Here is a 50500-nt window from a genome sequence, read left to right as displayed (position 1 = left end):
TGAGATGAGTCAGATGGGGTTTGTATGAAGAATTGCGTGGAGCAAGCGTTCTGTTCATGCGGAACTCATCATTGATTAGAGGAAATTAGATTTTTCTTTTATTTAGGCAGTACAATTAGATGGTTCTAGATACAATATGTCACATCGATATAAAGAACATCTCATGGAGCCAGCTAGGCTGAATTCCACGCAACAGAGCTTGAGTGGTTAGCCACATTTGTCCTAACGATTTATTTTTAAGTTAGAACCAAGAGCCCGCACTGTGGAGGGCTTCAAGACATTGATAGATAATTCAATTAATTTTCTAAAATAAGAGTAAGTGTGACTAACATATGTTGGCTTTGTTGGTTAGCTCTTTCGCCTTTATGGACTCTCACACACACACACACACACACACACACACACACATATATATATATATATAGCAATCTACGATTTCACTTAAAATAGCTAGTCAAAAAGTATATTTGAATTTTTTTTTTGTCTATCCAAGATCTATCAAACAAATAGCTGATATGAGACTAAACACACACCCTCACAATATACCTCGCACCAATTTGAAATACTAGGAGCACACAAATGCATCACCACTGTGTTCAATTGTTTGGCCGTTTTGAGGTTGAGGGAACTCGTACAATTTGAGTGGCAGTAGTACATAGATCATTTAACAAAACATCAAAAACTAAGCTCTCAGAGTTTAGTTGCATTATTCATGCAAGGCCGGATCACAAGCTGGTCATTCCCACACCCCCCCCCCCCCCCCCCCCCCCAAGGCCGGATCACAAGCTGGTCATTCCCACACCCCCCCCCCCCCCCCCCCAACAAAAAGAAAAAAAAAAAAACACACACACACACACACAAAAAAAAAGAAGAAGAAAAGGAACTTCTCCTTGCTCTAGAAAAACCAGAGTCACAAAATGGTGACATGGTTGCAGGATCATGGTTCAGATAAGTAACCAAAATGCTTTAGATATCATAATTCCCCCTCTGTAGCATTCTCTTCTGCTGCAGTTTTCTCTGGCTTAGGTTCCCTGAAGCACTCCAATATTGTAGTAGTGATTTCGTTCACCATAATGGTAACTTTGCAGGTGGACCTGTGTTAAATTAAGAATCATTAGAAATGTCAGCAGAGGAAATGGAGTAAAGCCTCAAACCAACAGTACATTCTTAATTCTAGATCAAGCATGCAAAAAAAAATACATAGGATTTTTTTTTTATTGAATCCCCTCAGACAAATTTATTTGGCACTTAAATTGGAAGCAGATTATTAAGTTAGTGTAAGTCCATATTTTGTCTTCTGCTGCACCTATATACTTCTATTTTGCCATGGAACAGAGACACTGTAGAAATGTGCCGGTGTATTCTCAAATTACTCCTTCAAATCAAGACTGGAGAATGCATGAATGATTGTGGTCATTGTAAAAACAAGAAAATTTGGCTAACCTAAATTTTTTCTTTTGGAAAAAGAAAAGGAAATTCCCAACCTAGTTCATCATATTAATGAGAGAGAATATCTACTTTGTTGATTTGTTCTCACTGGTGCCAAATTATGTCATGCAAGTGGAAGCTATTGCAAGCTTATAAAATTTTAAAAAAATAGATTCTATCTCAACAAGCATGCCAGCAAATGACTGCAGCTACTTATTACAAACTTACATTATTTGGTGGCCAAGTCTTTCTTCCTCACACAATACAAAAGAGCGTGGTTTCCAGTAGTTGGCAGCACGTATCTCAAACAGCTGTGACTTTGCTGTTTTCTTCCCTAGAGAACCTGTGGATTCCAGAAGAAAAAGTAGGATCATCCAAACATTACACACTTCAAAACTCCTTTTTTTTTGTTTGTTTGCTTTAATATATATAATCATAAAAGGTGGTCATCGTAATCTCAGAAGCACGCTATTTTACTATGTTTCTAACTGCTGCATTTGCGACATTATTTGACCCAAACTGATGCCCTCCAGGGCCTTATGTAGTCCTTTATCAGCCAGGCTACATGTGAAACCCAGTAGACTGGGCCTGATCTACTTGACCGGCCCAGCTACTTTTTTGGGCCAAGCTTCACATGCAATGCACACTAGGACGACAGGAAAGAAGACTCCGGCCTCTTCCCCGATCGCTTCGGAGATTGGAAAGCTCATCGTGATCCAAAGACCGGCCGAATAAAGCTGGGATTGTCTATTTAAAAACCTTCTCCTCCTTCAAGTTCACCCAAGATTAAGCCACTGATCCCAAGCTTCTCCAGACTATCTCATTGGAAGTAGTCGCCGGACCACCTTGTCGGACCGAGGTAAGTACTCCTCGTCTCCTTCTCTCCCTCCTGGTATTTTAGCCGTGAACTATCACGATTTGAGCCAACGAATTGCCAGAAAATCGTCCAAAATAGGGGTGCCCTATTTCGGTCTTCATATTCCAATTCTGCTGCCACCAGCCGTCGGGTTTGGTCGAAGTTGCAGCTGCCATCTGGTGGGTGGCTGGGCCACCATGGCTGCCACCCCTTGGACCTGCTAGGGGAAGAAAGAGGAGAAGGGGAAGAGGAATTTCTCAATTCATGAAGAGAGAAGAGAGAGGGGGTTCTCTCTCTTCTTCCCTCTTCTCTCTATTTCTCTCTCTTTCCCATATTTCTCTCTATAAAGTTTCTCTCTCTATTTGAACTTTCTCTTTCTAGAGTTGATTGGACCCGTAAGTACGACTCTTAGTACTTTATGGATCGGCCTAAGTAAAGGGTCATGATCCAGAGTCGTCGGACGACATGCCAGCCCCCACCCTGATCCTTGCCAAAGACTATTGGATTTGATCACCTCTTATCTCTATTAACCATTTGTGTCTTAATTCGAACATAATTCGATGAAATCACCTTGATTAGACCGATCCAGATGTTGGGCACTCCTACTTGGTCAATCCTGTGAGGGTGTTGGAATTTAGAATTTTTTTAAAAATAATTATGATGAAATTCTAATGAAAAATATAATTTTGGAATATTAGGCTCTGAAAAAGATTTTCAAAATTAATTAGATCTATTAGTTGGATTGCATTTGCAAGATAAATAATGATCTACCTTTTCTAATTTTTTTATTTATATAATATTATTTTTACATCAAATAAATTGTTAATCGATTTATATATGATTTATGAATTTATGAGATGGTGTTTTGAATGAAAAATAGATATGTAACTTGGAGTAATATTTTCCGGACTGTTATTATATTGATTGGATTATGATATATATGTTATTCTATAAAAAAACCTTTAATATATATTAGATTTGAATTCTCAACCTGACTATATCCTGAATCCTGCCAATTAGAGATTATGTATTGGCACTCTAACTATTATTGAGCTCATTGATTCTGCTTTTAGTCCCACCACAGGATATAAGTATGGTATTCTGGCCCACTCTGTAGAATATAAATGCGTTATTCTGGCCCACTCCGTAGGATATAAGTATAGTATTTTGGCCTACTCCGTAGGGTATAACTGCAATATTCTAGCACACTCCGCAGAGTATAAGTTCGGTTCTATTTCTGGCCTAGCCACATGGTACAAGTGTGGCTATAGTTTAAGGTTGTTGAGTTCAATGTAATTTGTTTCGAATCGGATTTATGATTATGTATACGAATATTTAAAAAATATGGATTTTAATAGATTTATATTTTGAAACGGAATTGATTATATCTTTATACTGATTTATCATAATCTGTATTTATATTTTATGTTATTATATGAATTTTCTAGTAAAGATATTCATTACTTATTGGGTTGTCTAGCTCATTATACGATTTCTTATCGTTTTTATAGATCTGAAGAATTAGCTTGACTTGAGGATTTATTATGGAAGAGCGATTAGAAATAAGATTTTAACATCTTTATTTAGACGGGATTTTGTTTTAAATTGATGCAAGATTTTAGAATATTATTAGTTTTATAGGACCTTTAGTTCTGTTATTTAATTAGAATTTGAACATTATTATTTAAAATTATTTCCGTTGCATGATTATGATATCATGATGAGATGCCTTGTATGCTCATGGGAAGAGTTTTCTATAAATATGTCCGACTAGTGGTCTCAGATCGGAGACATGACACTACATTCATTGGCCTCAACCTTAGTCCATTCCCTCTGTTATTGAGGAAAGCAAGGCTTGCATGTAGGGAACATCATTAGTAAGGGTTTCAGAAGCCTCTTTGGACTCCTGGATAGATGAACAAGATGGTGTTTCACTGGATAATTGCATGGAGCCATATTGTCTATTATGATGGGCTCATCATCAGAGAAAATGAGATCCACTTCATCCCTATATGACCACACAATTTCCCTCTGAGATTTGCTTTTTTTCTGCTTGTATCCAAGAGCCTCCACACATTTATGGAGGGATTTAAGACATAGATAGTCCAATGAATCAGGCTTTTGCTGATTTACTTGCAGTATAAAACAAGAGCAGGGATTAAGCCTCACCCTTAACAGTGGGAATACAAAGCACATGTTAGGTCCAGAATGATAAAAGAATAACCAAGAGATCATTTAAGGTTTCAAAATTAGCTGCTTAATGCTGTGTTTAGTAGCCATGACAACAAAGAAATGTCATGTTTAAAACATCTTTAGAGAATTTAGTCATACGTATAAGGTTGAAGCCTTGTCGAAAGCAAATACAGATAATCCATACAAATTAATATGAGAAATTCGCTGCTGCAACCGAGAGTACTGCCTCCATTCTAATCTTAAAGGAGTTGTGTGCTATGAGATAACATGTGTTCATTGGATTTTTCTTTGAAATTCATGATTTATATAAGATTTGGCTCTTTGACTTGCGTAATTAATCAGTTTCTATGAGATTTATATTTTTGGCTGTGTTCAGATATTTGGGCACCAAATGACACTCCTTGACACTTAAAATCAGCAAATCATAGTATCATTATGATCACATATCAACTTTTGGCAGCTGTATCTGGAAATTTTCAAGTCTAACACACCTTTTAGCAAAGAGTTTATGAAACCTATCAAATTACAGGGCAAGGATCGCGGTTGTATCCTTGGCGCCTTTCTTCGTGCTCATCACTATCTGATCATGCTCTGCACAGATCTTAAAATGCTCCAATTTTTATTATACATCCATCTGCATAGATCTCAAAACAACATGTGGATGATCCAATGGTCACCAGGTGTGAAGGAAGGTGTATCATTCTCCCGGGCTCCATGAAGCAATTGGTCCAGACAACCACCCTTTTTTTTGTACATTAGGTTGCACTCTCAACTCCAAATCACCCACTTCCACTCCAACTCTATGGCACCGTGAGCTTCGAACCCCACACGATCTCTATATCAATGACTTCTTTTAAAATTCTCCACAACCAACCTATCAGCTATCCGTCTTCACATCTCATTCCCTTTCTAATTCAATCAAACCAACCCTATAGCATCATCCTGATCTTAATCATCCTCCATGAATGACTTGCATGCCCACAACTCATTATTTTCCGAGAAAAAAAATGATTTTCAAAACATTAAAAATCTTGTTAATTGTTATTGTTTTCAGCTTTTCTTTAATAACTTGAATGCTAGATTTTGATCAGACATTTAAATCAAATTGCCCTTGTTCCGCAAAATTAACTTTTAACAAGGATGTCTCGAGTAATAAAACTAATACCATATCAATAAATTCATCACTAAGATAGATTGACTATGTGTTGCTTATTTTTTTTTTTTATTTTATTTTTTGCTAAAGCGGATATTTCATACATCACGAGTACGAATATATCCAATGGAGTCAGCAAACAACAAATTATGAAGTGCCCGGGGCATCGCCTCCTTCCCTGCCCACTGGGTGCCTTCCGAGTGGTTAGCCACATATGCTGCCACCCAGTCAGCCACCTATTTGTGGACTGCCTAGGTCACAGAAGGCAGCAGGTTATAAATTATCTGACACGTTGCTTATATTTTTCCTCCTACACGTCCATTTGCATGTAAATGTTGACTAGTTATATATAGTAGATGCATACATCTGTACATATTCCTAAGAATATCTATGTAATTTGGACGTACTCCCTACCTGGTTTTTAGAAAAATCAAGTGCCCGACACTAATGGGTACAAGCACTAGTTGACACTAGGCCTATGTGCAAGTAACAAGGCTTATTTGTGCTGCAGCAAAGTTATAGTTCTCTCCATTCGTTTAGACCTTTGTCAAGTCTAGAAAAATTTTAATGAACTACTCCTATGAGCTTCATGAGCTTAAATTGCAAAAAGAAAAATAGATGAAAGTTTTAAATGGGGACAGCCCAACCTCTGCCGCTAATTCCACCGTTGTATCACCAACATTCTGGCGTCGGGGAGGACCACCGGATCCTCCATTGGTTTCCAGAAAATTAAGAAGATTTCTTTATCATTATGCTATTTTCAGCCTAGCCACGGAACAAAAATCATATAGTGTGGGCACTATAGAATATCATATTAGGTTAGGCTGCTATTTTGCCACATTTTCTTTGACACTTATCTTACAAAAAAAATCCAAAAGTCAAATATGAACGAAACTCTTCCTACTATCAGAATCCGTTAGTATCATAACTTAAAAAACAAATAAAAAATATATAAAAAAAATGCAGAGACCGTTCGCATTCTTTTTTTCTCTCATGAAACCTCTCCATCTCTATCCTCTTCCTCATCAAGCCGTTTCTCCCATCCGTGAGGTCTTCTTTCTCCTATTGAGCTAAAACCTGTCTGTCGAGCTAGGATCTATGTACTGGTACTGATGAACACCATATTCGGAAAGCTATATATCCATCTACCTTATTAGAGATATGTATTGACTTGCTGAATGACTATTTTGCATGGTATATATCATCTGACTATATAGCATATACTGAGGAAAAAATCTTCTAAAAATAATGCATCAATCTATCTAGAGGTATGTATTAGATTACTATTAGATTCCTGTTGTATGTCATGTGACCCTGGACTTACCTGAACAATGCATGTCATGTGGTACATAGGCGATGAGACAAATTAGTGAGCTCATTTGCCACGAGTTTTAGGGCATGCTGAATAGTACATATGTACAATGGGTGGAATTGCATTGCATCGCATGCTCATCCTTGGCCGCCGCTGATGGAAACTAAAGTGGGTGTGTGTATATATATATATATATATATATATATATATATGGATCATATGGACAAAAAAATGAACATACAAGTGAAATTAGAGGAGGTAAGGATATAGATTTGATTGGATAGGGATAAAATCAAAAATTTATCAATCTAAATCGGATCTATTTATTAAGCAAGTTAAAATTGCAGATTCTAATCCGACTTATTTATTAAATAAATAAATCGATCCGATCCATGTAGTCTATTTATTAAATAGATTAAATAAGTTTAATAAATTAAATAAATTTTAAATTAATTAAATGGGTTGGATTATGTTTAAATTTAATTATTAAATAGATTAAAATAAGTTAAATGGATCAAAAATTTAAATATGGATTCAGTCTATTTAGTAAATAGATTTAAATCTCTCTGCAATTCAAATTCGTTTATGTTAAATTTAAACTCATTTAAAACGGATGGTCTGTGTCGGTCGGATGTCAGAGCATAAATCACGTTCCCGTTTCAAGCTAGTCTTACGTCATGTCACTTTAGATCCTGTTCTAATTCGAGCGACGCACGTCACATGGTCCACGGGCTAAGAGGCGAAGACGAGTGAAAAGCAGCGCTCATTTCGTGGACGACAGTGTTTGGTCACATGAAATGATTGCATGGTGCTCCTGGACCGGAGCTCACCGAAAGTGGGTTTGTACGGATAAAAAGATATTGGAGTACGTGAAATAAAAATGCAACAATGATTTCGAAGGGTGCTTTTGAGGACAGCAGAGTCAATCCGAAAATGACGGGAGAGAGAGCTCCGCATCGCGCGCGCCAGAGCTTTTTTGGCAGCATTGCGTCGTCATCTAGTGAGGCTGCTAGAAAAATTTAGGATTTTCATTCTATTTCTTCAGGACCGTATTTATTTCTTAAGAGTTTCTATATTTTAATTTTTTCATGGTAAATTTTGATGGCAATACAGAAAAAAAAAAAACTATAAAGATAAAAAATTTGTCATCGGAGATCATGATGTGAGACTAGTTACAACTGAAGATCCGCGAATCTTCAATATATCTGTCATCAGTGCCGAGCTCAGAGCTGTATCGAAAGACATCACCTATACGAGACGTGTCTTGAGTGCGGACTGATCCTCCTTAAGTGGGTTTGGGGCCGGGGACGCACTGCCAGCAAGATTCCGCTACTCCACGATATATACAGACTTTTAGGTGAGTGGGACTTCTATCGGGCCACACATATCTACAGAAAGATGAATAGTACTGTTGACTAGGTACTTCTTACACGGCGCATCACTCTAAAAATTTCATCTGAGAGAACCTCGTGTCCGCTTCTTCTCTTTTGTACTATTATTATTATTTTTTAGTTTGTTGGCCGCACCCACACCAGTTGTGTGTGGGCCGCCATTTCCAAAAAAAAAAAAAAGAAAAAAGAAAAAATCAAGCTGGTTTTAAGTCATGTCAGTCCTGAACCCGGTCTCCCTCAAGCAACGCGGGCTAAGAGACGAAGCATCTGCGGGAGCTCCGACGCCCATTTCGCACCAATTCAAGACCATGTTAAACGGTAGAGCATCTCCCGTGACAAATGCTATAGCTCTCAAGAAAAGTTTAACCTTTTTTTCTTAAAAAAAAAGGAGTTTATCTCTCCCTTGGCCTAAACAATGAAATGAAGGTTTATAATTGAGTTTGAGACAGCCAAGCAGAAATTATTTGATATGTCTAATCCTCCAGCAGCGGCGAGTCATTTGGGTCGAGAGAGAGAGAATATGTTAGACTTTAGGCGAGGCGTTTTATAGAGACCGAGAGTGACAACCAATTAATGACACTCAACTTGTAATAAGTTTTTATATATTTTTCTCTTCCCAAAACTACTATTATTTCTTGATGGGTGCCTTGGTGATTCAGAATGTCTTTGAGAGTAGGTTATCAATCCCCTATATATATATATATATATATATATATATATATATATATATATATAGGGGATTGATAACCTACTCTCTGTTATGGTAGGTTATCAATCTACCCATTTTTCATTAGACAAAAAATACTCTTACTTTTTATAACTTTTAAGGGTACTCTATGTCTTTATGTCTTTTTACAATCTCACATTTACTCACCTTCTTAACCCCTCCAATTAATGCTCTCTTTCCCTCTCTCTCTCTCTCTCACACATACATATACATATACATATGCATACATACATACATACATACACACACACATACATACATACACACATATACATACATACATAGACATACATACATACATATATATACATGCATACATGCATACGTATGTATGTACATACATGCATACATACACACACATCGGAGAGAGAGAGAGAGGGGGAGAGAATATTAATTGGGGGTTGAGAGGGTGAGTTAATGTGAGATTGTAAAAAGACATAAAGCACCCTTAAAAGTTATAAAAAATAAGGGTATTTTTTGTCCAATGAAAAATGGGTAGATTAATAACCTACCATAATAGAGAGTAGGTTATCAATCCCTATATATATATATATATATATATATATATATATATATATATATATATATATATATATATATATATATATATATATATATATATATATATCTATATATATATATATAGAACGGCACGCTATGTAGAGTAGATAAACATGCCGACTCAGGATTTAAAACAAATACCAATTAAATTAAGCAAAAATAGTGGAAGAAAGGATTGGAGGGGGGAAGGGGGTAATAGTTGTGTCCACCCTTTGCTCGAAGATATTTGAACAATGGTGAGAGACGAAGGGGCCTTCCAGGCCAAGGATATTTTCCGTCAAGCTAATGGGGTTGTGGATTGGATGGCCGGTTATGTAACCAGTCACTCCGAAATTACTCTGTGGGCCGGAGATGGAGAGTTGCCCCGGGCACTCCGAGGTATTTTGTTTTTGGGTTTTTTGCATTGATACCCTTCTAAATATCGGATTTTACGTGAATACCCTTCCAAACTTGATATTTGCATGTACACCCCTGTAAAATATTTGTTTTGCTATTCTACCCTTTTTTATTCTTATATTTGCATATGTACCCATACTATCTAACGCCGTTAAAAATTTAACGATTTTAAATTAAAATGGCTAAAATATTCTTAATGGGTAGACGTGCAAATAGAAATTTTTATAAGGATATAGAAATAAATGGAAATTTTACCATGCTTTTGGATAACAATTTGGGCAAATCTAATTTGGTCACACCATAGAGGTGCTGGGCGACCAATGACTTGAAAGACTTGCAATTGAACTCCACTCAGAATGGATGACCAATGACCTACTAACTAAGGCTGTCTACCTTTAGCAAAAAAAAAAAAAAAAAAAACTAAGGCCGTCTACCAGCCAAATTTCATATCACACTATTTTTTATCGAAACGACTGATTGGACGGAACTTGGTGTCTCCCTGCTCCCCTCTGAGGAGGACAAAAAAAATCCCAGACCTTCTTCCAAAATCCAATTCCATTGCTGAAAACTGGCACATGACCCATATTTAGTTGAGTGTTCCCTCACTTTCTCCTTTCAAAAGTTAAAAGGAAAAAAAACCAAAAAACAGAAGGAAAAAAAAAGAAGCCAGCTACCGAGACACCAGAGGTATCAACAGCGTAATAGATCGAGAGTAAATCCTGACGGGCCGAGGTTCCTTTGGATTCTGTGAATCCATGCTTGTTGCTATCCTTCCACACTTGAACCCTACTCCCCTTATGGCTTTTCCTCCTCATTGGCTGGCATTTCCCATCCCATTAGAGAATAATAAGGCCATGGGAGCAAGCTAACAAGCTCCTAAGAGACCCATATCTCTTTCCTGTCTGCCTTAAAAACCCGTCATAAATTCACTTAAAAACGACCAATAGTACCACCACCCCCACACAAAGAAAAGAAGAGACTCTCTTGCTTGTTATCACAAAGCAAACTCATTTCTCTGAGCTTTTGCTGGATTTTAGGTGGCTTTGTGCAGCCTTTATCCTGATTTTGTTTCTTTTTTTCTGTTTCCATTACCACCAACTCAGTGCTGTTAAAGCCACCTACTTAACATCATTTCTGGTCCTTAGACAAGCCACCTTCTCTCCAACTCAAACCAGCAGTCCTCTCTCTCTCTCTCTTCTGGGCCCAAGAGATTCTGAAGCAGAGCACAGCTGTGTGGCGCTCCTGTCTTTTCTTCTTCTTCTTCTTCTGGCACAAGCTAGAACAGCTGTGTGGCGCCCGCGGGCGAACGCCCGCGATCGGGATCCCGATACTGAAGCCTGGGGGGGGGGGGGGGGGGGGGTGGGGGAGGAGGGGAGGGGAGAAAAGAGTAAGGGTACTAACGTTATTTCAAATTTTAACACCGTTAGAACAACCGTTATATTAAGGATATTTGTACAATACCAAAGTTTTACGAGGGTATATATACAAATACCAATTTTGAAAGGGTATTCACGCAAAATTCGATATTTAGAAGGGTATTCATGCAAAAAATCCTTTGTTTTTTGATTTTATTGAGTGTATCCATATCCGTCAGGTATGATCTATCCGCCTTAGCAAAAAAAAAAAAGAGAAGAAGAAGATAGCGGAAGAAAAACTTTTGGAGAAAGAAATAAGTTACTTAAAAGAAAAAAGGGCTAAAATAATAGTTCTATTCCTTTTCACAAAAATGCTTACTTCACCCTAAAGTTTTTTTATGGAAATTAATTCTCCATTCTCCTGATGACCAAACTTTAACAAAAATTTCCGCCTGGCCGGAATTGCTATTTTTGGTCCACACATAATTCATAATTTTTGGTCCCTAATAGCCATTTCAATGTTTTAAAAATTCTGAAGATTCTCTCATGACCTCACCAAAACGGTTACAATGCGCTGAGTAAATCCCAATATCCCGGGCAATTGCAATTAATCCCTTTCCGTTAAGGTAATTAATCACAATTCGAAATATGAGTTAAGCTTTAAACAAAAAAGAAGCGCTATATGAAGGAAAGAAGCTAGAATAGATTTGTAGTGAATATTGTCTTCTAACTTACTGATGTAGCCGGAAGGTTATTTTTGGGCAGCCAGCATGTTCACAGGTATAGAGACTGATGTAACTTTTATTGAAGAATGCAGCATCCATCTGCTCTAGAAAGGCAAGCAAGCAAACTGCCCCACATACCAATCGTCCCTTCATGCTATGTGATGATTTTACACGCATACCCCAAATTTATTATTTCTGCAAATCAATGTGTTTATTGAAATCGCTTCTCTATTCAATAGTTAAGGCACGGTCCAAGAATGGACTTGCCATTAATTTTTCCAAAAATTTTCTCCAACTCTGTTCATGTAACCCTCTCCCGCTCTTTATATAACCACACTCTCTCTCCCATTACAAAATAAAAATATCTCTATTTTGTACTAAAAGACTCAAAATATTACTATCCGATTTTAATTAAAAAATAAGCTTAGGTATATTAAAGATCAGGTTCAACCTAACTTCATATGGATCGGAATCTTAAAATTATTAAAACTAATAACCAACTAAACGAATTTTAATAAGATTAAGAGTAGGCGATAAATCTGCACACTATGCCTGCTAGTGTGTAGGATTTTTTACCTGCCGTAATAGAACAGTGATCTTTATCTTCCCTCTGGTTATATATACATATAGGTATGCAGCTGGGAGCTATGGGAAAGCTCCATAGCTGCTGAGTGACTTGTCGTATGAGATTTAAACCATTTCCATCGTTGCAATCTCCGGAGGTCCTCCAGCTGGGTCTTTGATCTTTTGGCTTTGAATTTCACGTTCTTGTTATTTTGCTTAGATCGAATGGCCTCGGAAATGGTTCCCCTCGCCCTCTCGCCATCAACCATTGTCATCCGGGAACATCCCAAGGTTTATATCTCTTTTCTTGTTCTGAATTACTCTTGGCGTTTGACGTCGTTGTTTCGAACTAATTAATTCCAGTCATTTCTTTGGCCACTCAAATATGAGAATTCTGTCATTGAGCAGAGCATTAGAGTTGGCAAGAGGACTGGCAGTCTCCTTTTCAAGGCAAAGGTAACATTTGTTCACTTACTACTTCGGTATCTCATTACTGACTTCTTTGTTACTGTTTGCTGTTGTTTACCTAACTAGAGGAATGGCAAGGAAGCTGTAAGTTTTGGCCCCTCTAAATTTGAGAATCTGCATAGATTATGCATGTGTCCCTCTTTTTGAAAAGATTGGATCATAAGGTGTTGTTATGCCCTCAAAAAAAACGAGGTAGATGTAGTTTGGCAGGAGTCACAAATGTTGGAAGTGTTGATCCTTGGAACCTTTAAATGATGAGAAAAATGGTGAAAGGGGCTCATGCCCATCCTCAGGAAGAGGAACTTCAAGAGAACGCTCAAGTAAATTGGGATAAACACATCCAACTTTCCATATAGCTATACAATGTAGTTTTCAGTCTTCTTGAAAGAAAGCCGAACGAGTTAGTTATCTAAGCCGACGGCAAGCAATTAATGGCTTCAGATACTGCTTTGGAACTTGGTTTTGGCCTTGGAATGAGCCGGGTTAAATGAGTTTTGATTTTTGGCAGTCTTCTCACCAATTTTCGGCAGTTGAGTTGAAGACTTTTAAATACTCATAAAAAGTTAAAATTATAGAAATTAGTTGTAAAATAAAATTAAATGGGCCATAAAGAAGGATAGCTGAAGCTGGCTGCAGATAAATCTTTTTGGTTGTATCCAATATTTTGTTAAATTCATTATAGAAAGGCCCATCACCACGAAACCATCGATCAAAATTGTTGCCCTTGTCATGCTTCTGAAGTGCTGAGAAAAATATGCAATTTTTTTTCTTTTTTTTCTTTAAAAAAAAATCGGAGAGTTTCAATCTGCACTGATCTGGACCTGGATTGTGCCTGAAGATCTAAGTGGTAATCACCATGGGGCTTGCAGGCTTTTGGTCCAAACAGTACGGTTGTTGCACCTAATGGTTCTCGCTTTGAGGGTGTGACTTCAGGCCCTCCAGACCCATATTATGAGCTTTTGGAAGCATTTGAGGCAGATACAAGCGACACCAAAGTAAACCTTTGGGTCAGAGCTTACAGGGTGGAACTCCAACCATTCGTGCTAAACGTAGTTAAGAAGGTACGAGTCCCATTAAACATTCATCTGGTAAACTTCAGTATGTGATGCTTGATGCGCAAAGACACAAACAGCAAATTCTCTGTTACCTCAGACTTTTGCTATTTTATTTTGTTCTGCAGGCAGAAAAACTTATGCTGGAGAAAGGAGAAGATAAAGAGGTAGTTTGAAATATTAAGCTAAAAGGGTACTGCAGAGTCATACCCCATCCCTTTTCTCCCCTGACCTCTGAATCCTGTTTGATGTTGCAGTATCTTCCAATGGATGGTTTGGCTGAATTTAACAAGGTCACTGCAGAACTGTTGTTTGGAGCAAACAATCCCGTTATCCAGGAAGGAAGAGTATGCAATTATTTCCTATGATTTTTTTGCTTTTCTTTTTGAATTCTTTTAGTTTAATAATAATACATGGAGAAAATAGCTGTAATAAATTTGCTTCCACTCTGCCTTCTGTAATTCAGGTTGCTACTGTTCAAGCTCTTTCTGGAACTGGAGCTCTTCACCTTGCTGCAGCATTTATACATGGAAATTTTCCTAATGCAAAAGCTTTAATATCATCTCCAACTTGGAGTATGCATGTTCTCTGATTAGCATTTCTTTACCGGCATCCCTTCGATCTGCTAATTTTATGCTTATATGTTGAACAGGCAATCACAAAACAATTTTTGATGATGCTAAGGTTCCTTACTCTGAATATCGACATTATGATCCGATATCTAAACAGTTGGATTTTGATGGCATGATAGCAGACATTAAGGTACTGCACACCATTGCTCTTGCACTCAACTAGATTGGCTCTCCTGTTGTATACTTGTATTTCATGAGAATTGAGAACACCTTCTAGGATGCTTTGATATGGGGACAAAATTGCCATTGTTATTGTTGTTTAAAAATTCAAACATTTCTAATATTGATTATATGTTTGCCATGTTTTTACCCTTGGAGTTGTTGTCACTGGTTTCTTCTAGATGCATTCACTCCATCTTCAAATAAATTTTTGCATAAACCATTTTCTTTTTTAAATTTAGAATAGGCATGTCTTGAGATCAGATTGTCGTCATCATCTGCTTCTTCTTCTTTCTTCTTTTTCTTCTTGTTCTTGTTCTTGTTCTTGTTCTTGTTCTTATTATTATTATTATTATCATTATTATCATTATTATTATTAAAGGGAGGGAGTGGCATCTATGCTAAAATTATCCATCTTTATTTTTTTCGAAATGCACACTCGAAGCATCGGATCCAAAACCTTTGTTACCAAGAAGAGGTGTGACTACCACATAGGCAAGCCCAGGTTTACTATGACATGGAGAAGTTAATTTGGTGTCTTCTCCTAAGAACCAACTGGTGCACCTATTATTCTTCCCCTGGTGTAGTAAACTCTTGATTTGGTTTCCTAGGCTGCACCACATGGATCTTTTGTTCTCTTACATGGCTGTGCTCACAACCCAACCGGAATGGACCCGACGCCAGATCAGTGGGGTAAAATTGCTGATATCATCCAAGAGAAGAACCATATTCCTTTCTTTGATGTTGCATACCAGGTAAAGAAGCTTAATTCCCCATAGTTACTGCTTGCTTCCAATTATGATGTGTGCCTGAACTTAGGAAGCACTGCAGGGCTTTGCCAGTGGAAACCTTGATGCCGATGCATACGCTGTTCGGTTGTTTGTCGAGCGCGGTCTGGAGCTTCTGGTTGCTCAGTCCTACGGTAAGAATCTAGGATTATATGGAGAAAGGATTGGAGCAATCAACATTGTATGCTCATCCTCAGAAACTGCCGTGAGGTACATCATCAACTTGCATGATGAACAATGACTTGGACTCTGCAAACGATTTATGATGCATGCTGCTTGCCGGTCTGTGCAATGTGAAAATTGATGCTTTCTTGTAATCAGGGTGAAGAGCCAACTGAAATGGCTAATCCGGCCTGAGTATTCAAATCCTCCTCTTCATGGTGCTAGGATAGTTGCCAATGTTGTTGGAGACCCAGCTCTCTTCAATGAATGGAAACAAGAGGTGGAATTAATTTCTCGGCGTCTGAAGAGTTTAAGGCAGAGACTCTTTGAAAGTCTCTCTTGTAAAGATAGGAGCGGAAGAGATTGGTCTTTCATTGTCAAAGAAAATGGCATCTTCTCCCTTATTGGCTTGAATAAAGCACAGGTGAAGCATTTCTTTTTATCTTATTATATCTTTGCTAGATTAATTTGTGAATGTTGGACATTACCTGGTTGAGAGGTCCTGTTTCTAATTTGTTGTCCACAGAAATAGAGTAATTAGTTCCTATCATTTTTCAGATTTCAAATCCTCATGGCAGTGCATATCAGATTGCACACGCTCTCGCTGTTAGTGTTTTTCTTATATTGCATGCCTTTTGGTATGTCTTACATTGTGTATTTGTACGTCTTTCTCAGATAGATAATATGAGGAACAAATGGCACGTATACATGATCAAGGATGGAAGGATGTCTTTGGGGGGATTATCTCTCTCTCAATGTGAATATCTTGCAGATGCCATTAGAGACTCATTCCACAATGTCAGCTAGAAGATATCGGACGTCTAATTACCGTACTTTGTATGGACAGCTATGCTGGGACTATCTGATCTTGTTCTTATGGTTTTCACTTGAATCTAGTTGTGAACTTCTGTGCCGAAATCTATTCATTGTTTTGTAGTCTAAGCGGATGTCTCATACAAATCGGATACGAATACACCTAAAAAAGTCAAAAGATAACAAGTCATAGAGTGTTTTTTTGAGAATTGCACATAATTATAGTCTTCAGCGCCAACAAACACCTTTGATGATTAATTATGAACTACTTCTAAATCTTGTTATTTTTAAGAAAAGAAATATAACTTTGTGAGCTAGGAATTGGTTAGAGAAAATGTACTGCTACTGATAGACACTTATGGATTGCATGGATCGTATTGCACCAAGGTTAGGACTCTACATGCACAGTGGTGATCTGATAAAGTGGATGGATGGCTGAGGTCATGCGCCTATAGGGTAAGGGTTGTATCTTCCGCTTGCGCACATCATCATTGGATCGTGCAACGGTTACTTTAAGATTTGTACAGACGGATGACTCAAAGAGTTCGGAGTGCTTTGAGAGTTGCACAAAGCGCCATCCATAGTCAATGTCAAGAAGATCGATCATTTTTTCATGCGAAAGATACAACCCGAACCCTATGTCAAGGTGCATGGAAACTTTGATATTAGGTAAACAGCAAGAAAAAATCACTTATGTGCCTCGCACCGATCACTTTGCTTCATTTAGCAGCACATTTCAAAGGGATCAATAACGATGCAGAACACCACCTTTTTGAGTGAACCTGAGAATCTCTCAAGTGAATCAGCATTAAGCAAGTGATGCACGTCTCTGCTGCTGTGTAGGGCTCTGTTCCTCGCCAGACGTAATAAAAAGCCATGAAACAACTTTATTCGAATAAAATTATTTATTTGAATAGTTTTTATTCTATTAAATTAGTGGACTAGGAATATTTCATGGAACAAGGAAAACTTGTTCCTTTCAGATAAATTTTATCTCTATCTATTCTTCAAACACATCAAAGAGTGATGGAGCAGTTATATGTCTATGATAAAATTGTAACTGGAGGTATCCTGCCAAACATTCTATAAAGAAATGGAATAGCTTTACTCAAACAAGGACACTTATTCGGTAATTCTATCTCGCCAGATTAATAAAATTTAATTATTCCATTAAATATGGAATGGTTATCCATTCCAATCATAATTTCATTCATATCCATGCTTCAAACGTACCGAAACATGGGATGGCAATTTTATCCCTGTGATAAAATCCAAATAATTATGAAATAGATGCATCCACTTATTTCTTCACTTATCTCTATGATCAAATACAAGAAAAGCGACTTGTTTCATGGAATAAATTATCCCATCTATAGTAGGGGAAATAACACTCCAAAAGGTACCCTCCCTGGCCTTGATACCACCCATCCAATTTGTTCTTTTTGTTCATATGAGAACAATAGAAGCCAAATTATTTTGATTAAAGAGATTAAGTGGAGCTAAGTTGGTTGAATGTTCGACCCATAATTGCCGACATTTTTATTAGCATGTGTGCATAAGATTTGCTAATTATACTAATTATTTTTTTTGTTGCCATAATTCCCTTAATTCAATCAGATACTCTATGATATGGAGCCACAAACAGTTCCAAAATGTCCATGTCGAAGCTGTCTTTTTCCATATGGTGCAGTTACAAAATATCATCTCATTTTTTAATGGATTACAAAATCCTATCCCATAAATAAATAAATAAATAAAGAGATGGATAGATAAAGAATAATAGAGATAAAGAGGATAGATAGAGAGTAATAGAGATAAAGATGCGGCGATGTCTTGAAGCCATAGAACGGATTTTTTGATTCTGATTATCTTGATAAATTACTCAGGTCCTATCTATTGAAAAATTACCAGCATTTGCAGCCACGAAAGATATTACTGTAGCTATCGAACGACGACAACCCTCACCCGAAAGTGGTGGCAGACCGAGCACTACAGCATGCGGCGGAGATCATCGGCACTATTGAGGCTTCACCTACTGGGTTAGTTAGGAACATTTAAAACCCCCATTCTGCTCTCGCAACATCTAGGACGATATTGGTATTCTGGGTGGCCCCACCCCTGCTTCCTTAAGATGAACTTCGATGGAAGCGTGTAGAGGATGGGAGCTGCGGAGGTGTGAGGTTTGTTATTAGGGATCGTGACGCCAAACTGGTGGCAGTGGGAGGGCGACGGATTTTTGACTCGTTAGTAGTGACCGCTGAGCTTAGAGCAGCCTAGGAGGGTATCTCCTTTGCGAGGCAGATACTAGGCGCGGATCGCTTCCTCCTCGAGGGAGATTCGACTACGATGATTGGGTGGATCCGGAGATGGAGGTGCTCAATCAAGGATCGACCGTTGCTCCACGATATTCACAGGGCACTTGGGGAGGCTGACTCTCACTAGACCACGCACGTTTATTGGGAGGTGAACGGTATTGCAGACTGCGTTGCTTTCTTCGCGGCTCATCACTCTGGAGGCTTCTCTTGAATAGACCATGGAGCTGTGCCTATGCCTTTACGCAATATTTTGTTTTCTGATTTTGTTAGCTGTATCCACTCTCATCTGGTGTGAGCCGTCGATGTACCAAAAACAAAAAATTAAACCCAACCTACTGTTGCTTTCTACATGAGATGCGGTATTGAAGCTTTCATTGTCCTCAATAGTCAATGCTTTCATGAATCGTGTTTTGATTTAACAATCTAGTCTTTAAATTTATTATTATATCTACAAGTAAACAATAGTTTATAACAACAGAGTAAGAGCATTGGGAATATTTATATATAGACATATCTATATATAACACTTCAAGTATATTCATCTAAGGAGTGAAATGACATTCTACAAAGCACATATGTGGATGGCAATGGACAACAAGTATTTTATTGAAGAAAAATTGATAACAAATATCATAACAACACATTATTTTTATTACTTCTAAAATTAAATAAAATATACTTTATTTCGACTCTGTGCTATATAAAATGGAGAATTCTTGGAGGTCAAACAATCTCTGAAGTAAGAACACCTTCATGCAGTGGGGGACAGTAATGGATAATTAGAGCAAGAAGCTCCAGCATAGTGTGAGAAAGCTAACGGCTAGTCGGCGGCGTCCCATCGGCGTCCGACGAGGCTCCGGCCGTCCGGTGTGCCAGTCACGGCGGGTGGGCGGGGCAGTGTGAAGCACAGTAACTTGGCTCGGCAAGTGTTCTCAGCTCCCGGTGACTTTCGGGTGGTTTGGGGGAAGCTCCATGGACCGCAAAGGGAAGGCGCCGATGGGGAAGACGACGGAGCCGACGGGGAAGACGACGGAGGGAGCGGCGAGAGGACCGGGTAAGTCAAACAACTTTGGGCGCGGGGGTAATTCCGGTGCTTGGTCACGGCCGGGGCCGTGGGTTACTCAAAGGCCCACGGCCGCGGAGGTGGAGCGGCTGAGCCGCCGCTTCCCGGACGTCCTCCGACTACCGGAGGAGCCAATAGCGGCGGCCCGGCTGAAATGGAAGGGACGAGCACTGGTGGCGCGCAGCTTCGGCCGCCGCATCCCGGCGGAGTGGGTGGCCAGAGACGTGGCTGCCCGGGCAAAACTGAAAGACGTGGTGGCCGTCCCGCTCGCGGACGACCACCTCGCCCTCCGATTCCGGTCGACGGAGGACCGGGACCGTGCCCTGAGCGAGGGCCCGTGGGTGGTGGCGGGGCAGCTCCTCGCCATGAGCCCATGGGTCCCGGATTTTGAGCCGAACGCCGACACGGTGAAGACGGCGCTGGTTTGGCTTCGCCTGCCCTGCCTTCCACCGGAGTATTGGTCGACCTCGACCATCCTCCACATTGCGGCTAAGGCGGGCCGGCCGATTGCGGTGGACGGGGTCACCGAGCAATAGGGGGCCATGGGATTTGTCCGTGTAAAGGTGGCTATCGACACCACGGCCCCTGTTGCCGGGGGTTTTGATCCAGGGAATGACGAAGGTGCGCTGGCAGCCCTTCGTCTTCGAAAACGTGCCGGCGCTCTGCCCCCGGTGTGGGCGCATGGGTCATGCGGACGCCGCCGCCTGCCGTTTTCCGGCGACTGGCCGAGCCGCGGGCGGCTCATCCTCGGGAGCGGTGGACCCTGAAGGCGGGACAGACCAGACGCCTCCGGCCACTGAGGAGGAGAACCAAGGGCCAGTCTATGGCCCTTGGATGGTGGCGACACGGCGGAGAGTTCCACGGGAGAACCCTCCGCCACGATCGGGGGAGATGATTGGGCCCGATAAGGGGCCTGGGTCGTCATCGACTCGGTCGCCACCCCCTGCGGTCTGCCCGACCTCGCCGGCGTCACCGGCGGACACCGACGGTTGGCAGAAGCCAACGAAAGTCGCGCGCCGCCGGTCGCCGTTGGCCAGTGGTGGGGACAGGCCGGCCCCGGCCCCCCTAACAGGCCCTGTCCGGGTTGCCTTGGTCGGCGACTCGGGACCCGACTCGATCGAACCGGGGCCAAGCCGGCGGGCCGACCCGGTCATCTCGGTCGACCTGGCCCTCCCGCGGGCCGACCCTGGGCCCAGCGGGGCGGTCGTGGCCCGGGCCCAAACTCAAAAACGGCCCAGGCCCCTAGCGGGCCTTGGCCCACAAGGGGGCCCAGGCCTGTCCACCCAAAACATTGGGCAGGCCCAACGCGCACGGGCCCAGCGGGCTGGGCGCCGCAGCCGTGGGCCGGCCCGCTTGATCGGCGCGCCCTGCGCCGCGGCGCGCCGCTCCCCGACGACGCGCCAGGCGTAGGTGGCGTGCTGCTGGCCGCTGGCGCGCCCCGCACGGTGTCCGCGCCCGCTGTCGTAGGCGCGCCCATTGCTGAGGGCGCGCCCGTTGCTGGGGTCCTTCCCATTGAGCGGGGCGCGAGCTCTTTGGAACGACAGGGCCCGCGGGCCCAACTCGCTATGAGGCCGCAGGCCCTGATGGCTCCGAGCCTTGGGGCTAGCACGGGGGCCCAGGCGACCCAGGGCCTGGCTGGTGGGGGCCCAGGGGACTCTGCCCAGCCAGCCTTGGGTTCGAGGGATCTGTTTGACCCGGCCCCCCTGGCCCAGGACGAGCTGACCATGGCTGGGGGACCTGTGGCACCAGTAGGGCCCTTCCAGTTTAGCCCACCATGTCAGGAGCTGGCAGTGGGTCTGGGGCCCTCGCAGGCCGACGGCCAGGACCACCCCATGGTGGGTGTGCCGAGCGAGCCGCGACTGTGGGATGCTTTCGTGGACCTTGGGGGTGGCCCGGATGGAGTTTTCCGCTTTGGCCCACCCCCCCGAGCTGCGGGGGTGCGGGAGGACGCTACCCGAGGTAGGTGTGTGGTGGGGGACTACCCCACCCCACACGCGGAGGGGAGCATGGCTGAGGTACCGCCATTAGGGGAGGTACAGACCATTCTACTGCCGTGCAGCGTGTCAGGGCAGCAGTTATGGGGGTCGTATCCGTAGCTGGTGGCGAGGAGGAGGGGCGAGACTGCCGGGGCGCCGCGCCTGAGGATGGCCCCGCGACTCTGGGAGAGGATGAGTCTGAGGCCGACTATGTGGACTGTGACCCATGATGATACTTGCTTGGAATTGTAGGGGGGCGGTCAAGCCGTCCTTCATGTCTGCCTTCAAACGACTAGTACAGGTCCATAGTCCAGAGATCTGTTTCCTATGTGAGACCTGCTTATCGGGCGATGGGCTCAGTCGTTTGAGACGACGCATGGAGAGGGATTGGGAGACCTATGCAGTCGATTCCCAGGGGCTGTCGGGAGGCATTTTGGTTCTATGGAGGCGGGGTGTGGCGACAGTCGATGTTTTCCACAACTGCTCCCAACAAGTAATTATGATCGTATCACGACCCGACGCCGCTCCATGGGTACTGTGTGGTGTGTATGCTAGTACGAACCACCGGGCCAGGAGAGTCCTCTGGCAGGAGATCACCAACCTGACCGCCCAGGGCATTCCGGCGGTAGCAATTGGTGATTTCAACTGTATCCAGAGTGAGGATGAGAAGCGGGGGGGCGCTGCCTTCACGGATCGAGTGGACAGGAGAGAGTTTCAGGATTTTGTGTCGCGGAACGGCCTGGTAGATTTGGGTTTCACGGGACCACAGTTTACCTGGTGCAATAATCAGTTGGGCAGTGCTAGGGTTTGGGAGCGATTAGATAGGGCCCTTGCGTCCCCTGATTGGATCCTCCGTTTCCCTACAGGCCGGGTTAGTCACTTGCCTCGGACCACTGCCCACTGCTACTGTCCACCTCATCAGGCCCTACGCATCGCAGCCCCTTCCGCTTTGAGAAGGTTTGGCTGTCGTACCCCCAGTCCTGGGATATTGTTTGCGACGCGTGGCGGGCCCCGGTGCACGGCGATGCCATGCAACGGGTCTCACGCAAACTTGAGCTGACTAAACGGCGCCTTCGCCGATGGAACCGTGAGGTTGTGGGCAATATCTTCCGGCGACTGGAGGGGGTTGAAACTTCGATCGCTGAGCTACAGAGGAAGGAAGACTTAGGAGGCGTGCTTCCGGAGGACGATATGGCCAATCTTCGGGGACTTCTTGCGACTCACCACTCGCTACTACGGCAGCATGAGATATTCTGGCGACAGAAATCTCGGGTGCAGTGGGTAAGCAAAGGTGATCGCAACACCAGGTTCTTTCATCGGTCGACGGTTATCCGGAGATAGAGGAGCATGATCCACTCTCTGCGAGCTGGGTCTGGACATCGAGTGGAGGGTGAGCCTGCCATCCGACAGGTCTTACTCGATTTTTTTCGTACTAGATGGACGGAGGATGAGGAGGCCAGTGATGGGGACCCCCCTCTAACGGCGGACGTGTGTATTTGTGATGCTGAGAGTGTATCCCTGACCCGGCCAGTGTCGGCACAGGAGGTACAGGAGGCGGTATGGGCCTTGGCCGCAGACAAGGCCCCGGGACCTGATGGTTTCCCCCCCTTCTTCTTTCAACAGTATTGGAGTATTATCCGACTAGCGGTGGTGGAGGCTATCCAGTGTTTTTTTGCCCAGGCAGCATGCCTGAGGACTGGAAGGCCACCTTCATCACGCTAATACCTAAACGCCAAAATGCGGCTGAACCTTGTCACTTTAGGCCCATCAGCTTGTGCACAACCCTATACAAGGTTGTCGCAAGAATTATGGTAGGCAGAATAAAGCCCCTCTTGCCTGGCATCATTAGCCAGGAGCAGGGGGCCTTTGTGGCCGGCAGAAATATTTCCCATAATGTTATGTTGGCCCAGGAAATGATGTGGGATCTCCGACGAGCATCGAAGCGGCACAGCCTGATGGCAGTCAAGTTGGATATGGAGCGGGCTTACGACAGGATCAGGTGGAGCTTTCTTCAGCGGGCGTTGGAGGCGTACGGCTTCCCCAGGCAGTGGATCGGCTGGGTTATGGGGTGTGTTCGGGGGCCAAAGTTTTCTATCTTGGTCAACGGCACACCATCACCTTACTTCAAGTCCTCCATAGGGCTACGGCAGGGATGTCCCTTATCCCCTTACTTGTTTATTATCTGTGCTGATTTTTTATCCCGGTCTTTGTAGAGAGTGTGCGCCAGCTGGGAGCTGGAGGCCTATACCCCAGCCATGGGGGCTCGCCCTATCACCCATTTACTTTTTGCTGACAACTGTCTTCTTCTGGCCAGGGCACAGACTACAGAGGCTCGGGTCCTTCGCAGAGTGGTGGCGGCCTACTGCGCGGCGTCCGACCAGAGAGTGAATTTTTCCAAATCTACCATCTCTTTCAGCCCCAACACAGAGAGCGGAGTCAGACAGGAGATCAGAGGGATCCTCCAGATACCGGAGCAGGAAGGGACGCTTACCTATCTAGGCGTGCCTATTACTGGCCGGAGGCTACGGGTGGCAGAGTGCTCCGGTTTGGTGCAGTGGGTCCAGAGCAGGCTGGAGGGATGGAGGGCGTCCTCATTATCCATGATGGGGAGAGTCACACTGGTCAGGGCAGTGCTGGGATCTATACCGGTGTATCTCATGGCCAACACAGTGGTTCCCAAGACGATCCTGTTAAGGATCGAGCGCCTTCTTCGGAACTTCCAGTGGGGGTCATACGGTGGAGGTCACGGAGTGCACCTGGTCGCCTGGGAGCAGGTTTGCCGTCCCACTAGTGAGGGTGGTCTGGGAGTGCAGTCCCTTATTGAGAGGCGCGAGGCATTCATCGCTCGGCATGCGGCTCGATTCATATTAGAGCCACACGGCCTCTGGAGTCAGGTGATGGCAGCCAGATATGGCCGAGGGGCTTCAGGGTTGGCACAGCGGGGTCGCCGAGTCTCCTTCATGTGGCGTGAGATCGGGAGGTACCTGCCATCAGTATCGGCACACATCAGGGTTCTGATTGGCGACGGCCGGAGTATTGATGTGACCAGCGACTCATGGGTGGACTCCTTGGCCCTGAGCTGTTGGCCGACTATGTTTGACACAGAGGCAGTTGAGGGGCTACGGGTGTGCGACCTCCTTGCACCAGGAGGGGCAGTATAGGATGAGGCCAGACTCAGGCTATTGTTCGGGGTACACCTAGCTGCGAGGATTTGATCCCTCCCGTTACCAGGATGCGGGGGGCTAGATGTCAGGGTGTGGGGCACCTCGAGCCGGGCCAGTGTCAGGCTGGGAGACCTCACGCGCGTCATTCAGCCAGGGTACGAGCCGGGGCCGGACTGCACTTGGATTTGGAGGTCCGGACTTCACACGAGGGTAGCTCTCTTTCTATGGAAGGTGTTATGGAACCGACTTCCTACGAGAGTAGAGCTGAGCAGGCGAGGTTGGGGGGTCCCAGCTGAGTGCGGGACGTGCGGAGCTGAGGAGTCAGCGGACCACGTGCTCTTCCAGTGTACATGGGCGAGGTCGACATGGCAGTGGGCTGGGGTCCCGCAGAGGGCCCGGAGTGAGCGGCTACAGTTTCTCAGGGTGATACGGCAGTGGTTAGCCAGTTTATGGACCCGCGAGAAGGGCATTAGAGCTACTTGCACAGCACTTCAGATCTGGCTGGCAAGGAATGCTCGCACTCTTGGTGAGCGCAGGGTGTCACCGAGGTTTGCGGCAAAGCTCGCTCGAGCAGAGGCCTCGGAGATCAGACCCGCCCCTCATACAGACAGACCTTTGACAGCTCGGGGCACCTGGGGTTCCCTCCTGCTTCGGCAGCTTCTCAGTTGGTGTTTTTCACCTGGGTGCCCCCACCCTTGAGCTTCCTCAAGGTCAACTTCGATGGGTCGGTTTTGGATGGTGGCACGCGAGGCGGTGCAGGCTTTGTCATACGGGGCCCGCATTCCAGAGTAGTGGCCGCAGGTGGCTGTCAGTTGTTTGATATATCGGTGCCTGGAGCAGAGCTGCGTGCAGCCTGGGCAGGCCTTCGACATGCGCGGGTAGTACTGCGGGCCAGCTCGATTATTTTGGAGGGTGACTCGGCCACTGTTGTCCGGTGGATTCAGAGGGGATTGGGGGGTGAGAGCACAGACCATCCCTTGATTCGCGATATTGTGATGATGAGTGAGGGGGGGCCATTCTGGCCAAGCATGTATTCAGGAAGGCCAATGGGGCAGCCGATTGGGTGGCTGCCCATGCGGCCCACCACTCGGGGTATGCCCTCTGGTCGGGGGAGGCGGAGCCGCCATTGGCACTCCGTGAGGTATTGTATTTTGATCTTATTGGGTGTATTCGTATCCGTACGGTATGAAGCATCCGTTTTCAGCAAAAAAAAAAAAAACAATCTCTGAAGTTTAAAATATTTCTCGCTTGTGAGTTTTTTTTAAAACTAAAACATGAAAATATATAAATCATGAGAGTGAAAACACTAATTTTAGAAAAAAAATACGTTAAAAAGTTGAACTCTATTAATGAATTAGAAAACTTGTCCTTTTTCATTTTAATCATAAGAATTCAAAACTTCTAAATTCTAACTCAAAAGTCCTGTTTCAATTTTTTTTTCTTTTTTCTTTTTTCTTGACCATTATATCGGTTTCTTCCCATTTCAGTTGTCTCCTTTCACGTTTTATCTTAGTTGTAACTTTTCTCTCGTGTACATCACATGACATTTTTTTTCTCTATTTAATTGTAGCCATTAATTGCAATTAATTATATTTCTTTTCTGTGGTAAAAATTAATCATATTTCATTTCGTGCGTATTTTATCTATTAAGATATGGACAACTTATTTGTAGCCCATAGGATATATATATATATATATATATATATATATATATATATATATATATATTTTTTTTTTTTTTATATCGACGACTTTTTTTTTTTTAAATACCACCAACTCACAAGAGTCTCGCGTTCAACGCTTTACGCAACACCATTTTATTTTCTTTATTGTCGTTCGTTCGCCGCCCAACGTTTTGCCATCTACGGCTGGACGCGGAGAAACCATTCGAATCCTGAGTGTGCCTCCTCACCGCCGGTGTCCTTATCCTCCTCCACGATCGAATGGATCCCTTTCCTACTTCGGAAAAATCACGGTGAGATCACAGCCGCCCATCCACATGATATACGATGGACCGTCGCCATTTACCAAACGATTGGCTGTGATGTTACGCTTGTCTCAACTTCCGGAAAGAAGGCCCCTGTTTCTTAAAGCTACCGCGAAACACGGGATCCGTATGCCTATGACGGAGTACGAAGCCCGTGGCCCTCCGATAGGCAACCAGCTGCCATTCTCTCCGCAACGCTATATAGGCGTCGCCAGTGATCTTATCGCTCGCAAGATCCCTCCCTTGCTCAGCCTTGGTGTCAATTAGGGTTTTTGATTTTGTGGGTCTTTAGATCAGGTATCGTATCGATTTCGAGTTTCGCGATTTCTCTGGTCTTTTTTTCAAGATCAGTTATTTTTAATTTCTTGTTAAATTCTTCTTCAGATCGAATGGCTTCATCAGTGGCGCCTCTCGCGCTCTCCGCCTCGGCGGCGGCCATCCGGGAAAACCCAAAGGTTTTGATTTCTTTTCTTGTTCTAAATTTCTTTTCACGTTGATCTTGTCGTTTTGAATTCCAATATCTTTATTTGGTTGCTCGAATGAGAGAATTGTGTCATTGAGCAGCGGATTGGAGTCGGGAAGAGGGGCGGCAATCTCTTTTTTAAGGGAAAGGTAACTTTTTTAAATATTTGTTGGTGTTTCTATGGATTTCATTCAAGATTTTTTTTTTTTTAAAAATAAATTCCTGCTGGTTGTGGTACGAGTGTCTTAATATCAGTAATTTGTTCTCATAGGGGGATGCTTCAATGAATAGGTTGGAAAAATTAAAAGTATTTGCCTGCACGCTTTAGTGTTAAGAGAAACTGTTACCCGTTTGTTCATTTACCATTATCCTTTTTTATTTTTGCATTATAGCTATTAATGATTGACGGAATTATATGTTAAGGCCTCTTCTAGGTTTGAAAGTGTCTAAAGTTGCCACTTCATTGGACTATAATATTTTAATTGCGTTTTTAATTTTTTGAAGCATATACTGTTATCCAGGTATACCTGTTAATGAACAACACGTTAAGTGTATTATTCATGATGATCTATAAATAACTAGAAAAAAGGGTGAGCTAGACTGGTCTTCATCTCAGCAAACAGTAACTGAATATAAGCAAATTAGACGATAAAACATGTCCAAGTTTCTATGCAGCTTCACAAACTAGTTACTTGAGCCTTAGGCAAGCAATTATTAGCCATGCTATCATTTTAGCAATTGATAACTTTAGGCAATGATTGGCAACTCTGTTCTGGTGGGGTTGAATGAGTTTTGATTTTGGTTGTTTTGCCTCTTATTTTGCTATTTTAACTGAGGAATGTTAAATGTGCTATAAAAGTTTTAAAGAAAAATTCTTTATAGAAAAAGGGGCTAAGAAAATGTATCAGAATTATCCCAGAGCATATTGTCTCTGTTGGATTTTCAGGTGTATATTCAACTCATTTTGGGCCAAAGCTATCAAATAATACTTTTTTGAACTCAACATATTGGAATTCATGTTTGCAGAGTGTAACACATCATTACATCTGCTGATGTCATTTGGTGACAATTTGAGACTGTGAGAATAAAAATATATGGGAAATTTGAGGTCAAGTTTTACAACTTTACACTCAAATCTAGTGAATGTACTCTTCAGAAGGCCCTACTTGATAAACCTCTATCCTCATATTTTCGCTCGTGGAACTTACAAGCACCCAGAAAGTCCCTTAAGCCTTAAAAAAATGCCTATTGCTATATACAAAATATAAATGCTTCAATGCTTTTAGAACTTGAAAATTCCATGTCGAGTTTGAGCAAAATGCTTCTTGGAGGTTGAATTTATTCCTCGTGAGTAAGCTTCTGTTCTCTTAACTCCAAAATGGAGAAATTACATAAAAAATGGCATTAATTACTTGAATATAAAGATTTTAAGATGATCTATATTGGCCAAACACTACTTGGGACTACCAAGACCAATAAAACAGTCATTATTTTGGATTTAGTTCAGATGGAATTGGAACTTTCTGGCCAAACTCTTGTAATCCCTATGATTTGCATTGATAACTTGAGGCAAAAAGGCCTTTCATTACCTATAAGCACTTATGTCATCCAACATTGGTTTTTTTTTTTTTGCATGATTTTGTGGCCTACCATCACAGGAACATCTTAATTTGTTCTCTTCAGAGATAGATAGATAGAGAGAGAGAGAGAGAGGTTGAAGTATTGGTCATATCTGATCCAATGTTATTTTGTCTAGACTGATGACTACCACATTATATCACAGTAGTATACATGACTGTTAGAGAAACAATGATTAGTTTGTGGTTCAGGATTACTGATGTTATTTTGGCTAACAGCATACGTGAACACATCACTTAATAGGTGATAGACAACATATTTTTTATTTTGGTGTATCGGTGTCTTCCTACATACGGCCATGAGTACGCCCGGAATAGTCACCGTACAAAATACGCTCTAGTGCCGATGGCACATGCTCCAATGCCCCCCAAGTGACGGCTCCAGAATGATGTGCTGCGAAGGAAGCGACTCAGTCCGCCACGCTGTTCGCCTTTCGAAGTACATGTAAACTACATATGTTGATCTTGAACTTGTACTGGATTCATTTTAATGTTGTCCCTTTTTTCTCTTCTATTTGAACAATGGGGAATACTTTGATGAATGGCCTTTAACATATGTTCTCACTGGATTATATTATTGTTCTTGGTTTTATTTTCAAGAAATCAATGGTTCAAGCATATCTCAAGACACATTCTAATATTCTAGTAAATGCGACTTTAATACATCCTACTTGCTTTTATTTCTTGTTCACTTTTATTTTGTCCGTTGATTATCAACTTTCACTATCTGGAAATACAAAAACTCGTTCTTCAGTTTTAACTTCAATTAAATCATTTTTCATAGGTATTGGAAACTCATCTTAGAACATTTTGAGATCTATGGAACTTTTTAAGAATGCTAATTCTCTTGGTTCCTGTACAACTCCATCCAAGATATTGGAAAACCATATAGGATACTACTACTTATGTTTCAATTCACTCTGTATATATATGCATTTGTGCTCTCTTACTTTAACAGGATGCTGAAAGAACTTTTTATCTCGATGGCTACAGTTTATCACAATAATGTGTTGAAGATGATGAGTAATTATTTTTGGTTATTGTCTTATGAGTTAAATTTTAAGTGATTGTAATTTCATATATCTGAACATCATGAGATGCCATTTAAAAACTTAATAAATGTGATAAGACATAATTCTCTAGGTGTAAACAGGTTCTCATTGTTCTCTTCGTGTAAATAGGCATGCAATATTTGCATCAGAAATTACATCTAATTCTTAGTTTGTGGTTTCCTTATAGGCAACATTATCTTCTATCTTGCAGTGTATCTAAACCTGAACAGTGGGTCCATCTAATAGATCTTCAAAGTCATAAAAAAATAACTTAAAATTTCTCAACTTCTTGTATGTTCTGACAAGCTGTGATAATGATGCGAACTTGATATCAAACTATATATATATATATATATATATATATATATATATATATATATATATATATATAACATTTTTACAGCAAAAAAGACAGTTATAATTTTTGTAGATTTTTGTTTTTCTTGAGTTAAAGTAGCTTTGGTCAAAAATGTGCTCTCTTTTTCTGTGTCATAAATTTATTCTGCATTAGTTACTTAAGTTCATATTGTGGAATATCTGAATAGCCATAATATTTTGAAAGGTTGTGCACCTGATGTCAACCTCAATCACCAAAATCAGCCATGTTATGTACGAGCTTGAGGAGGTAAATTCTGGGTAAAACCAGGAAGGGTTGGATGTTAAACCACATGAAATGATTTTAAATTCCTGAACAAAGCAAATGAGGCAGTGCACCAGTTGGCCATATGCTAGTTTTTTGCATAAAGAAATCGACCCTCCAAAATTTAGATAGACTTTATGAAAGTTTAGATGAAGAGGGAACATGTTAACTTTTAACAAGAGGAAAAATATTCCTCTCTAAGAACGATTTCTAGAGGGTTGATAATAGGTTACAACTGGCCATAAATTTGCTAAATCCTTCCTTGAAACCTTTGCTATAATCAACCACATATCTGATGGAAGAGACTTGACTGATGATACTTGATGGGGGGCAAAATGGATTGTCCTGCTCACTACAATAGGGCCATCCAATTTTAGCCAAATAAACCTCAGCATCGGTTGAGCCGGGCCTCGATCTCGCTAAGAGTCAATCCGAGCTCGGACTTCGTCGAGAGCTCAGCCGACCTCAGACGGGTCTCTTCGCTGCTACGATTTGCGTCAACCTTTTTCTGATGCTCATAGCAACGACCCGAGCCTGAGCTCGGGACGCCCAACTGATCGGATTATGAACCCAAGGGCTCCTTCGACCATGGGTATATTCGCCGACGCGCTCCGATTGAGCTCGGGGCGCCCCCTTTATGCTCGCCAATGTGCCCTGGCCAAGCACGGGGCGCGTTTATATTCGCCGATGCGCCCTTGCGAGCCCGGGGCGCCCTTATATTTGCTGACGCGCCCCGACCGAACTCGTGGTGCCTTATCCAATAACGCACCCCAACTCTCGGGCTCGGGGCGCTCTACCGAGCACACCTCGGAATCAGGGATGCTAGGCCGACCTCAGTATCCGACAAGCCGACCTCGCCAAATATATGATGCGACCTCTCACTGAGCTCGGTCTTGCCTACGGCCACATTCATGAGCCTGCCCACGCTCGCCTACGTGGCCGTACATTGCAACGCTTCCGCGCCATGCTTTGCTTGCTGGCTAACGCCAGTCAAGGACAACGCCATACTGCTTCAGCCATACCCTGCTACAATTGTCAACGCCCTACCGTTCACAAGAACGGACTGTACCGTGCGCCTCAAGCAAGCTCTAGCTACGTGTCATCTGGCTTGAAGCCGTCTCCTCTCATGATGAGAACGGGCCATACCTCCGCTACCTGGGCACCTCTACAGGGACTATAAATAGACCCATCGGGCAACGCATAGGGGACTTTTGATCCATTTGAGATCCACTCTAACTTGAGCGTCGGAGAACCCTCACCGGACTACCGGTGAGGCTTTGTGCACGTACGCCATCACGCAGGAGGTGGCTCACCCTCTTCCTCAACATTTTGATAGCTCCTTCGACTCCTCCGGTGTGGTCACCGTCGGGCCAAATTTGAACCATAATATTTGGTGCTAGAAGGAGGGCTAGAGTCGTGATCATGAGCTTAAGGAGTCATGGAGCCCCAGGCAACCGGGTACCAACGCCCAACCACTCCCTTCAAAGTCCACCCCCTGCAGCACCTGCACCAGCGGATCAGATTCCTCATGTCCAGCCAGAGCAATTTGATTTGCTTCTTCAGCAGGTCCAAACACTGGCCGCGGCCGTCCAAGGCCTGTAGCGAGGTGGGGTCCAATCTGCACCCCCTCTTCGCGGGCGTGAGTCCACGGGACGTCACCCGCGGCGTTGTTCTCCTGCCAGGCAGCGCACGATGGACGAGGAAAGGGAGCCTTGCCACCATCAAAGCTCTTATCGAGCTCGATCCCCAAGTCAAGAAAGCTTGCCGCGCAGCCGCCGCCCTGAGAGCCTGCACCGAAGGCCGACGCCCCGATCGCGGGAGCAACTATCAGAGGCGGGGTCCGCCCTGTGCCGAGCTGCCTGTAGCGTCAATCAAGAGCCGAAGAGGCCCCGTCGACCACAGGCAACGACACCCCTACCTAGGCTCAACAAAAAAGTCGAGGAGTTGGAGCGACAGATCCAAACGCTTCGAGATCAAGCTCCGAAGTGCGACGTCGACTTCACAACCGAGTCTCCATTTCCTCAGTGGGTCGCTGATGAGCCGATCCCCCAGAGGTTCAAGATGCCGCAAATGGAGCCATATGACGGCTCATCTAATTCTCTGGATCATCTGGAGAGCTACAGGCCCTCATGACACTCCAAGGGGCTACAGGTGCCCTACTTTACAGGGCCTTTCCAGCAACTCTTCGCAAGGCAGCTCGCCTCTGGTTCTCTGGGTTGAAGCCCAGCTCGATCCTCTCCTTCGAGCAATTGGAAAGGCAGCTCGCCACCCACTTTGCTGCAAGCCGGCGTCAGCGCCGGACCTTAGACTTCCTCTTCGCCATTAAACAGAGGGAAGAACTCCTACCTCGGCTACATGGGAGGTTCGCGATCTTGACCAGTCCATCGCCATGTCGGCATTGATGACTGTAGCTTGGTCCTACAAGTTTCTTTTCTCCATCGAGAAAAGCTTCCCCGCCAACTTTGCAGAAATGTTGGCTTAAGCTTGGAAGTACACCAAGGCTGAGGAAGCCATAGCCTCTCGGCGCGAGGCAGCCGAGCAGCCTGCTAAAATGCAGAAGAAGCGCCACGAGGAGCGCTCTCGGCCAAGGAGCAAATCTCCCCAGCGCGAGAAGAATCCTCCTCGGCCCAGGAGCCCGGTTCGCCTGAGGTCTCCTTCCCAAAAGCTCAGTAAATACACTTCCATTCGGAAGTTTGGGAAATACACTCCTCACATCTACCCGAGCTGAGATTCTGATGGAGATCGAGGGTCGAGGCTACCTCCGACCCCCGCCAAAGATGCAGCTCTTAGCGTCGCGGAAGCGCTCAGACAAATACTGCTGCTTCCACAAAGACTACGGCCATGATACGGAGGACTGCTACCAGCTCCGTGATGAAATTAGGCACTCATCCGCCGGGGCCGGTTGAGTCGGTTTATCATAGGCTGATTTGAAAGGAGGGCGTCTGAGGAACATAACCATGACCCGAGGAGCAAAACAACAACCGGCCTGTTGCGGTCGTTATCCACACAATCGGCGGAAGGCAACCAGAAACACCTGAGGTGTCAGCCTAGAGAGAAGGAGCTTCTTCGAAGCGCCCGTGCACCGCAGAGGTCATCTTCTTTTCCGACGAAGATCTGAAGGGTGTTGAAACCCTCCATGATGACACTGTAGTTATTTTTCTTACCATAGCAAACTATGATGTAAAAAGAGTTTTGGTGGATAATGGAAGTTCTGCAGACGTCTTGTTTTATGATGCCTTCCAAAAGATGGGAATGACTGAAGCGCAACTTGAAAAAATGAGCACTCCCCTAGTTGGGTTCATAGGAGATTCTGTACCCGTCGAAGGGGTCGTCAGCCTACCAGTCATGGTCGGAAGGCTTCCCGAGAAAGCACTGTGAAGTTAAACTTCCTTGTGGTTCGGGTCGCTTCGGTCTACAACGCCATCCTTGGCCGACCAGGGCTGAACGCCCTCTAAGCTGTGGTGTCTACCTACCACTTGCTCATGCGGTTTTCCATAAGACGAGGAGTCGGTGAAATCCAAGGAGATCAGGCGGCAGCAAAGTAGTGCTACATGACTGCACTCAAAGGCAAGCAGCTAGCCGAGCTCCCTTCTCAAGCACTACCCATTGAAGGGTTGGAAGTGCGGGATGAACCAAGATAGCAACGAAGTGAGCCCAACGAGCCACTCTGCATTTTCTTGAGGGATGACCGACCCGAGCAGACTGTGCAGATTGGGTCTGGCTTGAGCCCAGAAATGCGAGCTCATATGATTGAATTTCTTCGGGCCAATGCGGACATGTTCGCTTAGTCGCCTGCTGACATGCCTGGGATAGACCCTGAGGTGATGGTCCACCGACTCAAGGTACACCCAACCCACAAGCCGGTCAGGCAGAAGAAGCGGAGTCGTGCAATAGACCGGCAGCAGGCGGTGACCGAAGAGGTCAACAACCTCCTTAAGACTGGCTTTATCAGGGAGGTCACTTACCCCGATTGGCTCGCTAATGTTGTCCTTGTGAAGAAAGCCAACGGAAAGTGGCGCATATGCGTGGACTACACCGACCTGAATAAAGCCTGTCCAAAGGACAGCTTTTCTCTTCCAAGGATTGACAGCTCGTCGACGCCACCTCCAAACATCAACTTTTAACCTTCATGGACGCCTTCTTCGGATACAATTAGATCCGGATGACACCAGAAAACGAGGAGAAAACCGCCTTCATCACTGACAAGGGCCTTCACTGCTATAAAGTCATGCCTTTTGGATTGAAGAATGCTGGTGCAACCTATCAGCGGCTTGTCAGCAAGATCTTCAAGGATCAGATCGGGCGGAATATGGAGGTCTACGTCGACGACATGCTAGTGAAAAGCCAGGCGGCCAATCACCATATAGCCGACCTGGATGAGGCATTCTCCACTCTCCGAAGGTATCAAATGAAGCTCAACCCCATGAAGTGCGCCTTCGGAGTCACCTCAGAAAAATTTTTTGGCTTCGTGGTGACACAACGGAGAGTTGAAGCGAATCCTGAGAAGATCCGGGCACTGCAAGAAATGACGCCACCAAGGACAATCAAAGAGGTGTGACGGCTCGTTGGTCGGGTAACGGCCCTTGGAAGATTCGTCGCCCGGTCAGCTGAGCGATGCCACCCCTTCTTTAAGGTCCTCAAGAAGCCAAAGAATTTTGTATGGTCAGAGGAGTGCCAGCAAGCCTTTGAAGAGCACGGATGCTACCTCGCCACCCCTCCTCCGCTTACAAAGCTCCAGTATGGGAAGGTTCTCTACCTATATCTTGCGGTCTCCCCAACCGTAGTGAGTTCAGTACTAGTCCGAGAAGAAGATAAATGTCAGAAGCCCATATTCTACACCAACCGAATTCTGCGAGATGCGGAGACTAGATATTCCAAGTTAGAGAAAACTGTCTATGCACTCGTCACCTTGGCCCGTAGGCTTCGACCATACTTTCAGGCGCACACCATAACCGTGCTGATCGACCAACCCATGAGGCAAATTTTGCAGCGGTCTGATCGAGCCGGAAGAATTGCAAAATGGGCAGTTGAGCTCGAAGATTTTGATCTTGGGTACCGTCCTAGACCGGCGATCAAAGCCTAAGTGCTTGCTGATTTCCTGATGGAGTCCACCTTATCGGACGACCCTCAAACCGAGCTCAACCAGGCAGAAGAAGATGCTCTCGGACAGCCATGGATTCTACATGTCGACGGCTCCTCGACCTCGAAGGGCAGCGGCGCAGGTCTCATCCTCGCCAGCCCGGATGGAGTGGTGGTAGAGCAAACCTTGCGCTTTGAGTTCCCCACTTTCAACAACGAGGTGGAGTACGAAGCTCTGATCGCCGGACTAAAATTGGCCAAGGAACTTAACGCCCCCGGCCTGAAAGTTTCCAGCGACTCTCAGCTCGTGGTGAGCCAAGTTCTGGGAGATTTCGAAGCTTGGGAGCCATCAATGATAAAATACCTTCAAAAGGTACGGGACATCACTTCAACTTTAAGCAACTTCGACATCCAGCATATCTCCAAGTCAGAAAATGCAAGAGCCGACCTCTTGTCGAAGCTAGCGACGTCCAGCTCGGTCGAGGTCCCTAAGAGCACCTTCCTGGAGTGCTTGAAGGCACTAAGCACAAAAGGCCTTGAGCTAGTACTGTGTGCAGAGACCGAGCCGAGCTGGATGGACCCTCTGACATGTTTCCTACAAAACGGAGTCCTCCCCGTGGACAAGCTTGAAGCCTGACGACTTGAGCGTTGGGCGGCTCATTACATCATATGCGAAGGCAAGCTGTACCGCCGATCATTTACATCGCCACTCCTCAGGTGTCTCCGTCCTTCGGAGGCAGACTATGCGATGCGGAAGGTACATGAGGAGATCTGCAGAAATCATCAGGGAGACCGAGCCTTGTCATAAAAGATTCTGCGGCAGGGATATTACTGGCCCACAATGCGAAAGGATACGGTGGAGTTCGCCTGAAAGTGCGACCGATGCCAACGCTATGCCAATGTCCAACGCAGACCTTCGGCGCCATTGACGCCAATCAGTGCCCCCTGGCCTTTTGCCTAATGGGGAATCGACACTTGGGGCCTTTTCCTCCAGCTACAGAATAACGAAAATTTCTCATTGTCGCCATCGACTACTTTACGAAGTGGGTCGAGGCAGAACCTGTAGCCCAAATTACCAAACCAAAAGTGCGGAGCTTCGTCTGGAAGATGATAATTTGCCGGTTCGGGCTTTTCTGAGTCATCATATCCGACAACGGCCGCCAATTTGACAATTTTCGGTTCGAAGAATTCTGCTCCGAACTCGGCATCAATCATCGCTTTACATCGGTGGCTCATCCTCAAGCTAACAGGAAAGCAGAAGAGACCAATCGGACCATCCTACAAGGGCTCAAAGTTAGACTGGACCGGGTAAAAGGGCAGTGGGCCGACGATCTCTACAATGTTCTCTGGGCATACCGGATGACTTTCCGAGTTTCCACTGGAGAGACCCCCTTCAACCTATCTTATGGCACAGAGGCGGTCATCTCCCTCGAGGTCGGGTTGCCCTCGCCCCGAGTCGAAGGCTTTGATGCTACAACCAACTCGGCACAGCTCCGGAGCAACCTGAATCTACTTGAAGAAACAAGAGAGGCTGCTCAGATTCGTATGGCGAGGTACTAGCGAAAAACGGCACAATACTACAAGAGAGGCCGCTCAGATTCGTCGGCAACCTCGTTCTGAGGAAGGCTGAAGCCTCCCGACCTCTGGAGCAGGAAAAACTCGCCCCAAACTAGGAAGGACCATACCGAGTCATCCGAATCCAGCGGCCAGGAGCTTACAAGCTGGAGTCTTTGGATGGTAATTCAATCCCTCAAAGCTGGCATTCTGGAAATCTCAAAATTTATTATCAATGAAAACAGCTTCCAAGAACTACAAAATGTTTCTGAAATGCTTCGACTAGTTTGGCATATTTTAGCCATCTTCATGGCAAGTTCGCGACTATAATATAATGACGTCCTGAATCCGATCTTGGGATGCCTCGCAGAGTCGACTAAGAGCCGAAGAGGCCCCGATGACCGTGGGAACGAGCACACCCATGATCTGAGTGGGGGGCGCTCTGCGGCATCAACGGGGAGCCGCTGAAGAGCTCCTCCAACCGCAGCTGTCTACTAATACGCCCTTGATTTGAGTGGGGGGCGCCCTGCGGCATCAACAGGGAGCTGCTGAAGAGCTCCTCTGACCCTAGCTATCTACGAGTACGCCCCTGATTTGAGTGGGGGGCGCCCTGCGACATCAACGGAGAGCCGCTGAAGAGCTCCCCCGACCACAGCTATCTACGAGCACGCCCCTGATCTGAGTAGGCGCCCTACGGCATCAACGGGGAGCCGCTGAAGAGCTCCCTCGACCGCAGCTATCTATGAGCACGCCCCTGATCTGAGTGGGGGACACCTTGCGGCATCAACGGGGAGCCGCTGAAGAGCTCCTCCGACTGCAGCTATCTACGAGCACGCCTCTGATCTAGGGGGGCCTCTGCGGCATCAACGGAGAGCCGCTAAAGAGCTCCCCTGACTGCAGCTATCTACGAGCATGCCCCTGAACTGAGTGGGGGGCGCCTTGCGGCATCAACGGGGAGCCGTTGAAGAGCTCCCGCGACTGCAGCTATCTACGAGCACGCCCCTGATCTGAGTGGAAGGCGCCCTGCGGCATCAACGAGGAGCTGTTGAAGAGCTCCCCCAACCGCAGTTATCTATAAGTACGCCCCTGATTTGAATGAGAGGCGCCCTGCAGCATCAACGGAGAGCCGCTGAAGAGCTCCTCCGACTGCAGCTATCTACGAGCACGTCTCTGATCTGAGTGGAGGGCGCCCTGCGACATCAACGGGGAGCCGCTGAAGAGCTCCTCCGACCGCAACTATCTACGAGCATGCCCCTGATCTGAGTGGGGGGCGCCCTGCGGCATCAACGAAGAGCCACTGAAGAGCTCCCCCGACCGTAGTTATCTACGAGCACGCCCCTGATCTGAATGGGGGGTGCCCTGCGGCATCAACGGGGAGCCGCTGAAGAGCTCCCCTGACCGCAACTATCTACGAGCACGCCCCTGATTTGAGTGGGGGACGTCTTACAGCGTCAACGGAGAGCCGCCGAAGAGCTCCCCCGACCGCAGTAACCTACAAGCACGCCCCTGATCTGAGTGGAGGGGCGCCTCGCAGTGTCGACTAAGAGCCGAAGAGGCGCTGTCGACCGTTCGCGAGAAGTGATGCCACGGCTGAGCCCGAGGCACAATGAGGTGCCAATTGGGAGGCATTCGAACTCCCTCGACCTCAACAAAAGTTCGAGTGCGGCCCGACCTTGGTTCGGGTACCTTAGCAAGGCTTACAGAAATCTCCAAGGCCGAAGAGCATCAAAGCTTGCAATGGCCTTCTATCCTGAAGACGTCCTAGAAAGCTACAGTACAAAAGCCAAAACAGAGTTCCGAACTCAATTTTTATACAAGGACTTGAAGCCGGCCTGATGCCCGATCTGGGCGCCTAAAGTGCGCCAACAGACGAGCTCGGGAGTAGCAGGCTCCGTCAACTCTCCAAGGCCAAGCCGGAAGTGAATGCCGAGCACAAGAACTTCGACGAACACCAACACGGCTCCTGCTATGCAAGCTAGGCCCAGACCTAAGCTACGCAGTTCGAATGTCGGTAACCGGACACAAAGCAGGACGAGCTCGAAAGCCTAGCCAGATTTCAAAGATAAAGCAAAATGAGCTCAAATACTTCATTGATATCAAAGGTACGGAATGCTGAAAGAAACACATACTTCATTGATATTAAAAGGGCCAAGGGCCGGGTACGAGAAAAACCAACCTTGAGGTCGGGTTGAATACAAAAGGTCCAAGTGGCCGACCTTACAAAAAGAAAAATAAGCAGAAGAAAGCTTAGCCGGCTCGGGCCACCTCGGGCTCAACCTCGAGGGTGGCCTCCACCTCAACTTCGGCAATGCCCTTCGCCCCGACCTCGGTGGCAGCCTCCATCTCGGCCTCGGCGGTAACCCCTGTCTTGGCCTCAGCGGTGACTTCAATAAGGTCCACCACCTCGACAATGGGCTCGTGCGCCTCCGCATGCTCGCTTATCTCGACTTCAACTCCGACCTCCGCCTCGGTGCCCCCATTCAGACATGGGCGCAAGCCGCGGAAGTCGACTCCAGGGCAGAGTTTCTGGGCCTGATCCTGGCAGTTCTCAAAATCCTGGATCATGGCATCAGTCGCCCCCTTCGCCAGCTCGTCCAAGTAATGCTCGGACTCGCGGAAGTTTTGGACGGCCCCCAGGACTTGCTCCTTCGCGAGCCGGTCGAGTTCCTCGGCCTTCAGCTTTAAAGCCTCAGCCTCGCGCCTCTGGTCAGCTAGTGCGGACTCCAGCTTCGAAATATGACCTTTAGCGGTCGAATGAGTCTGGAGGAGCTCAGCTTCCATCCCCTAGATTTGGGCGAGCCCGACCTTGATAAGAGCTTCGGCTTGTTGCTGCCCCTGCTCGGCAGCCGCCGACTTCTGCTCTGCCTCCCCTAGCCGCTGTTCGGCATTGGCAGCTCAGGCCTCGGCTTTCTCTCTTCGCCGCTCTGCGACCCCACTTCCGACCGCAGCTCCCGAATTTGCTTTCGGGAGTTGAGCACGGTGTTCGCCAGCATATCGACTAGATGGAGGGACTGGCGCAAGAAAATAGAAGTTAGCCGAGGTCAAGCATCCACGTAGAAGTGACATCACTTACCAGAATACTAGTAGTATAGGCCTCGTCGACAACCCCCATAAGCCCCAGCTCCTCCAGCTGAGTTCGGTCGCGCGGAAGCAGGGCGCATCGGACGAGCTCGCGGGCGACATCGCTGGACTCCAGCACCATGTCATCCTCGAATAATTGGTACCCGGGTTGGAAAGGCTTTCTCCCGGGCTCAAAGAAAATGGGACAAGCTTCGGGCGAGGCTGCGCCCCCAGAAGATGGAGCCCCGAGCCCGCCTCTTATCTCGGGACTCGATCGGGGCGACCAGACGACCTTCCGGGCACTCCGAGCTCCAGCAGGCTGTGCAACCGCCCGCTCCACTGCGCCCCTTTCTATGGCCTGCGGGGGTGGCTTGACCTCAATCGGGAGGACCTGCTCAGGCTCAGGCCGAGCAGGTTTGGCAATGACGATCCCAAGCTTGCGTCGTTTAGCACCAGAGCCCGAAGCAACTCGGGCTTTCTTCGTCTTTTGCTCGGACTGAGCTCCATCTGAGGCGGCCACTCTCTTGCGGTAATTTGGCCATTAGAGTCTCGGGGTCGAAAATCATCCCTGCAATTTCTGACAACGGAACTTAGTCAAAATTCAACGCAAAAAGGGAAGAGGAAGAAAGGAAAACGATTGCATCACCCTTACCCTTGGGATGAGCCGAGCTCAAGCCGACATTCATTAGGACCTCCTCGCTAAGCAAGTCGGAGAGCCCTCAAGTTTCTTCCAGGCCGAGCAGCGTGTCTAAAGTCGCCTGCTCGAGTTGTGACAGCTTGGGGAGTTTGTTATTAACGGCGACCCGCGGCGAACCCCAGGTCGGGTCAAACCCCCACAACTGCTCGGAGAAAAGAAAGAAAAATCTACGCTTCCACCCGTGGATGGAGGAAGGGGCGCCTCGGAAGAGCGTGCGGCTTTTCTGAAAGGAGAAGTACCATCATTCTTTGTCCGCGGGGTTGCCTTTCAATATGAAGCAGCTTCGAAAAACCTGGACCGATGAGGGTAGGTTATGTGCAAAGCACAAGATGAGGAAGCCAACTATCATCCTCTACGAGTTCGGAGCAAGCTGCGCTGGGACTAGGCGATAAGTCGCCAGGAGCTCGTTCACGAACCCATGCAGGGGGGAACCTTGGCCCTGTCCGGAGTGTTTCCACAAACACCCCGATCCGACCTTCAGAAGGGTCATCGCCTCGAGCCCTAGGCTCTGGGAGCTCCAGGTTGAACTGAGAAGGGATGAAGAACCAAGCTCGAATCAGGCCCAACTCCTCTTCACCTATGTCCGAGTCGATCCCATACGGATTATGATTCCCCTTGAGCTCGGCTTCCTTCGCTGGCGAAAAAATTCAAGCTCGGGGTGGGCCCGCACTAAGCACAAGGGCTCTCGAGGGCGATCCCATTGCCTTGCTTATGGAAAAACAAAAGAAAACATAAAAAGAACTCCTCCGAGCAACCGAAAAGGATAAAGACGCATACCTAGAGTTTTCACCGAAGAAAACAAAAAGAGAAAGCTCGCCGAGAGGTTCACCGAGAAGCTCCAAAATACTCCAAAAGCCTCTCAGAAAGCTTGAGAGCGACGACGGCGACCGAAAAGAAGAGAGAAAACAGAAGATCAAATAAAAGCCCCAAAGGTCTCTCGAAGGCTTTATATAGCTTGCTTTAACGGCTCCGATCGGCTTCCCCAAGCGACTAAGCAGCCAGATTCCACCACGCGGCAAGCCCCGGAGTCGTTCAGCAAATCTCTTCAGATCGCAGCACTAAAGGCTGATCATTATGGCGAACGCTTTCGAAAGACGGGACATTAATGATTGGCCCCTCGCATTCCACCCAGCAATGCCTTGAAAAGAAGCGCGCACGCAACACATTAAAGAGCTCCTACGGCCGCTCCCGCTTCGATTGATGTGACGGCCTGATCTACTCAAACTCGCCTTACGGAGCACGATCAGAAGTAATTGGCCCCTGATAGGGCGAAGTATATTCAGCTCGGTGTGCGCATCTTCGTAAGCACTTGGCTAAAATGTAGGACAACTAATAGTCCAGCTACTTCCTTTGCTCGAGCCAAAGGCCAACTCGACCTTGAAAGTCGGGGGACAAATGATGGGGGGCAAAATGGATCGTCCTGCTCACTACAATAGGGCCACCCAATTTTAGCCAAATAAACCCCAGCACCAGTTGAGCCGAGCCTCGGTCCCACTAAGAGCCAATCCGAGCTCGGACTTCGTCGAGGGTTCAACCGATCTCAGACGGGTCTTTCCGTTGCTACGACCTGTGTCAACCTTTTTCTGATGCCTATAGCAACGACTCGAGCCTGAGCTCGGGGCGTCCAATTGATTGGATTACGAGCCCAAGGGCTCATTCGACCACGGGTATATTCGCCGACGCGCCCCAACCGAGCTCGGGGCACCCTCTTTATACTCACCAACGCGCCTTGGCCAAGCACAGGGCGCTTTTATATTCGCCGACGCGCCCTCGCCGAGCTCGGGGTGCCCTTATATTCGCCGACGCGCCCCGACCGAGCTCGGGGCGCCTTATCCAATAACGCGCCCCGACTTTCGGGCTCGGGGCGCTCTACCGAGCACACCTTGGAATCAGGGATGCTAGGCCAGCCCCAGCACCCGACAAACCGACCTCGCCAAATATATGATGCGACCTCTCACCGAGCTCGATCTTGCCTACGACCGCATCCACAAGCCTGCCCACGCCCGCCTACGTGGCTGTACATTGTAACGCCTCTGCGCCATGCTTTGCTTGCTGACCAACGACAGTCAAGGACAATGCCATACTGCTCCAGGCATACCCTATACAACTGTCAACGCTCTACCGTTCACAAGAACGGACTGCATCGTGAACCTCAAGCAAGCTCTAGCTATGCGCCATGTGGCTTGAAGCTATCTCCTCTCATGATGAGAACGGGCCATACTTTTTCCACCTAGGCATCTCTACAGGGATTATAAATAGCCCCATCAGGTAACACCTAGGGGACTTTTGATCCATTTAAGATCCACTCTAACTTGAGCGTTGGAGGACTCTCACTGGAACTACCGGTGAGGCTTTGTGCAAGTACGCCATCGCGCAGGAGGTGGCTCACCCTCTTTCTCAAAATTCTGGCAGCTCCCTCGACTCCTTCGGCGTGGTCACCCTCGGGCCAAACTTGAACCACAACAATACTGACAATGATTGATGACCATGAAAACAACATTGATGATAGTGATGATGGAATTATAGAAAGCTGAGGAGTTGAACCAATAGAATATACAAGGATAGAGAGCAGAGTGAGATTTTATGAGCTTGTGCTGTGACAACTAGAATAAACCCTGACTTGGATCCCATATTGGATTGATCATGGGAGAACTTGGATAGGTTGACCTGGATACGGATATGAGAATGGATCTAAAAAAAGCTTGCTGGCAATGGGTATGTGTCCTTGGTAGGGATCGTGATGGAGGAGGATGCTTGAAGATATTTATGGATAAATCTTGTTGGTTCTGTTTAATATTGCTTTTTAAATTCATTATAGAACTGCTGATCGATAGGAATTTTTTGATTGTTGCTACAACCATGTCATTTTTATATTATCTATGCTGGGAGATTTTAGTAGTAATCAATATGTGCTTTGCAGGCTTTTGGTCGAGTCAGTTTGGCTGTTGCAGTTAATGTCTCTCGTTTCGAGAGTGTGACTATGGCACCTCCAGACCCGATTCTTGGGGTTTCCGAAGCATTCAAAGCAGACACAAGTGATGTGAAACTTAACCTTGGGGTTGGAGCGTACAGGACAGAAGAGCTCCAACCTTACGTACTAAATGTGGTTAGGAAGGTATGAATCCTGTTGATTATTTTGGAGAACTTCACCATGTAATACTTGGTGCACAAGACACCGCAAGCAGATTTTGTCATCCCTCAGGCTATGCTTTTCTGTTTTTCCTGTCAATTGAAAATTAAAAGCTCTGATTCCTTTGACCATCCAATATTAATTAAGGTAATTAATTAGTATTTTATTCTGCAGGCAGAAAATCTTATGCTGGAGAGAGGAGAAAACAAAGAGGTTATTTGAAACAGCCAGCTGAAGGGGTTTTATGGAGTTATACATCTCATTTGCTATTCTTCTCTTACCTTTGGGTTCTGTTTGATGATGCAGTATCTTCCTATCGAAGGTTTGGCTGCATTTAATAAGGTTACTGCAGATTTACTCTTTGGAGCAAATAATCCTGTCATCCAACAAGGAAGAGTATGCTGTTTTTTCTTATATTTTGATTTAATTTGCATCAAATTATGCAAATGGAGGAAATAGGCATGATTATTTTTTTCCTGCTATGGCATCTGTAATTCAGGTTGCTACTGTTCAAAGTCTTTCGGGGACTGGATCACTTCGTCTAGCTGCAGCATTTATACAAAGATATTTTCCTGATGCAAAAGTTTTAATATCATCTCCCACATGGGGTATGCATGTTCTCTTCCTAAGCATCTTTTGGCCTGCTGTGCTGTAATATCTCTTTGTCAGTTTGTCTACATACACTGGATCTGCTAATTTTTTTTCTTTTTTATTTATATGTGAACAGGTAATCACAAGAACATTTTTAACGATGCCAGGGTTCCTTGGTCTGAATATCGTTATTATGACCCGAGAACTGTTGGATTGGATTTTGATGGTATGCTAGCAGACATAAAGGTATACAAGACCTTGCTTTGGAGTCAACTGAACTGGGCGTCCTCTTGTATTCTTCAAGAACACCAATAATGATGCCCATTGACAGAGAAATTTTCCATCTTTTCTCGTGTCAAAATTCTAATACCCTTATTTGATATTACATTCATCAGTCATTTTCCTCCTGTATGTTTCTTCTTACTGATAGATCCTAAATCTATGTGCTGCCTCTTGAATCGTTCTTTTTCAGATGCCAATTTCACTTTTTTCTTTAATTTTTAGAATTGGAATATCTCAGTATCTTATGTTGCTAAGTTGGGAACCTTAAGTTTCAAGTTCCTGCTGGTTCTCAATTCACAGCCGTCCACTTCCATCTGCACCGGCCAGTTTTAAGTAATAATACTGTAAGAAGAGGTCTGAATTGATGTGAAGAAGTCTGATAAGATTTATTTAAATTAATTGATTACTTTCTTTAAAAACATTGCCGTGGTTGATGATTTCATTGCTTTGTAGAACTGATTTATGGTCTTGATAAGTAAAATTCCTACTTCCAAAAGATGAAATAACTATTTCTCTTAATATTTCCATCCAGTTTATTTAATTATTGATTTGCTTTTGTAGGCTGCACCAGATGGATCTTTTGTTCTGTTGCATGGCTGTGCTCACAACCCAACCGGAATCGACCCAACTCCTGAACAGTGGAATAAAATTGCTGACGTCATTCAAGAGAAGAATCATATCCCTTTCTTTGATGTTGCATACCAGGTAAAGCAGCTTCTATATGAATATTGTTTGCTTTACAAAATTTGTGCCTGACCTTGAAATGCTGCAGGGATTTGCCAGTGGAAGCCTTGATACAGATGCATACTCTGTTAGGTTGTTTGTTGAACGTGGTTTGGAGCTTCTGGTTGCTCAGTCCTACAGTAAAAACCTAGGGTTATATGCGGAAAGGATTGGAGCTATTAATGTTGTTTGTTCATCCTCGGATGCCGCAGCAAGGTACAATAAATGAAATTGCATGATTAGCAATTAGTTGGGTTGTTCTGTATGTGGCTAACAGTATACTCTGATTGTTAGTTGATGCAATTTCAATATATTCTTCTCACGATTAGGGTGAAGAGCCAGCTGAAAAGGCTAGCCCGGCCAATGTATTCAAATCCTCCTGTCCATGGTGCTCGGATAGTTGCCAATGTCGTTGGAGATCCAACTCTTTTCAATGAATGGAAACAAGAGATGGAACTAATGGCTGGGCGAATAAAGAATGTAAGGCAGAGACTCTTTGACTATCTCTCACAGAAAGATAAAAGTGGAAAAGATTGGTCTTTCATTCTCAAACAGATTGGCATGTTCTCCTTCACTGGCTTGAACAAGGCACAGGTAGACACACTCCTCTGAACTAAATGATATATTGTTTATATGTGGTTGGCTATAGAAATGAAGATTTTCTGAAAAAAAAATTTATTTTGTAATTCTGCACCATCTTCAGTTTACAAATTCTCATGACACTGCAAATCAGAATGAGCGGTCATATTGCCAGTATATTTTCTCATATTATCTGTTTTTGTCTTACCAGAGTGATCACATGACGAACAAATGGCGTGTATACATGACTAAGGATGGAAGGATATCTTTGGCTGGTTTATCTCTCTCTAATTGTGAATACCTTGCAGATGCTATCATGGATTCATTCCACAATGTCAGTTAGAATGTATCGGATGTTGAGTTGCTATATTCTGTATCGATGGCAATGCTGGGACTTTTTGATCTTGTTCCAGCTGTTACCTTGAATCATGGTAGCGAATCTCGCCGTAATTAGTTTGCTCGCTTGCAGCCATTTTGTGATGAGAATAAAATAGTGCATTTCTAAACAATTATTAAAGCATTTTGTGTTTGTGTGCAATAATAATTATAGCCTTGATTGTCTACAAAGGCCTTATTTTTTGGTAAATAATTAAGAAATGTTTCTATATTTAATTGTTTACATTGTAAGATATGGATATATGGCTTTTGAGTAGAGAAGATCGAGGATTATTGATGACTTGCTCATGGATTTTATGAATTTTAATGCTCAAAAAGAAAAGACGATGCGACTCCACATGCATGGTGGTGATTTGGTCAGGTGGATGAATGACTGGTAGTATGAGAGACGCATGTCTGCCTCAGCATAGGACTGCATTCTGAAACATAAATGGATAGACGCTTGCTCTTTCCAATGTAATTATGCTATCAATTATATTAACAAATTACATTTTTTTCAAAAGTGCTAGCTTACGAAGTTGGCAAAGTTTTTGGCAGTTGCAGGCGTCCTATCTTTGTGAATGGATGGGAAAAAAAAAAGGAGAAATTTTGACTCTATATAATAATAAAATAAACTTTATAAGTATGGCATATTACATGCATTTGAATAGATGCGGTGCACAGTGCTTCACAAATGCATGTATTGGAGGTTTAGGCTGTATGGTAGATATGGTAGAATGGACGAGATCATTATCAAGATCGTGTACTAATAAGATTAATTTATGATGGCTAACGTCGGTAGAACCACCAGAATGAATAAGTTCATCGGCATCACTTGTTTTGATATGGTTTTTGGATTTAAGTTGCCAATAAAATGCAAGAACCTGTTGAAAAAGGTTATGAGGGCGGCCATGGGCATTATCACAACTTTCGTCCCTTCCTCCTTTCGTCCGGAAGAATATCATAGATCAGCGGTACAGTTGCAGGTGCTAAGGCAACGACAGCTGTGACCAACGCAAATGCCACATTGCAGCCACTGCCTATGCAAAACTATTACTAGGCTGCTGTTGGGTGTTCATGAGGCAATTGGGGTGCCTGGAACACGGACATACTTGCCATTTATAAAACCATGCTGTCGTTGTAACCATACGTGGCATGATGGAAATGTTTAATCCCGCAATCTAATCACTCTCTCTGACAGCTAAACCTAAGGTTGACTTCGCTCGATTTTGTGCTGCAATCTAGCATCAGTGCACCGGGGCGCAATATACCTTCGTATTGCTTTTCAATAAAACATGCCAAGCGGATATTTGTACCTCGAACTGAACTACATCTGCTTCATTATTGTTTAGGGCCTGTTTGATTGCACCGAAGTGATCAAAGTGGAAAGGGATTACTTTTGGAGAAATGAGTTTGGAAATGTTGCTTTTGCTGGAGTGATACTTCCGTCTGAAAGAGGTGGAAACTAGAAAGCTGTAGTTCTAGAAATGGTTGGAGCTGAAGCTGGATTCTAGCCAGTCTAGTCGTGTGGTTGTATTGAAAGTGCTAGGATGCAGTCACCCATGAAGTGATCAGTAAAGTTATCCATAGCTTCTGATGGATTATGATGGCTAATCCTTGCATTGTATATAGAAATATTAGGGGGGAAAAAAGACTGTGATCCTAACCTTATATAACATTAGCTTTATATATAACTAGCACACTGCCCAGGTACATTAATGCCTCTGTCCAGCTGTAGTTAGGAGTTTTGCATCGCAACATGGGCTCCTCGAATTGAGAAGAAGATGTATAATCATTTTGGAATTACTTTATTGTAAGAGAGAATGAGACTGACGAGAGAACAAGCTATGACTATTTGTACGAATCAAAGTGTTGTAAGAGGTCATGGTGGAAAATCCCCCTCCATGTATTATTGATTGATAATATTAATAATAGCAGCATTCAAATTTCTCCATGATGCTCTTATTGTATTTCTTTTATAAATTTACTATTTTAATCATGTGAACAAATAGAAAAAAAATCTATCAATTAATAACAAGAAATCCTTGATCGAATATCAAGTCTATAGTAGCTACATCAGGGAGCACTCAGAAATCAGGGAGCATCATGGCTCCTGCCCTAAAAAAGTCCATAGCTGATAGATACAACCACAGCTCAATATGCAGTGTATACACACACACACGCACACACATACACATACACATACACATACATGTATACGTATATGTATATACACATGTATATATATATATATACACATATATATACATGTATATATATATATATATATACACACATATATATATAGATATATATGCACGATCTCAGGATAAAAGGTCATGAGGCTCCTGCAACTGCAAACTCTGGGAAGTCAATTATACACAGCTTTATTCTTGCATGTAGAGAGATTTTTACTGTTTTGAAACCGTGACAACAGGTTGCAATGGAGCAACCCCTTACTGTTGCACCAAGCCTCACCCAAGTGTTGATCTCAACATACATTGTAATATGTGCCCCACTAATGTGAAGGTGTTATTAAAGTAGCAAGCATTAATGTTTTCCTTCCTCTATCCAAGGTTTGAAGTTTTGGCCGAAAAGGAATAGTTTCTGCTGGTTCATGCCTGTTCCAGCGAGCTTAAGCCAAAACTAACTATTTTACTTTTTTTCTTTTTTCACAAATAAATATTTGTGCAGTGCTTTCTAAAATTCATTAACACACATTTACCAAGGCTCTAATGATCTAATCCATGTTATTTTAAAGAGATATATGTAATTAGTTTTATGTACACTTATTAGTTTATGCATGATTAAGTGATATATGATATTTTACTCCATATAATAGTAATTTACACGAAATGATTAATGCATAAAGCTTCAAGAAAAATGAATTGTATCGAAACTACTTGAATAATATAGCTATGACTCTACATGACTTAAAATAAAATAAAATGTCGTGAAAGAACTTGTCTTGATTTTTTTTGAATTTTTTTTTTTTTTTTTGACAGAAACTCTGAAACTTAGGCAAACTGTCAAAACCACCCGAACTGCCAAAACCAAAACTCTATGGAGTGAACCAAAACCAAAAATTAATCCATACAATTATGTAATTTTTCAATTTTATAGGAATGTTAATTTCAAGGATTAAAGTACTGCATAACACTGTCATCCTGTTCTGTAATGAAGCTGTATGTATTGTGGGTGCCATGCCCACCTGTGCAGTGTTGCATCGTTTGATGGCAGTTCTTGGCACACATTGGCATGGCAACATGCCAATTCAGATGGCATTGTGCCAATGCAACATTGCCATGTGCAAGGCACTGGCACAGTGTATATCATGTTATGCCATTCTAACTAGCATTTAAGTCTATAAATATACCTTGAAAACATATCAAGATATA

At 44.7% G+C, this 50500-nt stretch overlaps 2 protein-coding genes across 5 annotated transcripts; both read left to right on the top strand.

Annotated features, from left to right (window-relative positions):
- Positions 1 to 12734: 12734 nt before the first annotated feature.
- Positions 12735 to 16967, top strand: LOC103703655 (aspartate aminotransferase, chloroplastic-like). 3 transcript variants are annotated; one of them, XM_008786577.3, is made up of 11 exons: positions 12735 to 12952; positions 13070 to 13117; positions 13999 to 14190; positions 14310 to 14348; positions 14439 to 14528; positions 14648 to 14756; positions 14834 to 14943; positions 15584 to 15727; positions 15804 to 15970; positions 16082 to 16346; positions 16598 to 16967. In XM_008786577.3, exons 1-11 carry the CDS (start codon positions 12887 to 12889, stop codon positions 16727 to 16729), a joined length of 1362 nt encoding a protein of 453 aa, XP_008784799.2. In that variant the 5' UTR covers positions 12735 to 12886; the 3' UTR covers positions 16730 to 16967. The 3 variants fall into 3 exon arrangements, with proteins under 3 accessions (XP_008784799.2, XP_038983660.1, XP_038983665.1); XM_039127732.1 differs by having other exon boundaries at positions 16481 to 16864; XM_039127737.1 differs by having other exon boundaries at positions 12736 to 12952; positions 14063 to 14190; positions 16481 to 16864.
- Positions 16968 to 27388: 10421 nt separating this feature from the next.
- On the top strand, positions 27389 to 48586 carry LOC103703656 (aspartate aminotransferase, chloroplastic-like). 2 transcript variants are annotated; one of them, XM_026803223.2, is made up of 12 exons: positions 27389 to 27537; positions 27625 to 27695; positions 27805 to 27852; positions 44343 to 44537; positions 44727 to 44765; positions 44859 to 44948; positions 45052 to 45160; positions 45280 to 45389; positions 45987 to 46130; positions 46198 to 46364; positions 46478 to 46742; positions 48455 to 48586. In XM_026803223.2, exons 2-12 carry the CDS (start codon positions 27630 to 27632, stop codon positions 48569 to 48571), a joined length of 1350 nt encoding a protein of 449 aa, XP_026659024.1. In that variant the 5' UTR covers positions 27389 to 27537; positions 27625 to 27629; the 3' UTR covers positions 48572 to 48586. The 2 variants fall into 2 exon arrangements, with proteins under 2 accessions (XP_026659024.1, XP_008784801.2); XM_008786579.4 differs by lacking the exon at positions 48455 to 48586 and adding an exon at positions 46939 to 47332 and having other exon boundaries at positions 27390 to 27537.
- The last annotated feature ends 1914 nt before the right edge of the window (positions 48587 to 50500 follow it).

The sequence above is a fragment of the Phoenix dactylifera genome, chromosome 1, assembly GCF_009389715.1.
Source record: "Phoenix dactylifera cultivar Barhee BC4 chromosome 1, palm_55x_up_171113_PBpolish2nd_filt_p, whole genome shotgun sequence".
Classification (NCBI taxonomy): domain Eukaryota; kingdom Viridiplantae; phylum Streptophyta; class Magnoliopsida; order Arecales; family Arecaceae; genus Phoenix; species Phoenix dactylifera.
The sequence above is the reverse complement of the archived record's forward strand: the minus strand, read 5'-3'. Positions and strand labels throughout refer to the sequence as shown.

Bases quoted from the DNA above. Each gene is read 5' to 3' on its own strand.
- LOC103703655 (XM_039127732.1), top strand. From the start codon at position 12,887: ATGGCCTCGGAAATGGTTCCCCTCGCCCTCTCGCCATCAACCATTGTC. The intron at 14,349-14,438 runs GTAGTTTGAAAT...TTGATGTTGCAG, and splicing joins AGAAAGGAGAAGATAAAGAG to TATCTTCCAATGGATGGTTT. The intron at 14,944-15,583 runs GTACTGCACACC...TTGGTTTCCTAG, and splicing joins GCATGATAGCAGACATTAAG to GCTGCACCACATGGATCTTT.
- LOC103703656 (XM_008786579.4), top strand. From the start codon at position 27,630: ATGGCTTCATCAGTGGCGCCTCTCGCGCTCTCCGCCTCGGCGGCGGCC. The intron at 44,538-44,726 runs GTATGAATCCTG...TTTATTCTGCAG, and splicing joins TACTAAATGTGGTTAGGAAG to GCAGAAAATCTTATGCTGGA. The intron at 45,161-45,279 runs GTATGCATGTTC...ATATGTGAACAG, and splicing joins AATATCATCTCCCACATGGG to GTAATCACAAGAACATTTTT.